This window comes from Choloepus didactylus, chromosome 21 (assembly GCF_015220235.1).
Source record: "Choloepus didactylus isolate mChoDid1 chromosome 21, mChoDid1.pri, whole genome shotgun sequence".
Taxonomy (NCBI): Eukaryota; Metazoa; Chordata; class Mammalia; order Pilosa; family Megalonychidae; genus Choloepus; species Choloepus didactylus.
Window position 1 is genome coordinate 22,285,179 of NC_051327.1, and position 70,855 is coordinate 22,356,033.

General features: G+C 53.0%; 1 protein-coding gene across 1 annotated transcript; it reads left to right on the top strand.

Moving 5' to 3' along the window:
* Nucleotides 1-24,161: 24,161 nt before the first annotated feature.
* Nucleotides 24,162-24,754, top strand: LOC119518024 (small integral membrane protein 15-like). Its single transcript, XM_037815119.1, has one exon. The coding sequence runs from the start codon at nucleotides 24,244-24,246 to the stop codon at nucleotides 24,451-24,453; it is 210 nt and encodes a 69-aa protein (XP_037671047.1). The 5' UTR covers nucleotides 24,162-24,243; the 3' UTR covers nucleotides 24,454-24,754.
* The last annotated feature ends 46,101 nt before the right edge of the window (nucleotides 24,755-70,855 follow it).

Below are 70,855 nucleotides of genomic sequence, written 5' to 3' on the forward strand. Positions count from 1 at the left end.
CCTTATAAGGAGAGGAGTGGACACACAGAGACAGACACACGGAAGAAGGCCATGTGACGATGGACGCAGAGACGGCGGGATGTAGAAGTTGGAAGAGGCCAGGAAGGAGCCTCCCCTAGAGCCTCCGGAGGGGACTGGCGCTGCCGATGGGACTTCAAAAGCCTCGAGAACTGTCAGAAAATAAACTTCCATTGTTTTAAACCCTGAAGCTTGTGGTACTTTGTGATGGCGGCCCCAGGACACTAAGACACCCTGAAAACCTCAATGGCCGACTCGGAGCAGTCCCGCCACACCTGCGGGCTCATCCGCACCCCCCTCTGGCCACATGTTCACCTGAGCCTGCTCTTCTGCTACCTGGTGAGTGTGGCCCCTGACGCGCCACGCTGGCACCAGGGGCAGAGCCCTCGATCACCAGACCTCACCACGCATGGCCGAGACATGGTGCCCACCGACGGCCTTTCTGCAGAATGAGAGGGCTGGAAATCAGAATTTGCCAGAGAAGCCCCTTGGAGGTTTTGCCTCTGGAGGAAGGACTAACCGGGCCTCCTCCGGTGGTCACCTGGGGGCAGACCCAGCCAGGGAAGCCCATCGCGATGTTTATTTTTATGGGTCAACTTGGCTGGGCCCTGGTGCCGGTTATTTCATCTTCTGCTGGGAAGGTAAGCTGTGGATGTGGTTAACATCTGTCACCAGCTGACACTGAGTAAAGGAGGTTGCCCTCGATGCGGAGGCCGGACCTCATCCAAGCAGGAGAAAGGCCTGTGGAGCAAAAAACAGAGGTTTCCCGGAGAAGAAGAAATTCGGCCTCAAGACCGCAGCACCAACTCCTGTGAGCGTCCAGCCTGCCCGCTCGCCCTACGGATTTCAGACTTAGCCGCCACAGTCACCCGAGCCTTAAAATAAATATCTTCATACAATGTCAGCTAATAAAATAGATGACATTTAGATATAGGTATGATATAGATGGGATCTATATCCTGCTATGCATGTATGTGCATGTATCCCTCTATCCTAACACGTCTGTATCTGTGTGTACGTGTGTGCACCTGCTCTCAACACAGACTTGAATCTATAACTGCTACTGGCTCTGTCGCTTTGGAGAACAGTGACTAACTCACCCATCTCCCCTGGACCCCCTAACTGGAGTCCAGCACCCACCTCCTCATGGGGTGACCCTTAAGGAGCACAGCTCCCAAGTCATCCTCTGCTTCCAACACTCCGTGACGGGCCATCACACAGGAATAAAACCCACATGCTCTGCCGTGACCCACGTGGTTGGATAGGCCCCGCCCCCTATACACTTGGCTCCGCCCCCCCCACGTTCCGTCAAACACGCCCATCTCCTGGCGGGCTCGGCCTATCCCATCCCTCCTGTCCGGAAGTGCTTCTACCCGGAAGTGCTCTGTCCCGGAAGTGGCGCACCCAGCCCGTTGGTCCTCGGCTCTGGGCCTGCCCTTTCGGTTGTATCATGGCCCTTAGCATCTGAGGTCGTTCGTTTATCCATTTATGAGCTCGGTGTCCGTCTGCTGCGTTGCTCATAGAAGTGCCTGGCACGTGGGAGGCCCTCACTAATATTTCTCGAAAGGCAGAGGATTCCTGGGGTTTCTCTGGCCCCTGCCCTGCCCCGGACACTTCTCCCCTCCTGCCCCAGCCCCACAGAAGTCTCTTCTGGGAAGAGACACGATGCCATCACTTGGCCCTTCTCATAACTAGCCCCCGTGTTCACTGATTAGAACCTTCTCTGGGCTGGGTGGGGGGAGAGAGGGGAGACCCCGACTCTCCCTGGGAACTCCCACCTCTGAGGGATCTGCAGTGGGGCCCCTCGCCCAGGCTCCCTGGAGCCCCACAGGAAGCCCCTGAAGTGCCAGTGGGCATCTGTCTAGGGTGGGGTCGTCTGTCGCTTTTGTGGTTGGTGAAGGCAGAAATCCCATGCCCTCAGGGCAGTGGCCCGAGCTTCCACAGGGAGCAGAAAGCCCTGCTGGGGTGGGGGACTGTCTGCCGGGGGCTCGTCCACTCACTCGAGGAGGGGACACCCCCACCCCACCCCACCCCGGGCTGTCTGGCTCAGGCCTAAGCCCCTGGGGCAGGACCTGAGAGAAAGGCTTCCACAGGAGGCCTTCACCCCAGCAGCCAGGCTCACCTCCAGCAACTGGTTCTTCACCCTTTTATCCTTCCCTCCGCTTTTTGTCATTTTTACTTTACAAAAGCAAGCCGAGTCCCCCCACTGCAGCCTGGGGGCGGGGGCAGGAGGTCTTTGCCCAGGAGGAGCAGGCCCCCACCCCAGCCCCTCTTACCTCTGCGGGGAGCGCCATGACCACCGTGGGCTTTGCCCCTCTCCCAGCGTGCCCCGAGCTTCCTCCTGGGCACCAGCTGTGCCCAGGCCTGCCGCAGCCTCCCTCCCATCCTCGTGGCGGCCATGCCACCTCGGAATTGCTTCTCCCACAAAGTCTCTTCAAAGTGTTTTCAACCTGGTCCCTGGAGGGACAAACCTCTGCCAAACACCGTGGCAAGTGCTTTCCTCCAGGACGTTGTTGCAGGTGGCTCGAAAGCTTTGTCTTAATATCTTCTCAGCAGCCTCCCCACTCCCCACCTCTCCCCGGCCAGAGGCATCCTTTCATCAGGCGCACACAACACACACACACACCCATAGCTGCCGGCTGGGAGGAAAAGGGGTTAACTGTAATAATCCGAGCCGCTGGTGATGGGGGCCAGTTATTTGGGGGCACATCAATAGGGCGGGTGGGAGGCAGCCGGTGGCCAGCCCTGCACCTGGAGACACGGTGGCAGGGAGCTGTGATTCAACCAGAAATCAAGTCCTTGCTGGTGGCAATATGGTTGTTTATTTATTTATCTTTTAGGCAGGGCCTTTATGACTTTTTCTGCAGGTGATTAAGATGTTCTGGGAGGTACATCCTGTGGGCGTATCCAGCCCAATTCTTTCTCGTTTTACAAAATGGATCCTGTGCAGCCAGTTCTCATTCTGCCGGCAACAACTTGGAATGGTCAGTAATTGCACGTCTGTTCAGAATGCAGCCTCGAGCTTTTCGATGCGTCCCTTTGCCGCCCCACATTCATTTGTCTCTCGACAAATTGTGGACCCATATCTAAATTAAATTAAGGTAAACTAGACTATTTTCAATCAAACGCAAACGTGTGCACCTTGTGCTTTTGGAATCAGGCTTCTGGGGTGCATCCGAAGGATTCCGTTGAGATCATGGTTCCCCGGGGACTTGCTGTGAGCAGAGAGCCCGTCACACAGCTCATCCCCAAACCCAGCAGGGATAAAACTGCCCCCAAGGAATCGCAATGAAGCTGAAAGGCAACCTGTCAGTCCGAGTAAACACCACGAGCAAAAACTAGCATTGGCAGCTGCCAGGCCGGGGTCAAGGGCAGCCATGGGCCTGAGGGGACCCAGCTCGGCAGCTGGTTTGTACTGGGAGGGGGGAGGCAGAGGGAGGACAAAGAGAGTGCAGCCATGTGGGGATCCTGTAATGACTGTAACAATTATCATAGTTGCTACTCTTTGGGAGTTTGCACCAGGCTGAGACACTCTACATCCATCGTTCCCTTTACATGGCACAAAATCCCAACAAGTTAACGTGTTATCGCTACCTGCCACCTCACGGTTGAGGAAACTGAGGCTCAGAGAAGTTAACTTGCCTAAGTCAGCACTTAAAGTCAAAGCTGCAATTCACACTCAGTCGTGCCCAGTTCCTCCAAGGCCCTGCAAGCCCAGCTGGTAACACGGCCTCACTGCTGAGCACTGTTGGTGAACCTGGGGTACCGGAGCCAGCGAATTAAGGAAAGGCTAAGCTCAGGAGGAAGCGGCAGCAGCCAAGACGTCTGTGCCGAGCCAGGCCCTGTGCTGGGCCAGGTACAAAACTAACAGTGGCTCACCAGCCCAAAGCACGACTGCCAGGGTGCACCGCAGCTTGTGACAGTGAGTTCCGGGCACTAGTTGGGGTGCTGGCAGTGGGGATTGGCTCTGTCCACTCAGGCCGTTTGACCACATTCCACCTCCCCTGGACTCTGTGGGAAACCCAAGGACAGCAAAGACTCGAGCCTTCTGGAATTCCCGCAGGCCGCTCGGCCCGTGCCTGTGGTTTGGGAGGCAGAGGGGCTGCCCTGCCTGACATTTGTGGGTTCAGAATTTAGTGGGGCAGTTGTAAAACATCAGCCCATCAGCTCCACGGCACCAGCCTGTAGCCCGGCTGGCATTATCCCTTCCCAAACCTACATGGGGTGGAGACAGAACAGGGAGGAGTTACACACACACACACACACACACACACACACACACACACGCACACACACACACACCTGCTAGGCGCCCAGCTGCATTCCGAGGCCTTACACACACACACACACACACACACACACACACACACACACCTGCTAGGCGCCCAGCTGCATTCCGAGGCCTTAGCTCCAAGGGGCTGCGCTTCCTAAACCTGCTCCTTAATTAGTCTTCTCCCTGAACAGCGGTGCGGGAGGCCCTTCCTGGGGCTCGTGTCGCCCAGCTCCTTGGAGCAGGCTAGGGGGCCCCGAGCCCGCAGGCCTTAATTAAGCAAATTAATTACTTGCCAGCTTGAGGGCCCGATCAGGCCTTCTGCAGGGAACGCCTCCTGGGTCTGCACTGGATTCTCGCAGTCCCGGGGTGTCCCCGACTCCCACGTAGGACCCAGCCCAGAATCTCTTGCTCATCGTCTGACTAACAGATCTGTCCACAAGCCTGTGGGGTCAGCCAGTATCCCGCACAGGGGTATTCAGAAAGGCTAGGCCTCGGGGAGGTGGGCGAGTGTGTTCCGGAAGTGTTTCCAGCAAGCGGCACTCCACGTGTGCCTGGGGAAGTAGCTCTTCTCGTTTGCTTTGTGCCTGCCGTGTGCAGGCTGGCGATGGACGCGGACGTCCCTAAGGTGAACCAGCCCCATGCACAGCGCTGGTGCTGGCTGATGCGGCCTCAGCACTCACTGGCCTGGCTTTGGCTCCAGACCCCAGACGAGCCCTTTGTCTATTCAGTGCAGCTCCCCCTCCTCCCGTGGTTCAGCTGTGGCTCCCTTGTCCAGATCCGAGCAGTCCCCTCTGTTCTAAAGACTCGCATAGTCCCCATCCACAGCAGTTATTCAGCACTTCAGTTTACAAGCTCTTTTATACACCTAGCTGATTGGAATCCTCCAGGAGAGGTGTTGCACCCTCTTTCTAGAGGAGCAAACTGAAGTTTATAAGAGGTCAATGTAACTCTTCTGGTAGCAAATAACAGAAACTCTGAAGATCAAATTAGGTGACAAAAGGAAAAAAGCAATCACTTGGCTCACATGACTGAATATGTAGGAGTACATACCTTGGCTTCAGGTACAGCTGGTTCCAGGTGCCAAGATGGGTCCCCAATAATCCATGTGTCTGCACTTCTTGACTCCTGACCATCTGATCTAACTTCATTCTCAAAAAGGCTCTGTCCTCACTGTGCAAACAGACCAGCAGCCACTCTAGGCTATTGCCCACAAGTGCGCCACCAGAGCAGGTGGGGGTGATGCAGGGCCTGGGACCACCTCCCTGCCCCTGACACGTTGCCTGAGGTTGCAGCGACTACCCCATCCTCCATGCCAAGCTTGCTGGTCCAGGCTTCCCCAGATCACCCTGCTCAACGGAGGGCTGACACCAGACTCCCTGCTTCTCCCAGCATCCCTCAATCCCACAGCCCACTCTGTCCACACTGTGGGTGGCTCTTCTGCACAGCCTGGGCCTGGGCCCTGCTGTGATTCAGGCACAGATACTCTGCACGGAGCCCTCCCTGACCACTTACAGCCAAGGCCAGAGTGGAGGCAGTTGTCCTTCTGTCCTGCCACAGGCTGCACATGTCTCTAAGCCCTCCCCACCCAGCCAGGAGCTCCTCTGGGACCGGCTGCCCGCAGCTCCACATTCCCGCCCCGGGCTTCTAATGAATGGGCAAAGCACGGCTGGCAAGGCTGCCAGTCAGGGGTCCTCTGCACGTGCTCAAGGCCATGGCGCCTGATCCTGTGGGAGCCAGGCCAGCTGGGGCTCGGCAGGGACTTGCTTGAATGGGGCCCTTCCTGCTCATGGAGGATGCTCTAGAGGTACCCTGGGCAGCTGCCGTGGAAGACAGCTTGGCAGTTCAACAAGTTAAACATAGGATTACCATATGGCCCAGTGATTCCACTCCTAGGTGCAGACCCAAAAGAATGAAAACAGAGACTTGAACAGGATACATTTATGCCAGTGCTGACAGCGGCATTATTCACAAGTGCCAAAAAGGTGGAAGCAGCCGAGTGTCCGTCAACAGATGAACGGATGGACAAGTGTCTCAGTGAAAAGGAATGAAGTTGTGAAATACACTACAACATGGATAAGGGAATGAAGTTCTGAAATGGGCTACCACATGGAGAAACCGTGGCAACATTATGCAAAGTGAAAGAAGTAAGACCCAATAGGATAGCTATTGCACGATTCCACTTATGCAAAATAACTAGACTAAGCAAATTCAAGACAGAAAGTAGATTAGAGGTTTCCAGGGCCTGGAGGGAGGGGGAATGGGGGTCACTGCTTAATGGGGATGGAGTTTCAGTTTTGGGGCATGAAAAAGTTTGGGTCATGAATGACAATGGTGGTTGCACACATTGTGAATATAATTAATGCCACTGAGCTGTACACTTAAAAACAGTTAAAAGTGCAAACTTTTTATTATATTTATTTCACCACAATAAATTCTTTTAAAAGAAAAAAAAGGAAAGAAAGAAAAGAGGCACCTCTATCCACCACTGGCTTCTAAAACCTGCTAGCTTGGAACCCAGCGTGGCCTGGAGGAGCTCTGGGCACAGGGTGGTGTCAGGCCATAGGTGTTCCCCCGTGCAGAGGTCCACCTGGAACTGAGGGTTAACCAGCAGCCCCAGCAGTGGGGCGATGCCCTCGGTAGGCCCTGAGCGCTCTAGGCAGGGTACAGCTTGATGAGCTGGGCCCAGAGTCAGGGCCTCCCAGGGCCTGTGAGACCGGGGGACGGTGGATGGCACTGCAGCTTCCGGAACTCAATCACTCTTGTCTGTCTCTCCACCCCTCCTAGGATTGGGAAGAACTTGAGAGTCTGAGCTGGGCATGTAATAGAAGCTAATAAGTATTTGCAGAAGCTAAAGGGCTCTGTGCTCTGTTTTGGTTCCCCACTGTTTCACCCACCTCTCCCTCTTGTAGGTCCTTGGGGCCCTCCCCCCATTCTGAGGCTAGGCTTGCAGCAAAGAGGCTTGGCTGCCATAGCTGGTAGGCAGAAATCTGCTTGGGTCTTTCCCTGATTTTTCAGTTTTCTCATCTATGATATGCCAACAGTAGTACTCTTCTTTCTCCTGCAAGTGAAAGAAACCCAAGTTCAAGCAGACTTAAGCAAAAAGGGACACTTGTTGGCTCAGGTTACTAACATATCCAATGTGACAACTTCAGGCACAGTTGGATCAAGGGGGCATGAGCTTGTCATCAAAGCTCGTTCTCTTGGCTGTGCCATCCTTCGCTTGCCTTCATTGTGGTGGGCTCCTTCTCTGCCTTGTGTTTTAAGTTGCACTCCCAAAAAGCAGATACTAGGACAAATATTTGAGTAAAAATCATTTATTTGGTAGTTAAGGAGTGAGACAGGGAAAGGAAGGTATTCAACACAGTGTGTGTTTGCCAAGCAAGTTATCACTATGGGCAACTGGAGCTTAATCACACCGGGGAAACCTGAAAGATTGTGTAGCACATGCCTCAGGGTTGTTTGGCCTGAGGGGTGAGGAAGCTGGGGTCTTCAATCACCGACTCCCAGGCCACTCCTGAGGCAGTAACATCTGGTACCAGGTGAGCTCATTTCTGCAGCCAGGGAAAGCCTTCAGGCAAATGCCAGGTACTGGCACTAAAAAGCGTTGCCTGGGATTTGCTCTGAATGGGCCAACTGATTCATCTTCCCTTCTCTGAGTCAATCACTCCAGCCAGGGGCATGGGATGCACTGATTGGCTGAGCCTGGGACACATGTCCCAGCCTCCATGCAATATGCTGAATGGTTGAGCATGAGTCACATGCTCACCCTCCAGGACATGGCATACGCTGATTGGCTGAGCTTAATTACATGCTCACCCCAAGCTGATAAGATTTAGAACCACCCCCACCCCCACTATATGGCTGAAGATTGGGAGAAGAAGGAGCTCTGGTGTAGAGGGGCCTGGGTGCTGAGTAGGTGGAAAAAGCAGATGGCGCCCTCAGGTCCTCATTATTCTTTTGGGAATTAACTAAAGCAATATGGGGAGGGTGGAACTATGGTTTTGGCACATAATGAGCACCCGGGGAATACCTGTCTAACCCCTGGCTCCCCAAACACCCCACAGCATCACCAAGTATGGCAGGTGAGAATTCCCCTTCTGCACCCCTAAACCTGTGTGTAGAGAAGAGCTTGGCCTTGCCCTAAGGGAGGTCTAGTCTTTGCCCTCAGGTTCTGGGAGCTAATCTCGGTCATACCTGATTGGAGTGTCCTTGTTTAGGGCAGGGCTGGCCACACCCGATGGACTCACAGTCCTACGGTGGGGAGCTATGCCAGAAAGACCAACCATGTGATTTAGGGTGAGGGGTTTGGGTCACTCCTTATCAGTTGACCTTGAGATGGAATCAACCACCTAGCCCATCAATCAATCAGTCATGCCTACCTATCGAAGCCCCAATAAAAACTCTGGACAGCGAAGAGTATTGGTTGGCAATATTCTGTGCATATTGTCACATATAGATACCGAGAGGGTTGTGTGTCCGGACGCCACTGACAGAGAGCAGAAACTCTGCATTTAGAACCCTCTTGGACTCTGTCCATGTTTCTTTTCCCTTGGTTTATTTTACTCTGTCCTTTCCCTGTAATGAACGTAACCATGAGTATAACAGCTGCTCAGTGAGTTCGGAGAGTCCTAGCAAATTACCAAATCTGAGGGTGGTTTGGGGAATCCCTCCCCAGACTTGCAGCTGGTATCAGAAGCGAGAGTGGTCTTGGGTGGCCTCTCCCTCCTGACATCATAGTTAGACCCTAACTGCTTGCAGTTGGGGTCAGAAGTCTTGGGCAGGCGTGGCTGTCGGGAGGCCTGTGCCGTCACTCCTCGCAGTTTGGCTAACTCCAGATAACCCCCATCCCCTTTTCCCCCTTCCCAAGCTTTCATTTTTCTCCAACAGATTTTTGCATTTTGCTGAAATCATGGACATTTTGGGGGTATTTATGCAAAACAGAAAGATGAAAATAAAAGTCAGAGCTTCCAGCTGGATGCTGCCTTGGAACGAGCTCCTCCTCACGCCTGCAGCCAGTGCCGACCTCCTCACTAGTGCGTGCCAACACGCTCGCTTCCTGGGCCAGGGGAGCGTGCATCAGACCAGAGAGCTGGGCCCTGGCAGTGACAGGCCTTTTGATCAGGGTGGCAGCTCCTGCTCAAGGCCCTGTTAACTCAGAGAAACACACCCAGGGATCGACAAGCAGAGCCCTCGCCTTGTCAAGGGGATCCGGGTGGACAGATGACTAAATTCTGTAGTACCATGGTTCAAATGCCAGGGTCTGAAGTGGGTCGGAGGTGGGGAGGCAGACAAGCCCCTCTTCCTGTCAGGCATACACGGTTAGGGGAGTTGCTGACTTGCCATCCAGTCTCCCGGGAGGCCTTTTGGCAGGAGGCAGAGACGGGAAGGGACGTCTGCAATATAACAATCAGGGGTCTTCCTGGGAATGAGTCATTTGCCAACCCAGTCGCGGTGCACATTTCTAGGCACTCTTTCCACGTGGAGCACGGTGGTGTTGGTTTTGCACCCATCACCTCACCCCCCGTCACTCCCCAGCCGAGGCTCTGCCCCTTATAGGGAAGGACAGACAGAGAGTCTGAAGGTCCACAGAGCTGGAAAACAACCCGCACTGTGGGTTCTCCTGCAGTCTAGCCAAGGCCCCGTGGTATAATGAATTCATCCAGTGCATTTACTGAGCACCTACTGTGTCTGGGCACTGCGGATACAGCCAGGAAGAAAGAAGCAAAAACCCCTGGCTTCACGGACCTTCTGCTCTAGTGGGGAGAACAGAGAACTAATATTAAACAGAACAATTACATAAATTCTGTGGTATCTTAGAAGATTGCAAATGCCGTTAACACCTAGATCAGAGGAAGGACTGACAACCTGCAGGGGGTGGGGGCTGAATTTTCAATGAGGTGGCCGGAGTGGGCCTCCTTTGGAAGGTGACTTGAAGGAGGCAGGGGACGGCGCTGTCCAGCGCAGCCGCAGCGGGTGCAAAGGGCCTGAGGCTGGAGCAGGGCTCTGCGTGTGGACTGCAGAGAGTAGAGAGAGCACAAGTGCGGTCAGCGAGGCAGCAGGGCCGGGTGGGTAGCGTGCAGCCAGCCTGGAAGGATTTGGCTTTGCAGCGTGAGCCCGTGGAGGGTTTGTGACAGAGGAGGAGGGAACGGGGACGGGCCCTACTTATGCTTTCCCTCTGGCTGCTCCAGTGACATCGGACTGTGGCACGGGGAAGTCTGGTGCGGCCATCTAGGGGTGAGCTGATGGCAGCCTGGGCGAGCATGGCGCAGAGGAGGTGGGGTTCTGGATGTGGTGTGAACGTGGAGGCAGTAGGATTTGCAGATGGCTTTGATCTGGAGTGTGAGAAGGGAGGCATCAGAGCGGTTGCCACGGTGAGCCACAGAAGCAGAGGCTGTTGTCTGTTTGGAGTGGTCCCTGGGGAGGGTTGGGGGTGGTTGGGAATTCAGATGGGGGCCTGGTAAGTTTCTCAAGAAGTCAAAAGGCAATTGCATGAAGCTGTCTGCAGTTTAAAGGGAGGTCTGGCCTGGAGATGTAAATTTGGGGTCACTGGTGAACAGGACCACCTTAAAGTACCACCAGTTGGGTGACTTAAAACAACAGAGATTTATTCTCTCACAGTTCCGGAAGCCAGGCGTCTGCAGGGCCACCCTCCCCCGGGAACCTGTAGGGGAACGTCGTTCCTTGCGGCCTCCAGCTCCTGGTGTTTGCCAGCAGTTTGCCACATCCTCGGCTTGTGGCTGCAGCCCTGGCTGTCTTCACCCTGACTCTCTCCCCTTCTTAGGAGCTGCCAGTCGTATTGGATTAAGGGCTCACCCTAATCCCATCTGACCCCTCCTCTTAATTTAGCTAATTCCATCTGCAGCCACCCTACTTCCAAATAAGGTCACATCCTGAGGGACCGGGCTTGGAGATTTACACATATCTTTTGGGGGTTCACAATTCACCCCCTAGCAGATTGTTTTAAGCCCTTTGGCCTGGATGAGCTCAGCAAGGGGAGGCTGCAGTTAGAGAAAGAGGTCCGAGAGCCCTGGGCGATTGGTGGGAAGTGGGGTTGGGGGACTGAAGGGAGTCAGTGGAGAAAACAGCAAAGCGGGGCGCAAAAAGGAGCTACCAGTGAAGGAAGGGGCCAACCGGGGGGCGTGGGGTCCCGGAAAGCCAGGGAAGACAGTTTTTCCAGGAGGAGGGAGTGAGCACCCGAGCCCAGTGTGGCTGCAGGTAGAGCCGGACGAGGACCGAGCGGGGCCTGTTGGATTTAGCCAGAGAGAGGCCCCCGGCCCCTCGGAGAGCTGTCCCCCTCTGCCTGGACCTCAAAGGGCAGGACACCCCAGCGTGGGGTGAAGAGACGAGAAGGGGAACGACTCAGAGACGGTGAGCTCCGGGGGTCCTGTCACAAAGCAGAGCAGAACACTGGGCAGTGGCTGGAGCGGGAAGGAGGGTCCCCAGGGGTTTCTGAGATGGGAGAAGACGTGGCGTGACTCCTTGGCGACCACGTTGCGTGGCAGGAAGGGAAGTGCGTGCCTGGGGGGTGCAGAGTCGTGCCTTCCAGCCGCGCATCCCGGGGGCTCCTACCAAATTCAGAAGGCATCCAGGAGGCCCGCGCGCCGCCACCCGCCGCCCCCAGACAGATGCCACTGCTTTTCCACCCATGGCTCCTCGAGGCTGACGCGGGGCCCGGCAGCTCCTTCCTGCCCCCTCCTCCCCCTCCCTGGCTGAGTAAAGTAGGCCCTATTCTAGGTTAGAGCCAAATAAAGCAGTCGAGAGTGACTAATTCCCTGTGAAATTGATGCTCCCCAAATGCCTCGCTGGTAATGGTGCTGGGAGCCATTTATCCGGCTTCGGGAAGGAGCTCCTGGCCTGCGGTGCTCGTTTCTGGTGGCCCTGGTGAAAGCCCCTCTCCTTTCTTCCTGGCCACCGTTCTCTGGAGCAAGAGGAAGCAGCTGCTGCCCCCAGAAGGGAGCTCTAGCCTGGACCTGCCAGGTTCGGGGATGGGTCTGTGAGGTGGCGGCCCCCATCCGGCCATTCACAAGGCCGTCACCGGACTTCACAGTTAGTGAGAACGGAGGGAGGGTACTGGGCTGGGGCGTCAGAGACCGATTCCCAGAGAAGGTGAGACATGAGTAGGACCCCGAGGACCAGGGGCTGCAGGACACATCTGCTGAAGGGGGGTGCGGGGAGCAGGCCCGTGGAGGAGGTTCTGGAAAAGAGCGAGTAGGGCAGGGAGAGGAGGGGGGAGGGAAGGACTCTCCCCCTGCCCCCAGCAGCTCCCCAGCAGGGCCCTCGCCCCTCTAGACCTCTAGCCCTTGTCCTTCCCTGACCCCACCCTGTCTACACCGGGCCGGGAGTGGTGTCTGTGTTCCTAAGCTGGACACCCCTTGCAGGCAGTGCCGGGTCTGCCAAAAAGCAGGAACCCCAAGGGTGGCAGATGAATGATGGAGGAGAGGGGAGACAGAATGGACATGGTGGGGTGGTTGTGAGTGGCCACTGCATCCAGTCTTCGAATCATTGGGTTGCTGCAGGGCTGTCGGGAGCTGGTGACCCCCCACGCCCAGCCTGAGGGCCTCGCTCTCCCCTCTGGAGGCTGGGGAGGCTGGGTGGGTCTCGGAGCACCCGGCTTTGGTCAGCAGTCCTGTGGGGCGGGGCCTCTTTCCTTCCAGGTGAGACTGGCCTGGTGGAAACCTCCCTGGAAACCCCAGGAGGGCATTAGAGTCGGGGAACAGGGGCCTGGGAGCCCTGCCATCCCCTGCAGACGGCTCTGAGGAGCGGCTGGAGGTGGAACATGGCCCCTGCTCCATCCCGTGGGAGGAGCCAGGGCCGCAGGGTGGACCCTGGGGACCCCCACACCTCAGATGTGCTGGGACCCAAGCCCTCAGGCAAATCGGGAAGGGATCTTGATCGCTTGAGGGCCCACCTCAATAAATGAACAATTGAGCACCGACTGTATCCAAGGCATCCTCATTAATTCTCACAACCACCTCGGAGGTAGGCAGTACTGAGGCTCAGAGAGGTTGTGGGCCTAGCCGAAGGCCACACAGCATGTATGTGCCCAAGTTGGGATTCGAACCAAGAATCGTCTGGCTCCTAGCAGATTCTACCAACCCACAGCATTTACTGTCAGCTCCTGAATCCTGATCCCAAGGAAGGGAAGGCTATTTTTTAAATTTTTTATTGTGTTAGCATATATATGAGAAACAAATTTCAATTTTATCATTTTCAAGTATAGAATTCGGTGGTATTAATTACATTCACCACCATCCATTACCAAGACTTTTCCAATCCCCCCAAACAGAACGTCTGTCCCCATTAACTCCTAACTCCCCACTCCCCTCCCCCAGCCCCTGGGAACCTCTAACGTTCCTTCTGTCTCCGTGGGTTTGCTTATTCTAGAAATTTCATATAGGTGAAATCATGCAATATTTTCTTTTTGTGTATGACTCTCTTTGCTCAGCTTAATATTTTCTAGGTTCATCCATGTCGTAGCAGGTGTCAGGACTTCATTCCTTTTTACACAGAATGGAGTCTTGGGGTTGCAGAATGCCTCCGTTGGAGAAAGTATTTTATTTTCACCTTGATGATTCCCCGATCCCTAAAGTTGAAAGGGGCCTCAGTTACTCTTCCTTTGATAGGTAGCCCAGGATGAATCAAAGACAGTAAATTTATTGTGCTTAAAGAGCCTGCTCGAGTATCTCAATAAAGCCCTCTGATTTATAGCCACAGTAATGATTTTAAGCATGTTGCAAATGATAAAAATCAGGCCTGCAGATGTACCAGAGAAACCATAGTAAAGGAAGAAAATCAGCAGTGAGATTAGATTCTGTATTAAAAGATAGAGTGATGGATTAAGGCCTCAAGTGTAAATTTAGTGTGATTTGCCAGCAAAAGTTGGGGGGCAGTAAATTCCAGGTGACAATCTGTGTACGGTGTACCAATATTTGTCACTTTTATTATTCTTTGTTCAGAAATTGTAGATGGGTCATTATTAGAAAAAAAACAACAATGTTCAATAAAGCTTAGAAATGAAAGTTTCTTGTTCTAAGGATACAAGCTAAAGCCTTAAATCCAAGCCACTGCATCAGATCACAGAACATTACCTAATGGAAGTTTCTTCCTATCGTGTCCATAAAGCATGCAGAGCCCCGAATATGTGAAAAAGGCCCTTGGAGGATTCCGGAACATGCCCGGGAAGGCGGGTAAATGTATTGGCCACATCTTCAAGGTGGCAGAGGCCAACTGCCCCTACTCCAGCACCCTCATCAATAGCAATACTGGATACCCAGCACTTCTCTCCATCCCTCATCCACGAGGCTTCTGGGAGCAATGGCAGGGAGAGCCCGGGGCATGCTGGCCTTATTTGCCTTGGCACGTCAGAGATCCCGTCTGCACCAGAGATCCTGGAGGAGACTGGACGACTGCTTCCAAAACTCCACTCGCCGTCGGCAGGTGATGTGGCCACGCACTCCGCACGGTGATTCCAGCGCTTCCTGCAGTGTGTGCGGGGAGGGGGGTGTCCTGTCGATATGGGCCTCGGCCATATGACTTGTTTTAGCAGGTGCGACATGAGCAGAGGCTTAAAACCTGCTTGCGGTCCAAGAATAAAGAAGCCACACAGGGTAGACCTGTGCTGCAGACCTGCACCCAGCCCCACAGAATAAATACTTGTTGCTGTGAGCCAAGGAGATTTTTAGATAACTTGTTACGCAGCATTATTGCTGCAAACGCTGACTGATACAGACCCTCAGCTGGGCCTAAGGGATAGCAGACTGCTTCTTTTTTTGTCTTCCTTGGTCAATGCCGACACTTTCATCAACCAAAAAGTGTATGGTCAGTCTTAGTAGCACCGGGTGGCTTCCTAGATTCTTGTAGTCAATTTTTGTCCAGGGCCTCTACTCCAGCCATCCCTGCTGCTTGCTCTGCTTTTCCCCCAGGTACCTTGCTTGGCTACTGCCCCCACTCTTCCAAGTTTTTCGAAACCTCACTGTTTCAATGAGTTCTACTCTGACCACCATTTTTAAATGCTATGTTCATAGACGTATAAATTACAAATGTAATCACCTTCGTAACCACCACCCAAACCAAAATGTTGAATGCTGACCATCCTTCTTTAAATACCCCGTGTTTAAACTGTTTTCCTTCTCCCCTTATCCTGCCCTACTTTTTCTTTTCTCATACTAATCATCTTCTAATTTACTTATTCATTTTTATATTTATTTACTTATTTATTATATTTTTACCCATCTACAATATTATTGTTTGTTTATCTCTCTCCCAGTATATTGTAAGTTCCACAAGGGCAGAAATTTCTGTCTCCCTTGTTCACAGCTGTATTCCAAGAGACTAGGGCAGTGCTGGCCTGTAGTAGGTGCTCAGCAAACATATTTTGAATGAAAGAATGAATCTCCACTTTATAGATAAGGAGAACGACGGAGCACCATGAGTCTGGATGAGGATTTGAACCCTGGCATCTGGTTCCAGACACCACAACAAGGGCTCCTGCCACCTCACATTCACTCTGGGCTTGGTTGTGTGGTCTGCTTTGGCCAATGGGACAAAGCTTGACCCCAGCAGAGGTGTGACAAGACAGATGAGGGCTTGTGTGATTGGAATACTCCCTCTTGCAGCCCTAAGCCACCCTGCTGGTGAGACCACACAGAACAAGGGAAATGTCTGGCCAACCCACAGCTGTTCCAGCCATCCCAGCTGAGACCCCAGGCATCTGGGTGAAGCCCTTTGGGAATCCTCAACCCCAGTCAAGCTCCCAGATAACTGCAGCTGCACTAGGAAGCCCAGATGAAACCAGCAGAAGAGCCACCCAGCTGAGCCCAGCCATATAACAGAGTCGTAATCAAATAAATTCTGTAAGTGGTGGTGGTTTTAAGCCACCAAGTTCGGGTGGTTTAAAATATGTCCACAAATATTTTGACACTCCCTTCAAAAAAAAAAAAGGGAGCTTAATTCCCCCACCCCCTTGAGAGTAGGCTGGATCCTTTGTGCAGGGAACTAGTGGGCTGCTTGACTCTGAATTTTTCTGGAACCTCTGTCTAAGCCTCATTCTAAGACATATTCATTTACATCCATCTGTTCTCCATCACTCCCTTTGATGGAGTCCTCTGTTGGAGAAGGGATGGTGTGGGGGCACCCCACAATGAGGCTCTAGGTTGATCTTCCTGTTAAGATCCCCCCTCCCCAAAGCAGGCATTTTCATGCATTGCTGGTGGGAGTACAAAATGCTACCACCCTCCTGTGAAGCGAAATGTGACAGGATCTAATAAAACTGTGTGCATTTACCTCTAACCCAGCAGTCCCCTTCCAGGAATCTATGCTGAAGATACATTTCCAACAACAACCATGTATGTATACAAGGTAAGTCGTTGCATCATCTGAAATAAATGCTCATACATGGGAGAGCAGTTGAATAAACAGGCAATTGTTTAAAAAAAAATAATAAAAAAAAAAAACAGGAGATCTTTATATATGGATGTGGAGCAATTTCCAGGATCCAGAGTGAAAAAAGCAAGGTGTGAAAAGTATCTATCCTGGGTTACATTTTTGGGTTAGAAAAAAGAAACACATAAACATGCATATATATATCTGCTCACTTTTGCAAACAGAAATACTGGTAGATAACCTCCAAATTAATGAAACCGGTTACTTGCAGGAGTGAACGGGACCAGAGTATTTCTCTCTCAGTACTACTTTTAAATACAGTTTTCACTATTCAATCAAAAATTAATTCAACAAAGTTGGGGGAAGGAAAGCCTAAATATTAAGAACATATATAAACATACTTAACTATATAGCAAATGCATGCTATAACCACGTAGAAGATGCTTTTAGAAAAATAATTACTCTAAGTATAAAAGAAATACATTTCCCCTTGAGCTTCTTTTATTGGCAATCCTGGTCCATTGAAGATACTCAAGAAATGCTTCTTTGAGTGAGTGAATGAATGAGTGAATGAATGAATGAATGAATGGATCCAGGACAGAAGCAGGAAGCTAAGAGTCCTACTATCCTCTCGGCCCAGATATGTCTCCTCTGGTCACAATTCATATAATTTAGGTTCTGTTAAGATCAACGTCACATCACAAAAATGAACCATACCTTGCTTCTGTGGCCTAACTTTCATTCCACCCCCAAGAAGAGTCTGGGCCCCTGCACCACCTGGCAGACAAGAGCTCAGGCTTTTGTCAGGTTTCCATCCTCTGGTGTTCAGGGGATGCCCCGGAGTGGCCCAGGTGGTCATGGAGTTTGGAGATGTTACCAAGACAGGCTTCTCCTGTCAGGCCCGGCCCAAGGCACCCCAAGCCCGAGAAAAGTGCTCCCAGCATGCAGTCCAGGCCCCATTCTCCTGGCCCCAAATGGGGAGGAAGACAAGTCCCCATTGTGCTCTTGCCCCGGGACCGGGCAGGGCTCCTGCACGATAACCGCTGCAGAGATCCACGTCTGCCCCCCATGCAGCAGCCTCTCACCTAGTCCACATTGCCTCCTCCTTCTTAATAAGAAAGTCCTGACTGTATCCTAGGGTAGTCTTACTAAAAGCTTCATTTCCTACTCTCTCTCTCTTGCAGCTAGAGGTGACCCATGAGATGTAAATGGAAGCTGTTGGATGGGGCTTCCACAAAAGCTCTTTAAAGGGAGCTGATTCCCTAGTAGATGCACTTTTTGTTGGTTCCCCACTTCCTCCTTCTTTCTGGAATGTGGATGTGATTGCTGGAACTTCAGCAGCTATCTTGAACCATGAGGCCGCTTTGTGACTACAAACCACATGATAAAAATCCTGAGCAAAGAGATAGAAGGAGCTTGATCATAAATGATTCTGTGTAGCTGCCAAACCATCCATGGACTGTGAGTCTCCTAACTGCTTTTATGTTTAAACAACTTCTTGAAGCCTATGCCATAGGAAAACAAATACCTCCTAAAATACAGTCCTGCTCACAGGGAATTATTCTTAGTTAAAGCAATAGCTGTAAAGGCAGGGAGCAAGAGAGCATTAGAAGAACTATTTGGGAAGCAGAAACAACTGCAGCAATGGGAGGGAGGCAGGGGGAGTCAAAGATGATTCTGAGGGCCCTGGTAAGTTTCAGGGTGCCGTCTCAGTTGGGGAACACAGTGGATGGTGTGGGTTGTGTCAGGGGGAAGGAGGCAGGGGAAACCCTGAGAGTGAGTTTCCATGAGACAGCCAAGGAAAGAATCAGTTAAATGGCACGCTGGGAACCCAGAGTGGGGCATGGCCGTCCACACAAGAACTGCCACATGGGCATCTGGGGTTTGACTGCTCCGGTTCAAATCCTGGCTCTCTTTTTGCTTATGAACTGGGCAACTTTGAGCAACTAGCTTCACCTCTCTGAGACTCAGTTTCTTATCTGTAGAGCTGGGCTGTCAAGTTCAGGGTTGGTTCTCTACCCACCCCTTTCCTGTCCTGCTTCCCCACCTCCCAAATGAAACCCCTGCCTCTGACCCGCCCTAGGACAGCGGATGAGGCCATCGTGGGGATCTGTGAGGCTCAACGATGAATCTATATAAAGTACCCACGACAGTGCCCGAGACCTTACAAGCACAGGGTTGCTATTTTTATCATGAATTTTATAGACTCAGGCCCGATCCCTGCTCTCTCAAACGCCCTTGTGCTCTCTACTAGCTAACGGGACCCCCACCCTCAATCCCAGCAGCTTGCCAAGCCCCCGGTCCCCTGGCCCGACGCCCAAGGGTGAAAGGTCTAACTCCATGTCTGCCATGTTTGGAGGAGGCACAAACCACTTATGAAAATATTTTTAACTCAGGAGGAAAATTGGCCACACACCAAAGGTGTGTCACTTTAAACAGGCCGGCAGCCTCTTTAGGGTTCCGGCACCCCCAGAGCCACCCTGTAATCTGCACAGCTGCTCAGAGGGTTTAGAGGACACCCAAGGAGGGCCCTGGGTTGTCGGGCACCGGGTGGAAGGAGTTGGAGCGAGAGGGTGAAGCCATCCACACAGCTCCGAGTCCGGCGGGGACAGCTTCAGAGGAGAGGCAGCGAGAAAAGGCCCCAAAATAACCTGTGACCCCGACTCTCAGAGCCACCTGCTCCTCTGACCAATGGTCCACAAATTCAGGGACTTCCCGTCACACCCTCAATGTCAACAATCCACCAGAAGGACTCACAGAACCAGGGAAAGTGCAGGGCTCACAGTGACAGTTTTATTATAAGCAAAAGTATACAAATAAGAAGACGCCAAGAAGAGATGCAGGGGTGAAGTCCAGGAATGGGGGCCCCTAATTAAACCTCCCAGGCCCTTTCCCCGGGAGTCAGGGCTCGTCACCCTCCCGGCATGTCAATGCATCTTACCCCCCAGGGATGCTCACCCCAGCTTTGCTCTCCTGAGTTCTTTTGGGGTCTCAAGACCCATGTGGTTGAACTCGATCTCCAGCCCCCTCCCCTCCCCAAGCCCCCTGATCACAAAGGTGATCTTTGCGCAATGACCAGCCCTCCCCCACCCTAAATCTACAGAGGTAGCAGCCCCCCACCCTGAGTCATCTCATCGGCATAAAACATCAGGGGTGATCTGGAACCCACCATAAATAACAAAAGACACATCAGCCACCAGAAATTCTGAAGAGTGAGAGGGTATCTTCCAGGAATGGGGGACAAAGGCCAGCGGAGTTGCTTATCCTGCAGCCGACCGCCTTTCATTCCGAGGGGCTCAGGCGGCGCACAGGCCCTGACACCTTTGCAGAGAAACTGAGGCCTCGTCTGTGCAGGTCAAAGCCAGAAGATACGTGTCTCAGCTCCCCAGTTAGCCGGGGCTTTGTGGACCTTGGCCAGCCCCTCTCTTTCCACTCATCGAACATGAAGCCATTGTTTCAAAAGAGACAGTGAACCCGGAGGCAGCCCCGTGTGTGTGCTTCGTGGCGGGAGATCTGGGGGACAGGTAGACGGTGTCCCAGGTATCGGCTTAGTTCAAGGGAAACTAATGAAGAATGCGAAATGAAAGAATGCACTTGTGTGTATAAAAAAGAGAAACATCAGAGCAAAGAATAAAGAATAATATGCGTGCTCCACTCTCAGTGGCCTTGGCGATGCTTGACATTTCTGGGAAACAAATTTAGCATATGAACCAACAATTTAAAACCGCGTGCCAAACAGACCAATGGGAACAGAACCCGTGGGAGAAGAGACAATGTGGAAAGGCGGTGCATCCTAAAATAGGCACCGTTGGCTGCTGTGTCCACACAAGCAAAAGGGGCAAGTTGTCAAGGGAGTTTTACTGAAGCAGCAAAAAGAGTAAGCATGAGGACCCGGCTGTTGAGGGAGTATGGCGGTGGGGATGGGGGTGGGGAGTTGCTGGTCTGATTTCCCAGATTCTTGGCCTGTAAATTTCCAGCCAGTGGTTCAAATCCCACTTCCCATTTCCCCAAGGTCTGGCCACTGATGAAGGTTCCATAGAGCAGGCCCCAGAGTGCCGTGTGACACCCCACGGACCCTCCTATCCAACATGTCCCAAACTGACTGACTGTCTCACCATGGCACCCCAAAACCTGTTCCTCCCCCACAGTCCCCCATCTCAGGGAGGGGATCCTGTCACCCAAGCACCGGGACCAGAGACCCAGGCGTCACGCTGGGTGAGGCAGGGTTGTGCCCTGAGGACGGGTGCAGGCTCGCGAGCCAGACTGCCTGGGTTCTGGGTTCAAATCCCAACTCTTCCACTTATGAGTCAGATGCTGTTCTAGCTTGCTAATGCTGCCAGAATGCAAAACACCAGAAATGGATAGGCTTTTATAAAGGGGGGTTATTTGGTTACATAGTTACAGTCTTAAGGACATACAATGTCCAAGGTAAGGCATCAACAATTGGGTACCTTCACTGGAGGACGGCCAATGGCGTCCAGAAAACCTCTGTTAGCTGGGAAGGCACGTGGCTGGCATCTGCTCTGGAGTTCTGAGTTTAAAATGGCTTTCCCCCAGGACATTCCTCTCTAGGCTGCAGTTCCTCAAAAATGTCACTTTTAGTTGCTCTTGGGGTGTTTGTCCTCTCTTAGCTTCTCCGGAGCAAGAGTCTGCTTTCTACGGCCGTCTTCAAACTGTCTCTCATCTGCAGCTCCTCTCTCAGCTCCTGTGCATTCTTCAAAGTGTCCCTCTTGGCTGCAGCAGGCTCGCTCCTTCCGTCTGAGCTTATGTAGTGCCCCAGTAAACTAATCAAGGCCCATGCTGAATGGGCGGGCCAACACCTCCATGGAAATTATCCAATCAGTGTCATCACCCACAGTTGGGTGGGTTGCATCTCCATGGAAACACTCAAAGAATTACAATCTAATCAACACTAATATATCTGCCCACACAAGATTACATCAAAGATAATGGCATCTTGGGAGATATAATGCATTCAAACTGGCACAGATGTCCTGGAGCAAGTTAATTTCTCTGAAGCTCCCCAGGTCTCTACAAAGAGTAGTTGCTTCCCGGGGCAGATGGAAGGATTTAATGAGTTGAAACTTGCAAGGCCCAGAGCAGCACCTGGTCTGTATTAAGCCCTCAAAAATGCTGACTCTTCTCGCTGTTGGGAGTGTCAGTGTCTCATCAATGACAAATGTGTCCTGCCTCTCAGGCCCCAGTGTCCCTCCTGCTGGACATCCCTGGTCCTCCTCTGTCTTTGTCCTGCCCTCCATTCTCCTCCAAGCAGCCAGAGTGACACAGAGCCGGGTGGGATGGGGCTGCAGGTGAGCTCACCCCCAGCCTGCATGCCTGAGAGCTGCCCTCTTCTGTCCCCTCGGGACCTCCTGGTCCCCAAATGCCCTTACTTTGGAGGCCGCAGTAGGTTGAATAAGCACCCCCCACCCAATTCATGTGCACGTAGAACCTCAGAGCATGACCTATTTGCAAAGAGGGTCTTTGCAGATATAAGGGGAGCTCCTGCTGGATTCAGGTGGGTCCTCAAATCCAATGTCTGGTGTCCTGGTGAGAAGAGAGGAGGCCACAGGGAAGAAGGTGTCAGCGACTGGAGCATGCAGGTGTGTGCCAAGGAACCCCCAGGGTGGCCGGTCACCCCCACACACTGCAAGAAGCAAAGGACTGACTCTCCCCAGAGCCTCGGAGGAACCTGGCCCCACCCATACTTGGGTTTGGGACTTCCGGACCCCAGAACCGCGAGAGAATAAAATGCTTTTGTTTTGAGCCCCCCAGTTTGTGGTGATTTGTAAGAGCACCCCTAGGAAACCATAACAGAGCCCCTTGCCACCACGCCCCTTGCTAAATAACGTCATTCAACATACACTTCGAACCATGTCGCTGTTGACGAATCGTCACGGCGGGACCTTTCGTAGATGTTTAATTAAACTTGCATTGATTACGATTTTGCAATTTTCTTTCCATATTTCACAGCCAATAATTGCTTTTCCCAGGTTTGAGACATTTTCTTCGGCCTTTGAAAAGCCTGGAGCCCAAGGGCCTCGGTGGAGAAAATGTGCCCCACCTCGTCCATCAAAGAAGATGGACCACATGCCCAGCCTGGGCAGAGAGAAAAACTGACCTTCCCCGACGGGCTCCTGCCCCAGAAGCGTCAGGGACACGGTGGTGCAAGATGCCAAGCATCACGACACTTTTCCTGTTTAGGGGAGTGGACGGGGCCAGTGCCCACTCACTCCCTGCTCCCTGGGGGCTGCGTGGGGTCAGGGGACCCCGGCTCAGCCCACCAGCCTCCTGCAGAGCCAGTTTGCCGTCTGGCTGCAGATGGGGGGGGGGGCGGTCAGCAGAGCACAGCGCTCCGGCACCCCGGCCTCCTCCAAACCTCCACACCATCTAAGAGGTTAAGATGTTAGGAAGACAAAGGTCACTGCCAGACCTTGGGAAACAGGCCCCCAACCTTGCTCTGCTCACTGACTGCCTCCCCTTTTGTGAATCTGCAGCCCTGCCCTTGGCTGCAATCCCCACCTGTTGGCAGCTGTCCCACCCCCTGGAGGGCTGCTCACGCCAGCTGAGCTCACGAGCTCCTCCTCCCTCCCACACATCAGGGAGAAGGCGGTGGCCTTGGAATCAGAGGCACAGAGCTGCCACCAGTGCCCACGTCACCTCAAACAAGCCACACGCCCCCACTGGGGATGCAGTCATGCCCCCCACAAAAGGCATCCTCTGCTCCCAGCCCCTGGCCCTGTGGTATGATCCCATTTGTGAGCAGGGCCTCTGACAGTGTCACTGTTGGTTAAAATGGGGCTCATTTGTGAACAGGATCTTCAGGGATCCTATTTAGGGATAGGGATCCCTAACCGGGGTGGGTCTTAACCCAGACAACTAGAGTGATGATAAGCCAAGGAGATTCAGACACAGTGAGTCAGAAGAAGCCGGAGGACCAGACACGGGAGAGAGAGAGCCAAGTGACGGGGGGTCGCCAGGATGCTACAGACCCTGCCGAGACCTCAGTGTCGGATTCCAACCTCCAAAACCATGGACGATAAATTCCCATTGTTGAAGCCAGCCCTTTGTGTGCTGTTCCGGTTTGCTAATGCTGCCAGAATGCAAAATACCAGAAATGGATTGGCTTTTATAAAGGGGGTTTATTTGGTTACAAAGATACAGTCTTCAGGCCATAAAGTGCCCAAGGTAAGGCATCAACAATAGGGTACCTTCCCTGGAGAAAGGCCATTGGCGTCCAGAAAACCTCTGTTACCTGGGAAGGCACGTGGCTGGTGTCTCCTTACTCCCAGGTTGCGTTTCAAAACGACATTCTTCAAAATGTTACTCTTGGTGTGTCTTGTCCTCTCTTAGCTGTAGCTCCTCTTCAAAATGTCACTCTTGACGCGAAAGCCGCGGCTTCCGCCTTCCTGCTTCCGGTCTGATGAATTTAAACCTTCTCTCAGAATTGTATGGCAGAACTAAAGAAGACGACAACCAAGGGTCATCTGAAATTGTGATTGGCTCTCTCGTAATTCCAGGACAAAGTCAGAGATCACGACTCAAGCATAAGTTTTCCTAAGACCACTACAAAGATGTTTGATATAAAGGCTTGGGCTGAGTATGTTGTGGAATGGGCTGCAAAGGACCCATATGGCTTCCTTACAACAGTGATTTTGGCCCTTACTCCATTGTTCCTAGCAAGTGCTGTACTATCCTGGAAATTGGCCAAGATGATTGAGGCCAGGGAAAAGGAGCAGAAGAAGAAACAAAAACGTCAAGAAAATATTGCAAAAGCCAAATGACTAAAAAAGGATTGAAGAAAAGAACAGGCTCTGAAACCAGAGGAAAATTATTTGGAAAATTATGCAGCTTTGGAGAAGGACTCAACTAAGGTTTCTTCTTTGGGTTTTGTGACCGTATTATATAGTAAACAAAGTCTGACTATATGGAAGAATCATGTTAGTTATGACCTCAGTACTGTAGTAACTTTTACGCTTGGATATAGAAATATGTTGGTATCTGTGACAGTTATTGGGTAAATTGGCATTTATTCTACAAAATCTTTATAACTGATCATTTATTACGCTATCTACTGAAATAAAAATATCCTATGGTGAAAAAAATGACTTTAGATTATGAACTTTATTCAAATAGCAGCTTAAATTCAGGTCCTGTTCTGGACAAAGAAAGTAAAAGTCAGAATTGTCCTCTTTAAGATGAAAAGTATGTTTGGGCTTAAAAAAGTGTATTAATCACATCCTTTGTCATTATTGATTTCATGCAATATAATCATTTCTGGTTTCCTCAAAGCAAATATTAATCATTTAATTCTTTATTTTCTGTATGGTTTGTGTGATTTTTAGCCTTTACACTGGTAATATAAATATCAGACATTCTGCATTTTTTAAACCTAATTTTATAAAGAGTTCTCTTGACTAGTAGAATACTGCCTGCTGGATATAACATTTTTTTTATTTACGAGCACGGCCATTCTTAGACATGACTTGTGTAGAATAAAATTATAATTTAAAGCTTGCAGTACAAATACCAAACATTATAGTACCTTGAAACCTCTTTATTTTTGCTTGCACTAAGTAGAAATGTGAAATAGTTAATATTCTTATCAGGTAATTTGCTTATTATATACCACTTTTGTTTTTTACTCCATTTTTTTGTTTAACTCATGTGGTAGTGATGTCCTATACTTTTTGACCAAACAAAAGAGTTCTTTTAAGGAACTCTTAAGATGAATAGTTGAGTCGTACTTCATAAGTGTTAAGGAAAGCTTGGAAAAATTTTGTTGTGCATAGTAATTGGGGTGAAAATAGATAAATTACTTCAAAATGAGAATGTTACATTTGGAAGTAAAGAGCTAAAGACTATTTCTCATTAAGTAGTAAAACTGGAATTTTTGCTATTAAACATGGCTTTTGTAAATATGTGCTCTAAAATTTTTTTTCTTGGTCAGTCTTTCATAGCTTATTAATGTTTTCCTTACTTTTTATATGAATTTTAAGTTACAGAAAATTGTCCAACAGCTAATTTAAAAATGAAACTAGATATTGAAATAAATTTGATATTTTTATAAAGAAAAAAAAAAATGTCACTCTCAGCTGCTCTGAGGTCCCTCTGGTTGTGAGCTCTTTTCATAGGACTCCAGTGAGCTAATCAAGACCCACCCTGAATGGGTGGGGCCACATTTCCATGGAAACATTCAATCAAGAGGTCACACCCTAATCAAAGGTGTCACAGTTGGGTGGGTCACATCTCCACAGAAACAATCAATCAGAAGGTTCCAACCTAATCAACACTAATACATCTGCCCCCACAAGATTGCATTAAAGAACATGGCTTTTCTGGGGGACATAGTATATACAAACCAGCACATGTGCTATTTGTCACAGCAGCCCTGGGCCTCAGTTTCCTCAGGTGAAAAATGGGCATAACTGAATCTCCCAGGGTAAGGGGGTGGGTCTTTCCTCTTAAGTTCCAGGCACACAGTAGGTGCTCAATAAATAGCACCTCAAGCAAGCACTGTTTTACCCCCAAGTTTTCTCTCCAAGCTGACCCCTCATGGTCATAGCTCCATTAAACATTGCTTCACAGCCTCCATATCCTGGACACACTCCACAAACCCACCGCACATCGGTGGGGGTTCCTGATAGCACAGAAGCTGGGTGCGGGAACTTCACTCCACGTGGAAGATCGTCCCCAGATCCGGCTGCCCGAGGTCTGCCTGGCCACGTTTGGCTGCCCTTCTCTAACTTTTCCCCACACCAGTCTTCACGTCCTCTTGTCTTTCACCCTCCTTTGTGCATCCTATCTGCCCACTCCATGGCCCTGAAGGCCCCCTGCCCCATCGGATACACCTCCCAAGGGACAGACAGAAGGAGCCCCGTCTGTCAGGGAACAAGTACCCCCCGACAGGATGGACACAGCAGGCACGTGTAAATACCTGCAGTGAATGAATGAGTTGGGTCTTCATAGACTGAGGGCCGAAGGAAAGCCCAGTTGGGTGCCCAGTTTGCTTTCTGCATTGCCGACTTGGAGACCCTCAGTAAGCTAGCACGTGTGGGACGTGACCTCTCGCAAGGGGGATACAGGACCCCACCTTCCACCCCATCTCGGGACACGTTACCCTCTCGTCTTTCAATGCATCCACCTGTGGATGAACCACATCTCCATCTCGGCCCCGCCCCGTCGTCATGACAGCGTGGCCACCCACCTTACACATTTCAGAGATGCTCCATTTTCTTGTAAATCCACTTGCAAGAATGGATCCGAGTGGCAGCCAGGCACCCAAACTCTATGGCTCTGTCCATCATAAAGCCCCAGGTTTTTAATGTCTATGCCGTGTGACTTTTAACTTCTTCTTTTAAGTAAGAATTAGCTCAGAGGTAATTGCTTAAATCACATTGATGAAAATCAATACGGAGTAAATGAAATGTAAAGCTAAATTTATCCTGGACGCGTTCCTTGTCAGCTTTGCATAATGCAATGACAAAGCAACTATGTTGCCTTCCAGGCTTAGAGTTTTTGTTGTTTGCCATCTCCAAAGGAGACGTGATTATAGGACCCATTTATCAAACAGATTAGGGAAATCGGAGAATGGGAATTGGTTTTCTACCGGTCTGGATACTACATCAAGGGGACCCTTAGGTCTGCATTTTTCACGCTGTGTCCAGTGAGCACCTCAAAGTACGCGGTTTTCCCTCCTTTCTCCCTGACCCACAGCCCCGTAGACAGGAATGGAGTGGGAGAGGCCCCACCTCCTGTCCCAGGACCCTTGCCCAGCTGTGAGAAAGGCTTGTTTTCCTCAAACTGCATTGCCAAGGCTATGGCATCCGATCCTGCAGAGCTGAATGAAAGAGGCTGGTTTCCGGGGTTTTTCTTGGGCATTTCCTAATCTAGAATGTGTTTGGTTTTCTTTTGCAACCCGGGCTGCCAGCCCATCCTCCCCACCACTCTGCAAAGTTCTCCCGTGATGAACATGAATAAATCAAACCTTCTCGGCTTCAGCTGCTGTGCCGGGAAGGCATTTGGGGCTGTTGGGAAGACCGGAGGCTTCTCCCAGTTGGGGGTTCTCAAGTCTCAATCCGGGGGTGGTGCGGGGGGTGGGGGGCAGGCAGATCAGCGTCACCCGGGGACTTCACAAAATGTGCACTCCTGCACCCCTGGTCGCGGGGTGAGGCCCGGGAGGGAGTGCCCTGCAGAAACCCCCACCCTGGATGTATGTGTAGCTGTGTGTGGTATTAAGCGATGTTCAGAGATACTACAATTTTTATTTCAAGGAACCGGCTGATGCGATTTTGGGGATGGGTAAGTCCGAGATCCACAAGGCAGATGGTGCAGCAGCCCGGAAACCCAGGCAGGAGACAGCACTGCAGTCTCCAGGCAGAATTTCTTCCTCTCTGGGAAACCCCTGGTTTTGGCTCTTAAGTCCTTCAGCAGATTGGGTGAGGCCCACCCCCGTTATCAATGGTGATCTTGTCTTTAAAGTCAGCTGATGGCAGATGCTGATCCCACCCACAAAATGCCTGCGCAGCGACATCCAGGCCACCGTTTGATGAAACCATTGTGCACCACAGTCTAGAGAAGCTGACGTGTAAAAGTCACTGTCTCAGAGATGCTGCCCCGTGGTGCCCAACACCTTCCAGCAGATTCTGGCAAACGCAGACCTCTCCAGGGACAGCGTGTCCTGGCCCTGCCTGCCCTCCAGGAGCATGGGTACCTGGAGATGTACATGAAGCTTCCCTCCCTTGTCTGGGGTGTCTTCTTTGCCACCATCAACCCCCAAAGCCCTTCTGCCAAAGACTCTGAAAACCCAGAGGGCATCTTTCTTGAAACAAGTCTCCATCTTGGAGGTTGTCTTGGCTCCCTAGGATGGCCATAGCCAAGTGCCCCCAACTGGGCGGCTTAAAACCACAGAAACTGATTCCCCTCACAGTCCTGGGGCCAGAAGTCTGAACTCAGGGGGTGACAGGGCTGGCTCCTCCTGGAGGCTCTGTTCACGCCTCTCTCCTGGCTTCTGCCCGCGTCCCCCCATCCTTGGCTCCAATCCCTCCCTCTGTCCTCACGGGGCCTTCTCCCGAGGGTATCCCTGTATCCTCTCCTTTTCTGGCTGTGTCTTCTCCTCTTCTTAGTGGGACACCTGTCATTGGATTTAAGACCCACTCAGTTAATCAGGATGCTCTCATCATCTCAAGACCTTCTCTTAACAACATCTGCAAAACCCTTTCTCCAAATAAGGTAACACTTACAGGTAGCCGGGGTTATCTTCTGGGGGCCCCAATTCAACCTACTACAGAAGGGATTTCAATTCCATATTTCCTCGATTCCAAGACTCTGTGTCCACCTGCCTTTTGGTGTTTCTAACATCTGTGTGTATCTCGCAACCATTGTTGGTCTCCAAGGCAGTATTTCCACCCACCCCAAGGTGCTCGTGTCTTACGCTCTCTGGTGACTTGAAAAGGGGGGCGGGGAGCCTCCTTTTGCTGGAGATCAGAGATGGAGAGCCCCTGGGGCACCTGGGATAAATTCCCGAGGGGCTCTAGGCCAGCTCTACCTTCTAAGTAGGACCAGCCTTGTTTTTTGTTTTTAATTGTTGTAACATAGGTATAACATAAAATTTGCCATTTTAACCATTTTTAAGTGCACAATTCAGTGGTGTTAATTGTATTCCTTATGTTGGGCGGCCAACACCATCATCCGTTACCAAAACTTTTTTGTCACCCCAAAAAGAAACTCTGTCCCCATTAAGCATTAACCCCTACTTCTCCCTGCCCTGGCAGCCTCTAACCCACTTTCTGCCTCGATGGATTTGTCTACTTAGCTTTTTCATGTACGTGGAATCATACAATTTTTGTCCTTTCGTGTCTGGCTTCTTTTACCTAGCCTGATGTTTCCTAGGTTCATCCGTGTTGCCACGTGGTATCCGAACTTCTTTCCTTTTATGGCTGAATAACATTCCCCTGTATGGAGACACCACATTTTGCTTATCATGTGATGATGGACATTCGAATTGCTCCTCCCTTCTCCAGGCCTGCCTTTTCCCCACTCCCTGGGGGCTATCTGTCAGCAACGGGGGGCCGTACCCCATAATCTGCAGCCACCTAGCCCCAGAGAGGGGATGTGTGTGTGTGGGGGGGGTCGTCAGGTGTCAGGCCCAGCTGCAAGCCCTTCCCATTAATTGCATCATTTGTCTCCAGCCCTTCTGGGGCTGGGTCAGTAAGGGGTTACAAGTGTCACCTCCCTGCCTCAAATGGTGTCCCCTCTCCCACCCCACCACTCAGATATAGTTAAACTCTTTGGGTCATGACATTTGTAATCATTTTGTGGTTTTTTTGTTTTTTTGTATTTTTGCTTTATTTTTCTCAGCCTTCCCAAATCAGTTTTTACTCCATGCTGGCAGTGCCCCAAAACTGGCTCATTCACCCCAGTGTCTAGCACAAGGCTTGGCTGTGGAAAGCATTCAATAAACAAGTAAAGGAATGAATGAATGAGTGAGTGAATGAGTGAGTAAGTAAATTCAATCCACACAGACCTCCCAGGAATGATTTTACAGCCAAGGGCGGTGAGTTCAGCAAGTTAAGTCAGATGCCAAGGACCACAGAGACAGTTAATGGGGTTTCAAAGTCCCTTTTTCGCAATGAGCAAACAAGCATCGTTGAATATGGTTTGGTCTCTAGGCAGAGCTGGCCCCTGGCCCCCAGAGGGTCCCTGTCAGAGAAGCTCAGGCTCTGTGAGATGACAGTCCTGCCCCTCAGAGTCCAGCTGGAGGGGCAGCCACGGCAGACCCCATCTGGTGGCCAGGAGACTCTCCTCTGGACCTCCCCCTGTGGGGCATGGGACTGACCAAGGGCCCATTGGCTGTGCCATGGTGTCCATCAGGCTTCACACCCACCAGCTGCTTCCAGCCAATGACTGGACCCGAAATGATGGGAGATGGGAGTTCCTTGCCAGCCAGTTTTGGATCCAGGCTTCCCGACAGCCTGGCTGAGTCTCCCCTAGACTTACAGGATGCTCCACTAGGCCTTCTACCCCCTCTCCTTCACCCAGGGTCAGACCTGTGCCACGGGGTTGACGGTTCTCCCAGCGCTCCCCATTTTCTCCCACAGGTGGGTGTTTCTCCTAAAAAACCCTGGGAGGTTAAGTCAATCTTCTTGAGGGATACAGAGGGAATCCTATTTGCCTTCTGAAAGGGGTCTGTAGGAATGAGGACCCAACAGCACCCTCCCAGGGAGTGAGGACTGGAGATGAGGACCCTGGCTGGAGCGCCGTGAAGCTCACCCCCAAGAGAACCCTTTTATACCCAGCAATCATGTCCACTTGCTGTCAGTTGGACCTCCTAGGTTGGGAATTAGAACATTTTCAGTTACATCTCATAGGGCGAGAGCCTGCCCTGGAGCTCGGTTTCTCTCCACCCTCATTCTGCTTTCCTCTGCGATGGGCAATCCTCGGGGATGTTCTCCCCACCAGGCAGCAGGAAGAAAATGAGTAGCTTCAGTCTCAACTCCTACCAGCCAGTCACCCTGGGAAAAACAGCTCACTGTGGGAGTACAATATCTTTGCCTCTGATTGGCCTGGCTTGGGTCACATGCCTGCCTCTGACCAATCACTTTGACCAGGGGAATCAAGTGTTCTGATTGGCCAGTCCTGGATCACATGTCCATTCTCTAGACCAGGGGATGGGGTTTTCCAACCCGATCCACATGGAGGGCTAAGAGAGCGAGTTTTCTCACAGCAAAATCATGGTGCTGCCACTATAAGAGGGGAAATGAATGGCAGCAGCCAAGGGCAATGGCTGTCAGCTATGCTCAGTGAGCTCCATGCTCTGGAAGATGAGCAGAGAGGAGCCCAAGCCCCATGGGGCTTCCATTGCACATCAGGTCAGAGCTCAGACAGGGTTGGGGGGAAAGGCTCCCAGTGGGTTCCAGAATCCTTGGGCACCCCTCATCCATCTTATCTCCCAGGTCGGGGAGATAAGATGAATGTGTAGACTGTGTAGACAGTCTGCTGCAGAGGCAGGCTTTCTCTTGAGGACACAGGGGAACGATGTGTGGGGGCATCTTTGAGAAGGGAAAGAAAGAATACTGAATCCTGCAGCTGGAAAAGTAAGTGGGGAGCAGGGGGTGCGGGTGGGGACGGGACCCAACCATGAGCTGTAGCCAAGATGCCCCAGAGTCGATAGTGTACAAACAAATGTCTGTTAAAAAGAAGACACTGTGAAGCAAGATTAGCTGGGCTAATGTTGACAAATGGGTCTACACCCTCATCTGTTCAGAATCCAGAATCACCTGGTATTAGTGTTCCTTTGATGCCTTTCACAGCTGAGCCTGGTATTGCCTGGTCCAGAAAAACAGGGCATTTGGATTTTTTCTTTTAATGGCAGAATTCTGAAGCTAATGAGGCCATTACTCTTCAAAGATTAAATTTGCTTTGATGGGCCAATCTGTAATCATATTTCCAAACAGCTTCTATTTAATTACTGCACAAAATGAATGAGATTCTTGAGCAATTTGCGTCTGATAAACTCACCTCCTGTTTTGGTTCCTGAGACAAAGACAGACACGGGTGGGGTGGGAGGCATGTACTTGGCAGCCTCAGAGAAGGGTCGACAGGCAGACTGTGACCTCATGCAGCAGTTGTCTCCCCAGGAGAAGAGGACACCAAAATATCAGCAGGAAGGACGAAAGTGGGAAAGGTGAGGCCACGATTCCCTCTGCAAGAGTATCAACCGATGTTCCAGGTAGGATTTTTTCACTAGAACGTAAGCTCCAAGAAGGCAGGGGTTTTATCAGTCTTGTCTACTGCTGCACCCCAAGTGCCTAGAACAAAGTGTGACAGCCACATGGTGCTCAGCAAATGTCAGTTGAGAGGAAGCACTGGAGAGACTGGATTGAAGTCTGGGTTCTTACGGCCCAAGGAAAGTTGTTGTGGGAGGAAACAAGTTGTCCATTTAAACTGAAGCCTGCCACCGTCTTCCCCATTCCCTGGCTACTCTGTAAATCCGTTTCACAGCCACCACGGCCAACTGTGGGGAACCACCCAGAATTCAGGCTCCCTCGTACTGGGGATGGCACCTCGTTTTGTTTGGAGGGACCACCTCGCCCCCTGGGTTCTGTCTGGGTGGCAGTGTCAGCCAAGACACCAAGATACCAGTCAGATGCTTCCTCCCCGAAATTTGAGTCTCAAGACTGTCAGGATGCCTCAATCACGGGACTTGCCCTTGGGAAGACGGTTGCTGCAAAGGAGAGGCTAGGCCTCCCTATAATTGTGTCTAAGATCCTCCCCCCGAAAGCCTCTTTGTTGCTCAGATGTGGCCCTCTCTCTCTAGCTAAGCCAACTGGGCAGGTGAAATCACTGCCCTCCCCCTACGTGGGATCAGACACCCAGGGGAGTGAATCTCCCTGGCAACACAGGATATGACTCCCGGGGAGGAATGTAGACCCGGCATTGTAGGATGGAGAACATCTTCTTGCCCAAAAGGGGGATGTGAAAGGAAAGGAAATAAGTTTCAGTGGCTGAGAGATTCCAAAAGGAGCCAGGAGATCACTCTGGTGGGCACTCTTACACATGTGCCAGTTTGAATGTATTGTGTCCCCCAAACGCCATTATCTTTGATGTAGTCTTGTTGGGCAGACGTTTTGGTGCTGATTAGATTTGCTTGGAATGTGCCCCACCCAGCTGTGGGTGATGACTCTGATGAAATATTCCCATGGAGGCGTGGCCCCGCCCATTCAGGGTGGGCCTTGATCAGTGGAGCCATATCAATGAGCTGACTCAAAGAGAAGGAACTGAGTGCAGCTGTGAGTGATGTTTTGAAGAGGAGCAAGCTTGCTAGAGAGGAACGTCCTGGGAGAAAGCCATTTTGAAACCAGAACTTGGAGCAGACACCAGCCACGTGCCTTCCCAGCTAACAGAGGTTTTCCGGACACCATTGGCCATCCTCCAGTGAAGGTATCCGATTGCCGATGTGTTACCTTGGACACTTTATGGCCTTAAGACTGTAACTGTGTAGCCAAATAAACCCCCTTTTTATAAGAGCCAATCCATCTCTGGTGTTTTGCATTAGCAGCATTAGCAAACTAGAACAACACACAATCTAGACAACCCTTTTTAGGTTCTAATGAATTGGAATAGCTAGCAGTAAATAACTGGAACTATCAAATTTACAACCCAGAACCCTTAAACCATGAAGACAATTGTATAAAAATATAGCTTATGAGGGGTGACAATGTGATTGGGAAAGCCATGTGGATCATACTCCCCTTTGTCCATTGTATGGATGGATGAGTAGAAAAATGGGTGCCAAAAAAAAAGGCACCCAGTGTTCTTTTTTACTGTAATTGTTCCTTTTCACTTTAATTTATTCTTATTACTTTTGTGTGTGTGGTAATGAAAATGTTCAAAAATTAATTTTGATGATGGACACACAACTATATAATGGTACTGTGAACAACTGAATGTACGCTTTGTGTGACTGCATGGTATGTGAATATATCTCAATAAAATTGAATTATTGAAAAAAAAAAAGACTACTCTGCCAGGCCCCTGGGTGATTTCCCTGTGGGAAACTCCCTCCTGCCTCCCTTCAACCCTGTGAGCTACCCCCAGAGCCTCCTCACAACTTTATTTTTTTACTTGATGTATCTAGTATTCCTTTTCTGTTGCTTGCAATCAGATACACTCCTCCATGCTGCAAGAGCCACAGGGTCGCTTCTAATGAGGGTCTCCAGGTAGGGAGGGAGCTAACCTGATGCCTCATTGGGGTGGTGGGTGCTGCAACAGGAAGGATGGGTCACTGTGGGAATACAGGTGAGGGGCCCCCGGCTCAGTGCGGGTGGGGTGGGCGGTCGGGGATGAGGAGGCGGCAGGGCTGGCGAGGAGGAGAGAAGATGGAGCCTGGTTTTAGCATTAAAATACCATGTCCTGGGCAGTGAGATACGGTAGGTTAGTATAGGCTGGAGTGAAATGGTGACATATCCTAGAGTAATTTGGGCAGATGATAAAAAATATATTTACAGCCTCCCCCTCCCCAGCCCCAAGGATCTGGGGGAAGGTGTGGATGTGTTGGACATCCTCACCTGGACTGGTGTTGATGTTGTCACAAACACTGGGACTGGTGGTTTGATGTGCTGAGCCCTCGAGCATGGGACTTGCCCTTATGAAGCTCGTTACTGCAAAGGAGAGTCTAAACTTGCATGTAATTGTGCCTAAGAGTCTCCCCCTGAGTACCTCTTTGTTGCTCAGATGTGGCCCTCTCTCTCTCTAACTGAGCCATCTTGGCGGGTGAACTCGCTGCCCTCCCTGCTACGTGGGACCCGACCCCCAGGGTTGTAAATCTCCCTGGCAATGCAGAATATGACTCCCGGGGATGAATGTGGACCCGGCATCGTGGGACTGAGAGTATCTTCTTGACCAAAAGGGGGATGCAAAATGAGACGGAATAGTTTCAGTGGCTGAGAGATTCCAAATGGAGTCGAGAGGTCACTCTGGTGGACATTCTTATGCACTATATAGATGACACCTCTTAGGCTTTAATGTATTGGAATAGCTAGAAGTAAATACCTGAAACTACCAAACTCCAACCCAGCAGTCTGGACTCCTGAAGACAATTATATAATAATGTAGATTACAAGGGGTGACAGTGTGATTGTGAAGACCTTGTGGATCACACCCCCTTTATCTAGTGTATGGATGAGTGGAGGAATGGGGATAAAAACTAAAGGACAAATGGGGTGGGATGGGGGGATGGTTTGGGTGATCTTTTTTCACTTTTATTTTTTTATTCTTGTTCTGGTTCTTTCTGATGTAAGAAAAATGTTCAGGGATAGATTGTGGTGATGAACGCATAACTATGTTATCATACTGTGGACGGTGGATTGTGTACCATGGATGATTGTATGGTGTGTGAATGTATTTCAATAAAACTGAATTTAATTAAAAAAAAAATACCATGTCCCAGGAAACCCCCTAGTGCTGAAAACCTGGGATGGCCAGTCACCCAAGATGGGGCACCCAAGGGATTCCCTTGTGGCTGGAGGAGAGAGTGTAGGGGAAATAGTGGAGAGAAATTAAGAAGGGGAAAGATTATCTGGAGTCTTGTTGCCTGTGGAAGGAGATTTGGATCTTATTCTAAGAACATGGGGAACCTTGTGCACTAGCAATGAGATGATGAGATTTGTGATTTTTTTCAAGGATTTCTCAGCCTGCTGTTTGGAGAATGGAGTGTAGGAGCAAAAAAGGGGGCTGGGAGGCCAGTCCAGAGGCTGCTGCAAAAGCCACCCCACACAGAGGCACTGCAGGGGGTCCATGGTGGCCTTGGCTGGTGGTGGATGTGGAGTGATTCAAGCAGTGCTACTGAGCCTGTGGAAGTGATTCTGAACCTGTTTTCTCCTCGTTGCTTATAGTAAAATGCAAGAGGCAAGAGATAAACTGAGGAGTGAATTGTAAAGCAGCAAGGAACCAGAAATCGATGATTTGGAAAAGTCTCAGCTCTATCCAGATAATGTACTCTGGAAACAGCATGGGGGGGCCAGACAACCATTTGCAACAGAGATGAAGCATATGATGCTCGGCTGCAATCAACCATCTCAGAAGAAGCCAGGAAAAGAGATGTAGTTGACCTGAAAGGAATGTGGAGAACGCTCCTGTCTGATGACTTGCACAGAAGACCAACAGATTTTTGAGAAATTTATGTCAGCTGAAGCAATGCCAGCCTGGACTGAAAAGGACAGAGATGGGATGAGATGAAGAAAGAATGACTCCAAGGGTAGAGCCATGGATTCAAAGGTCTGGGCCAAAGTCACCTCCTTAGGCCAAGAGAGTGAGGCCAAACCCCAGTGTTTGGAGAGGGCAGGACCACTGCCCCAGTAGGCTCATGTGACAGGGTCTCAAGCCACAGAAGATTTACTCTCAGGCCTTGAAATCTAATGGAATTTTCTCTTCTGGATTTGGACTTACTTGGGACACATGACTCCTTTTTTCTTTCCAATTGCTCCCTTTTGGAATGGGAATGTCTATCCTATGCCTGCCCCATCATGGTATTTTGGAGGCAGATAACTTCTTTTTTCATTTCACAGGGCCACAGAGGTATTTTGCCCGATGATGGATCCTACTGAGAGCCTCGTTCATACCTGACTGAGATAATTGAGTGGATGAGGTTTTAGACTTAGAATTGATGCTGAGTGGTTTAAGGCTTTTGGGGGTGTTGGAATGGGGTGAATGTATTTTGCACGTGGGAAGGGCATGAATTTGGGAGGGTGAGAGGGTGGACTGTTATGAATTGAATTGCATCCCCCAAAAAAGTTATGAGGTCCCGTGAATGTGACCCAATTTGGAATAGGACCTTTGAAGATGTTATTAGTAAAGATGAGGCCAAACTGGATCAGGATGGGATCTAGTCCAATATGGCTGGTGTCCTTATAAAAAGAGATTTAGAGACAGAGAGAGAGACAATCAGCCATGTGACAGAGACCAAGATTGAGTTATGCCATAAGCCAAAGAAGGCCATGGATTGCTAACAGGCCACTGTCAAATTCCTACAAACTTCAGAGGGAACATGGCCCAGCCAACACCTTGATTTCAGACATCTCACCTCCAGAACTGTGAGAGAATAAATTCCTGTTTTAAACCACCCAGTTTGAGGTGCTTCATCACAGCAGCCATGGAAGCAGACACCATTCCCAAGGCCTTAGGAGATCATCATGGTCACCCCTGCTTCCTGGCCCCCCAAGCTCTCTGCTTCCTTTCTTTTTCCCAGCCAGCTCCTGTCCATGCTGGGGTGCCCCAATATCCCTCCTATAAACCCCTCTTTGCTTAGGCTAATTTCCAGGTCAGTTTTGTCCATGTCAACTTTATACCCCTAGCAAGTAGATGGTGGAGCCAGGGTCCAAACTTGGGTAGGTCTGATGCCAAGAGAGAGACGTGTGTGTAAGTGTGTGTGTGTGTGTGTGTGTGCCCCCTTTTTATTTGAAGATATGTCACCTATGACGGTACAGCCTGAACTTGACTGAAATACAAATGTGTAAGCGCTTTCTTTCCATTCTAAAACTCCGCTGAGGAAATGGCACCTGGCACTCATCTTAGCGTGATGTGCCCGACATCCTCTGTCTTCTCTAATGGGACTTCACAGCCAGTTTCTGGCTTTACCAACCAGCCTCCAAGACCCAGAAAAGGAATCACATATTGAACACGTATATCATGACTCTGTCCCCAGGAAGCAAGAGGGGGAACAACTTGGAAAACAAATAGTAAATCACCTGCTCTGAGAAGGGAGAGTCTTTCCCTGCACTCTCCTCCCGGTGTGGGGGCGTCGGTGATGGATGGATTTTTAAAGTCTCTAGAAAGGAGACACAAATATTGTGGGCGCCTGGGGAGGTGGGATCGTGGGGAGGCTGACGCAGGTGGAGGATGCTGGATGTGATTACTGGGGGGCCTGAGACTAGGGTGAGCTGTAAATTACACCAGTAGAAAGCTCCTTAGGCAGGGCTTTAAAGCTCTCGACGTGTGTACAGCCAATGAAACAAGATGAGAGAGAAGGTCATCTTGCACGAGTGAGCCAGAGGTAGAGGGTTCTGTATGGTTCTGGTGTCGGTCCCTGGCCACACTTATAGGGACTTTGAGCCAGGTGTGTGTCCAGGGACCCCCTGGCTGGTGTGTCCCTGCCCCACGTGAAGCGTTTGGCTCGGATGCCAGCCGGGCTGCCCTCTCTCGTTCTTGCTGGCTGCAGTCAATGAATCGGGAAGGAAAACATCAATTCCACCTGGGGAGTAGCTGAGGACACAGGTGGGGCTCCAGGCACAGCTGGAGGAGAAACTCCTTGGGCCACAGGTCAAGGCAGTGGGAGACAGAACCCGGCCCAGTGACGCCTCCAGCCCCTCCAGCCTGGATCAATCCCAGGAAGGAATCGGGGTCTGCTGGAGCCTGCAGACCTCACTAGTCCTGTTACCCACCTCCCTGGGCTGTCATAGGGGATTAGATAGGGTGCTGCGTGGGGAGCACCAGGCACACAGAGGGTGGACAAACAGAAGGGCCAAGCATGAGCCCTCCCTTTAGGGCAACCGAGATGCAGAGAGAGTTCCGGGGTGCCGTGGGTTGACTTATGTCCATCCCCCCAACAAAAGAGCTGTTCAAGTCCCAACCCCCAGTCCCTCAAAAGGTGACCTCATTTGGAAATAGGGTCATCGCAGGTGGAATTAGTAACATGACAATGAGGTCATACTGCACCAGGCTGGGCCCTAATCCAATATGACTGGCATCCCTAGAAGAAGAGGGAAATGTGGACACAGAGACAGACAGACGCAGGAAGGAGGCCATGGGAAGATGGAAGCAGAGATTGGAGTGACGCGTCCGCAAGCCAAGGAGCCCCAAGCATTGCCAGCATCACCGGAAGCCAGAGAGGCCAGGAAGGATTTCCCCGGAGCCCCCAGAGGGAGCGTGTCCCAGCAGACACCTTGATTTTGGAGCTGAAACTATGAGAGGATAAACTCCTGCTGCTTTAAGCCACCTGGCTTGTGTTGTGTTGTTACCGCAACTTTCCCCAGTCACCCCATCTCGCAGCCGGGAAGCCAACCTGGGCTGCTTCCCGGGAGGAAGGGGTTCGGTTTGCAGCCTTGCACAGCCTGAATTCCTGGCTCAGCTCAGGTGAGCCGGTTCACGACCCTCCTACAGCTTCCAAAGGCGGGTTATTTGGGCTCATGGGGGCAGGGATTACCAGCTGGCTGTCCCCAAGTTTCCACCAAGGGCCAGTGCCAGTCGTGGGGTGCGGGTTAAATTCTGGGCGTCCACACAGAGAGAGGCAGCGCTCGTGCAGGCGAGTGCATTTAAGGTTCCTTCTGCCGTGTGATTCTGTGGCATCATGGGGCGGGGAGGCTCCTCTGATGTTTTTTCTTTCTGGCCTGAACTTCTCGGCAAGATTTCCTCCTGGGACCCTCCCAGAGCCCCTCAGGCCCATCTCCCCTGTAAGGGCACGGCCCCCGAAGCAGGAGGGAAACCCCTGGGACAGTGGCACCCAACGGCCCGAGGCAGGACTCAGAGGATAGGGGTGCCAAGTTCCAAGGTGAAGCAGGTTTTATTGCAAGGCAAGAAGGAGTTGAAAAGCAGCCTCTGACCCCTTTTCTGAAGTCTCCCCACCTCCCCATGGATTTAAAAAATCTACCCCCAACCAAGACAGGATTTCAGATGCTGGTTGTGTCAAAGGTGGGTGCTTCTTGGCATTTACTGACCCTTCTTCCTGCCACATGGGTCTGTCCTTGAATTCCCTGGAACTTTGAGGTGTTCTATCAGCTGAGAGATTGTCTCCAAAACCACGAGCAAGGTGGTGATCATTTTCTGTGATGGAAACACCACCAGTGCTTTTTTTTTTTCCTATTCATTTAAAATTTGGATTGCAGTAGACGTTTCTCCCAGGGACCCATGTGTATGAGGGCAGCCACTTTTCTTTTTAATTTTTATTGTGGTACTATGTATACAGTGTAAAATTTCCTATTTTAGTGGCTTTCAAGCATAAAATTCAGTGGTGTTAATGACATTCGCAATGTTGTGCAACCATCGCCACCATCCATTTCCAGAAGTTTCCATCCCCCCAAACAGAAGCTGGGACACCGTTAAGCCTTAACTCCCCCTCTGCCCCCTCCCTGCCCCGGTAACCTGTTATGTGCTTTCTGTCTCTATGAATTTGCATATTCTAGTTATTTCCTGTGTGAGAACATACATTTGTCCTTTTGTGCCTGACATTTCACTCAACATGATGTCTTCAAGATTCATCCGTATTTCGCAAGGATCAGAACTTCATTCCTGTACACAGCTGAATAGTATTCCATTGCGTGTTTAGACCCCACCTGGTTTATCCGTTCATTGGTGATGGAGTCTCGTGTTGCTTCCACCTTTCCGCTATTGTGAATAATGCTGCAAATATCTGTTTGAATTCCTGCTTTCAATTTTTTGGGGGTATATACCAAGAACTAGAATTGCTAGGTCATATGGTAATTCTGTACTTAACTTTCTAAAGAACTGCCAGACTGTTTTCCACACCAGCTGCACCATTTTACATTCCTACCAACAACATACAAGGGTTCCTCTTCCTCCACATCCTCACCAACGCTCGTTATTTTCCTTTTAAAAAAAACCAGCCACGTGGGTGTGAAGTGGTATCTCATGTGGTCACCTCAGTAATGTGGGTGGGCCTCATCCAATCCGTTGGAGGCTTTAAAAGTCAAGAACGGGGGGTTCCAGAAAGAAGAAATTCTGCTGCAAGACCACACCATCTAGTCCTCTTTGAGTTTCCAGCCTGCCGGCCTGCCTACAGATCTCACACCCGCCAGCCTCCATGATCACACAGCCCGTTCCTTAAAATCAGTCTCTCAATATAGACACACACATCTCTGGTTGGTTCTGTTCCCTGGAGAACCCTGACAGATACACAGGTCTGGGTTGAGGACCAGGATCTGGGGACCAAGTGTGGCCACAGAGAAGGACAAGAACAGGCAGGCCCAGGTCCGTGGGCCTTTTTAATGGCACGAGCCATGGATCTGCATAACCTCGAACACGTCCCCTCTCCCCCCGAGCCTCAGTTTCCTACTCTGTAAAATGAGGTGGGAGGATGGTCATTAAGGCTATCTCAGAGCAAACATTTATAGTTCTGTTCAAAGAATGAAATTATCCTAAAGAGGTAGAATAGCAGAGCTGGAGGGGATGTGGGAGGCAAGTTAGCCTGTGATGGTTAAGTTCATGTGTCAAATTGCCAGGTCACGGCATCCAGTTGTCTGGTCAAGCAAGCGCTGGCCTGATTGTTACTGGGAGAGGATTCTGTAGATTTAAGTCACTAGTTCATTGTTTGCATCTATGGCTGATTGCATCTACAATTAACAAAGGAGACTGCCTTCAGCAATGAGAGAAGTCTCAGCCATTCATTTGAAGGCCTTAAAAAGAGAACTGGGGATTTTAGCAGTCAGAAAGAATTCCTATCTCTAATTCAACCGGTTTCTCCTGAGGAACTCACTGAAACCTTCATCGGAGTTCCCAGCTTGCGGCCTGCCCTATGGAATTCAGACTTGTCAATCCGCACAGTCACATGAGCCGATTCCTATAATAAATATCATAGTATTTACACACACACACACTCACACACACGTATCTTCTGTTGGTTTGTTTCCCTGGAGAATGCTGACTAATGCATAGCCCCTGGAGTCTCATGGGGTCGCAACAGGCTACGGCTTGCAAATGCCCTGGAGAAGCACCCACCCGCCCCGCTGAGAACCTGCTTTGGGGGCTGTGTGGGAGGAACCTGGGTCCCTGTCCTCATTCAAAGACCTCTGATGATTCAGACGTACCACCCCGATGTTGCTGAGCATGGGGGCCTCCTCTATTCAATTTGCAGATGAGACCTGCAGAGTTTGGATCCAGAAAAGGTTTTCTGAAAATGGATCATCCGAAAGAGACATTCCTGTCCCTTTCATTCCTTTGGACCCAGCTGGGCAGGGCCAGGTAGGGAGTCTGGGTGCCATCTCCTCCTCCACAGCATCCCCGTCACCGTGACGACACTAGCCACAAGCTTCGGAGATGTTCCTGGTGCCGACACTGCCTGTGTGCTTTCTAATCCCTCATCTTGCAGGTTGTTGGGGTTGCCCCTGCCTGATGGGTGAGAAGATGGAGGCTCAGTGAGGGTGATGGACTGGCTCAGGTCACACAGCTGGTAGGGCCAGGGCTTGAGCCTGCATGACCCTGTCCCATGTCATTTAACCCTGGAGCGTCCAGGATCAAGGTAGGAACCCAGTCTCAGAGCCGGGGAGCCCCAGGTGGATTGTGGTTGGGTCCCCTTGGGCACCCTCTTGGCCACTGGGCTTGGCCAATTCTGCTGGCTCAGGAGCCCAGGGGAGCACTTCCACCCAGAGGCAGCCTCCTCCTCGGGAAAATCCCTGGTAGGGTGTGACGCAAGGCCTCAAATGTCATATCTTTGAGCCTCACGGGGCCCCAGAGGCCCAGCCGAGTACCCCACCCCATGGGAGTCTCCCCACTGCCTGGCAACTCTATCTGCCGGGTAGTGCACCCCACTGGCTCCTCAACCTAGTGGGGTTCACTTTCCCGCCAGCCTGTGAAATTATTCTAACAAGCTAATCCCATCCTCCCATGGGAACCAAGAGCCACCCCACCCTCGTGTCACTGCAGAGCCTCCCGTGGCCGCTGCTGGTTCCTTCTGTCCCTGAGTGCAGCCCTGTCTTATTTCCCCAGGCACTGTGGGTTGGCTGCAACAACAGGAACGTATCGTCCCACAGTTTGGGGTGCATGAAGTCCAAACCAAGGCATCAGTCAGCAAGGCCGGGCTTTCTGTATTGTCCTGGCGCTGGCCAGCTGTCATCCTTGGCGTTCCTTGGCTCGCATCTCCACTCCGGCCCTGAGATTCAGCAGATGAGCGACCCAGTCACGTGGCTCATCCTAGAGCAAATGCAGAAGGACGCTGAGGCACTCAGCAAACACTTGAAGAATCCTGTAATAGCTCAGAAGATCCAGACACTGATGGATGTGGGTCTGATCGCTATCTGGAGATGACTTGTTCCTTCTTCCCTTCACCCTCACAGGGACAGTGTTGCCAAGGACCGTGGCAAGCAGCCCGGAGCAGAAGGAGGGAGAGGGGACAACTTATCTCTCTATATTTATACATACCTAAGTGGAAGATACCAAGACTTGGAATCATGTTGCTCTTACAGCCGCTGCCCCCGGGTCCTGCAAGCACACGCGTGATCTCTTCATTGCCGCCCTCGAGTTCCCATCACATGGCTTCTCCTGCTGGCTTCTCCTTTGCTCAGTCTCCTGTGGCACTGTCCAGATTTCCTGTCCTTGTCAACGTCTTCGGAGGTCCCACTTTCAAAGGGATCCACAGCCACAGGAACGCAGACTTGGACAAACATCCCTACTGTGGGGGGTGTGATTCAATCCCTGACAAACCCCCGTGGCCCTGTGGGGTGGATGTGCCCCGCTCTGGGGCTGCGAGAATGCTCAATTAGTAAACTTGTGTTTGATTTCATCCGTCTGGTGTCAGGCGTCTTGTCTGGCCATCTTGTTCTATTCGGGGCGGGGGATCCCTCCTTCACCAACCGGGTGAACAGGAGGCGCTCAGAGCTTTTGCACCCCAAGGCGATGCTGTCCAGCCACGTGGCCGAGCTTGCCGGGCCAACAGCCAGCAAGCACATCCATCCCATCTGGGCGGCCACTCCCGTCTGCTCTGAGCAGTCCAGCACGTCCCCTCGCTGCCCCTGTGAATCCTGGCACCCCATTTTCCTGGGCCGGGTTCTGTCCAGCCTTGCCCCGGTGCCCTGCTCAGCTCTGCTGACAAGTCTCGGCCACTCAGGCAGGTGCTGTAGGGAGAGCTCAGTGGACACAGACTCAGTTTGAATTAGGTTGCTGTTCCGGTTTGCTAAAGCTGCCGTTATGCAAGATACCAGGAATGGATTGGCTTTTATAAAGGGGATTTATTAAGCTGCAGATTTACAGTTCTGAGGCCATAAAAGTGTCCAAACTAAGGCATCAACAAGAGGATACCCTCACTGAAGAAAAGTCAATGGTGTCTGAAACACCTCTGTCAGCTGGGAAGGCACGTGGCTGGCATTTGCTGGTCCTTTGCTCCCAGGTTGCATTTCAAAACAGCTTCCTCCAAAATGTCTCTGGGTCTCTCTTAGCTTCTTCAGATCCTGTGCATCTAAGCATCAGGGTCCTCTCTTTGCTTCTCTGGAGCAAACTCTGGGCTAGCATCTGCAAACATCTCCAAGCATCTCCAAGTGTCAGGGTCAGTGCAAGCTCTTAGCTTCTCTCCAAAATGTCCCTCTCAGCTGCTCTGAGCTCCTTCTGTCTGTGAGCTCTTTTATACAGCTCCAGTGATTGAATCAAGATCCACCCTGAATGGGCGGGTCCCATATCTTCATGGAAATGATTTAATCAAATGTTTTACCCACAGTTGATTGAGTCACATCTCCATGGAAACAATCAAAAGATTACAACCTAATCAACACTATTATGTCTGCCCCTACAAGATTGCCTTAAAGAATGTGGCTTTTGGGGGGACATAATATATCCAGACTGGCACAGTTGCTGTCGATGCTATTATTTGGGGAGAAATGTTCGTTTCCGACGTCTGCAGCGCACAGACAGACCAGAGCTCATCTCCTGCACTGAATCTCCCCTGATTGCTGTGGAGGGTGGGAGGGTCAGCCTGGAGCCTGGCATGGGACATGCCAGCCCCCAAACATGGGTCAGTGGGAGCTGGGCCAGGGGCTCGGGGAGGGGGCTGCCCAGGCACGCTGGCCCAGGGAAGAGGGCAGAACCCTGCAGCAGCAGCTCTGGGTCCAGCCCTCAGTTCTGCCTCACCTGCCACCCCAGGCCCAGGTCTCACGGGGCAGGGGGCTGAGCAGCAACAACCCATTCATCTTGCTGCTGAGCCCAAGTGCTGGCTCCATGGGCCCAGGGCCAGTGCTGAGGAAATGGGCAAGGCCTCCTTGCTCCTCACACAAGGATTGGTCTCCTCTTCGTCTCTCTCCCCTCCAACTCTCCCCTCCAGCCTGCACCCCGGCCCTCCCCTCCAGGCCTGTGCATCAGCAGAAGTCTCCGTCATTGGTGTTTCCAGCGGAAACTGCCTGGCATGTGTGCCCTCAACACACAGTTGGACTGCACTTCCCAGCCTCTCTTGCAGGTGGGCTCATGTGGGCATAGCCTGAAAACTGTCCTCCAGGTCTCTCTCTTCCCTGGGGACAGGCAGGATTCTGAGGCCCTCAGGCACAGTGGTGCCACTCGATGGAAGGAGATGGGCCCCGGAGTGACAGCATGGAGCAAAGCACCCCTGGTTGTCCACATTGGGCTGCGGCATGGGCACGGAATCAGCCTTCACGGTGCCAAGTCACTGAGACATGGGGTGGTGCTTCTCAGGGGCCCGGAGGAAGCAGCTGAAATGGGGTGGGGGGCTCCCCAGGCTGGGGCAGCTCCCACAGCCTTGCAAGCTGCAGAGGCTTCAGCCAAAGAAGGAGAGGAAGGAAATGGCAGATGCTTCCTTAGGGGGGCACCCAAGGACCCCCAGAAATACTAGGGGACTGGGCAGGGGTGGTGGTCCCACCATGCAATTGAGGCAGGAGCCGGCGAATAGCAGGTCCTGGCTGGGGCTGAGAGACAGGGGAGAAAAAGACTGTCTCCCCACCCCAGGAAAAGCCATCGAGTTTCCAAGACTACCCAGTGTGGAAACAGATGTTTGAACATCTGGAAGGCAGGCCACCTCCTGGGTCTGTAAACAGGGAAAGCCTGTAACCCAGACAGCTTCCCAAACCACCAACATATCAACTCACAGATGCTAAATAGGAGATTTTGAACAAATGAAATGAACCTCAGTCCTAAAAAAAAAAAAAGACATACTAAATCACAAAACTCTTTTACCTGCACGCAGAATGTCAGATTATCCAATTACATTTGAAATGTAAGGGTCTTACAGTTAGTTGTCACAAGTCTATACAGGAGACAATTCTACATTATCCCTGCAAGGGGCAGCACAGCTCCTTCTGTTGCTTACATACTCCTCGTGTTGAGGAACTCACTACCTGACAAGGAAGACTTTTCTGTTTTTGAAGAGATGAGACCAAATATTTACCCTTTCTGAAGACAAATGCCTCTTGCCAGACAGAGGAGGAAGAGGCCCTCTTCTTTTTTGTGAAGAACAAAGGCTCTGGGCTTAGACGGCTGGAGTCCCAGCTGCTCCTCTCACCTGCTCTGTGGCCTTGGGCAAGCTTTCAATGTCTCTGGGCCTCAGTTTTCCCATCTCCAGTTTGGTTTTCAGTGGGGAATGTGATTGCAGCTTTCTCACAGGGTTATGGTGAGGATAAAGTGAGATAACCCACACAAAGTACTTGGCACAGCTTCTGCCACATGACACCTACTTGTCATGTGTTAGGTGTCATCATCCAACTCTAAGAAATATAAATTCCAAAGCTTGAAGTGCAGAGCTCTAAATCAAATTGGAGCTTGGCTTTGTCTATCCTAAAAATGTGACTTTCCGCATTTTTTCAGGTAAATAGTGATCCCCGAGGTTTCCCTGGCGTAGGTTTGTTGGGGAAGTGTGGTCTTGTGCATTTAGCATCTGACAATAATCCCATTTATGGAGCATCCACTTGGGACAGGCTCTGTGCTAAGTGCTCGTTCCATCCTCCAACAACCCCGTGAGGTCGGGTTTGTCACCCCCATTTTATGGAGGCAGAAGCTGAAGCTCAGCGAGTTGAAATGACTTGTGCAGGTCACACAGCCACCGAGCAGAGGAGTCCGGATTTGAATACCACATTTCAGCCTCAAAGCCTGGGCTGTCATCTGCTGTCCCACCTCTTAAGAAATGTCGTTCTCTGTAGGATGGGGAGGACCGTGTCTTTCCTGGTTCCAATTTTCTGGAAAACAGAGGGGGCGGCAAGCTTTGGGTGCTAATGCATTACCGAAAGGCGCAATCCCAGGGCTGGGAGAGGGACGACAGAGGGCCGTGAGGCAGAGAAAGGTGGAAATGGATACAGAAAGACACAGGCCCAAGCTGGGCGCTGCGTCACAGGCTGCGGAGACGGCCCAGGTTGCTCGGCTGTGATGGATGTTCCCAGACAGGCTGGACCGGAAGCCATGCTCCCAGAGATCCCTCCAAAGCCAGAAAGAGAGGAATTTCTCTGCCAGCTTCCTCCCTTTTCCTGTCTCCTTTGTCAGAGCTCACCCCCCAGGAGTTGACACCCCAGACTCCAGGTTGCGGCACCAGGGGACCTTTAGGGGGCTGCTGGGGTCCACGGTCCAGGCTCGGGGTGAGGGGTTCTTAGGAATCCAAAGTCGGGGGAGGCAGGTATGACGGAGGCCATGCAGTCACCCAGGGGAGGTCGAGGCAGCCAATGGCACACGTGGACAGGGCCGCCAGGGCAGCTGCAGCGATGGTGCGGAAGCGGCTGCTGTCCCAGGAGACCCAGAAGGTTCCGGGACCGAAGGCAGTGCATCCGATGTCCTTCCCACGCTGTGTCCTCCCTTGCCTCCAATTTGCCCTTTCTTTCCTCTGAATGCTGCGGGGGGTAACTGCCGCGGAGTCCCCTGAAATCCCCGCCAAGGCGCAGCAGGGTGCCTCGGAGGGGAGGTGGTCGAATCTGGACGTGATGCCTGCTCCGCAGCTCGTCCGCCTTGCACAGATCATTCGACTCCCCTGAACCCGGTTGTCTTATCCCTGAGCGGGGACAACGTGGGGTCCCAGTGGTGCCCCAGTGAACCGCAGCCTGTTGCTCGCTCATCTCGGGGCACGCGCCTTCTGCCCCGTGCAGCGTGGGAAGGAACCACGCCAGCTGCGGCCCTCGGGGGGCTGTCAGCTTCAGCTTCTTCCCTCCTGGCACCTGCACTTTGGGGAGCTCTAGCCACTGTTAGGCGGTAAATTGTGTCCCCCAAAAAGGCCTCCAGGACTTCAAGAGCAGACCTCATTTGAAAATAGGATTGTCGCCCATATTAGTTCAGGTGAGTCATACTGGCATCCACGAGGCCCTTAATCCAATCTGACAGGTGTCCTTAAAAGAAGAGAAGAGACATCAAAGCGGGGACACCCAAGGAGGAGACAGCCAGGTGCTGACGGCCAGGTGAGGACCGCTAGGTGTGAATGGCCAGGTGAGGATGGCCAGGTGCAGACGGCCAGGTGAGGACGGCCAGGTGCGGACAGCCAGGTGCTGATGGCCAGGTGCGGACAGAGGCAGAGACTGCAGCGAAGGGGCCCCCAGCCAGGGAGCGCCTGGGGCCCCCAGAAGCTGGAGGAGGTGAGGAAGGAGCACCCCCTAGAGGATGCTTTGGGGCGAGCGTGGCTCTGCCGACACCTTGGTTTTGGCTTCTGGCTCCCAGAACTGTTGGGAAATAAATGCCTGTTGTTTCAAGGCACCGAGATTCTGGTGCTTTGTTCCAGCGACCCTGGGAGACTCTTACAGCCCTCCAAGCACAGTGGCCCTGCAGCAGAGGCAAGACCCCTCTCCAGGGCCAGCAGCTTCTCCCCAGTCAGCAGGGGGTCCCCATCCTCCCGCCCAGCGACGACCCGGTGCAGTGTGCACAGCCGACATGGCCCATCCAGAGTCCCTACCCAGGGCTCCTCCTGCGCCCTAACATCCCAGTTGGCGTTGTGCAGGTGACAGGGGTCCCCTCGGGCTCAGGGCTCCAGGCTGGACCCGGGGGGTGTGGGGAAGGAGAGCAGCCACCACTCAGCACCCCTGTCCCTTCCGGCTGCTGCTACAGCTGGATTAGCCCGAATGGTTGTCGTGGTTGCCATCTGCCCTGGTGACAAGCCAAGGCTGTTAGCGCAAGTGCCGTTCCCGTGGAAAGCATGAGTCAGGGCCGCACTCGGCAGAGCCAGGTGGGCCAGGGGTCTGCCCACAGGAAGGTGACAACTGCACGCGGATCTCCTGGGGACTCATTACCAGGGAGGAGTAGGGTGGCAAGGAGAGAGATGGGGTGAGGGAGTGATGCGAGGGAGGGGAGAAAGTAAGAGAGGGAGCGAGGGGGGGGGGGAGAGGATGGGGGTAGGAGGGAGGGGGTTAGAGAAAGAGACGGAGAGATGGGGAAGAGGGAGAGAGTGGGAGGGAGAGAGAGGAGGGCATGGGAAGAGGAGGGGGGAAAGAAAGATATGGAGGGATAGAGAAGGGGCAGGGGGAGAGAAGGAGGGAGAAGGGGAGAGAGCATGGGGTAGGGGAGAGAGGAGGATAAAAAGAGAAGGAGGGATAGAGAATGGGGGGGGAAGGGAGGGAGGGAGAGAAGGGGCTGGAGGAGAGAGGAGGGGGAATGAGAGGGGGGTTGGGGGAGAGAGGAGGGGGAGGGTAGGGGGGGAGAGAGGGAGAGAGAGAGAGAGGAGGGGAAAGAGATCGGAGTGGGGAGAGACGTGCGGCTGGAACGTCTAGGGGCTGCCAGGCGAAGGCCGAGGGTCCCTCTTACACGCAGCTGAGTCTGTCACTTACTGGGCCTCAGAGCCAGGCCTGGGTGTAGCTCAAGTCACCTTGGGGCAGCAATGGGCTATAGGGGACCCTCTGACGGGGCGTGTTTAGCCCGAGCGGCCCTTCAGCCCAGCCGCTGTTCCTGGGTTCCGGGGAGGTTTGGGGACTTTCCTGGCCACACAGTGGGCTGACCTGGGAGCCAGGACGGCCCGTGGCAGAGACCCCTCCGGTCCACAAGCCATCGCCAGGCAGCCGGGCCTAGGGAGGCTGGACCCAGGCCAGCCCACCCAAACCTAGGCCCCACGCCCTGTAATGTTTCCTTCTGCCCCCAAGGTCCTCGGAGCCTGCCCCCAGAGAAGGAGACCCCACCCCAGGAAGGCCCGTTCTTGCCTAGGCTGCGGGCTCCGGCTTCTGTGTGCAGGTACCAAGCACATTTCTCAGCAGCTCAGTTTGCTGCAGCTGCTATGACAAATACCACAGCCTGGTCCATTTAACAACAGGAATTTCCTGGTTCACGGTTTGGAGGCTGAAGACCCAAATCCAGGTGTCCACAGGCCCTGCGGCATCCCGGGCTGGCTTGCTGCAGTCCTGGGGGTCCTGGGCTGTAGGGGAATCTCAGCCCCCCGCACATGGCCGCCACTCTCCTCTGGCTTCTCTTAACGGTGTCCAAAGATCCTGTGCTTACAGGGCCTTCAGCCGTGTTACCTTAAGCCCATCCTCACCCAGCTTGGCCTCATCCAAGTAGGATTTTCCATGGGCTGATTTACATAGGAGCCCCCCACCCAGATGGGAGTCAGGACTTGAACTTATCTCTCTGGGCTTTGAACCCAGGACTCCGGATTCTAGAGCAACACGGTGAGCCACTCCCTGACAGAGCACATCCAGGGGCCGAGCCGAGGCTGGGAAGCCGGGACCCCAGCCCTCGGGCGTAGGGGAGAACCCTGGGGATGGCTGGCCGTGGTGGCCAGGGGTGGTGGGTGCCGTCAGGGATCAGAGAATCACAGGATGCCACGGCGGACGCAACCCCGGGGCCAACCCCTTCCCTCCGCGATGTGGCTCCTGAGGGCAGTGGGAACTGGGGGGTGGGGGTGGGGATAGGGCCCCACACTTTAGGCTGCAGCCTCTAAGGTGTAAAGGTTGTGTCCTAGCCCCCTCCTCCCAATCTTCCAGCACTTGAAACAAGAAAAACTAAGGGAGCCTGAAAAGTCTGCTGGCCCGGTGCTTCCAGAACATTCCAAAGCTTCCAAGCATCTCTCATCCGCCCTTGCGTTAAGAACACATCTCCATCAGCACTGGCTGTCGGGTCGGTTTCTGCGGGCCCCTGAGTGCAGCAACCTCAGCTCCAGGGCTGGATTTATGGTTTGATTTACCGTCTATAAGGGAGGATGGAGCTCATCAGGAAGGCTGTAGCCATCCAAAGTGCTTTTAATTAAGCCAAAGAGGAGGGCGTGACTCTCTCAGAGGGGAACCCCTCCAAAGCTCTTTCCCCGACCATCCCATTATTGGGGGGCATGGCTGGCAGGGGCCAGAGGGACCCCACCATCCAGGGCTGAGTCCCCTCGCCCACGGTGGGGGGGCAGTCAGAAGTTGTAATGTATTCCTTAATTAGTGCTCCGCTTTGCTCCAGGCTGCCCACCCCCGGGGTGGGTCTGATCCGACCAGGCAGGGCTGTTGATTTTATGCTTATGAGGAGGAGGATCCAGCTGGAAGAGCGCATTGGCAATGAGATTACATCTTATACATGTTTAATGTCCTGTTCTGCCATTTAAAATGCAGCTCTATTAAAAGAGCAGGGAGGGGGGACGCCGGCTCGCGTGCGGGGAGAGTAGATCACTAGCGAAATGAATTATATATTAACAGAATAATGATGTTGCTTCTCATATTAATTGTATAAATCACAGGATTCTTGGGCTGTCAGAAGTTAAAAAAAAAAAAAAAAAGAAAGAAGAAAGAAAGCCAACTTCTGATGGGGCGCGGGAGTCGCCAGGCTGGGGGCCGGTTTTGGAAGCGAGGTGTCCTGGGCACACCAGCCTGGCCCTGCCCCGGGCGTCAGGGAAGTTGTAGGAAGGTGGCGGGTCCGTTCCAGCCTGCGTCCCTTCCCCATGCCAAGAGTGTGCCCGGGAGGTGAGACAGATGACAGAGATGTGCCCCCTGCCCACCCACCTGCTATGGGGGCAGGGGTGTGTGAAGGTGGCTCCGACAATATGACGGAGCCAAAGCGAGAGGCAGCCCAGGATCCAGAATGGGGGTGCAAGTCCCTCAAGAGCCGGTGCCCACCCCAAAACCTGCCCCGTGTGTCTTGATCGTCGCTGTGTCCCCAACACCGAGTCAGGCCCCGAAAACCCAACAGTGTTTGTAAATCCCAAATGGCGAACATGGGTTCAGTGAGTGGCCGATGAATCGACACCTACCTTGCAGCACCCCCAAAACAGAGAATGAAGGCGCCATGGAAAGTGGAGACTGGAGAGGTTTGGTGGCAGGTACTGGGGCTGGGTTTCGGTAAAGCGTGATGCTCGGCTGCAGATGTTATAGCGGACAATGTCTGGGCATAGAATTTCCACACAAGGGCAGAGGATTGAGAATCCAATCCTCAGCAAATACGAACCAGACTCAGGATCCAGAGCTCATCGTGGGGAGGAAATAAAGGCAAGGAAATGGGCTGAGAGCACCCCAGAAAAGTTCCTCCCAGCCTCCTCCCCCCAGACCCTGATGAAAAACAACCTACGTTTAGTTGCAGAGAGCACAAGGAGAAAGCCCCGAGTCAAACAGAGCAGAAGTGTCTCAGGATTTCTGCCAGTGTCTCCATGCCCTGGGTAGTGAGTCCTGGGGTGGCTGCTTGTTGTGGGGCTGGCTCTCTCCAGGTTCAAATCCATCCTTGTAGCTGGTGGACACTGGATGGGATTTCCCAATTTAGAGATGAGCCACCAGATCTGAGACTGCAGGAGGTATGCCCCAGGGCTACACAGCTGCTAGCAGGTGTTTACTGCTCTCCTTCCCCATTGCTTTGGGTTCAATAAGCAGATGTGCGACGGTGCTCACCTGATTGGGCTTATCCTGTCTACTGCCGCCATGCCCCGAGGGGTGCTCCCCCCACCCCAACGCTGCAGCCCGTCCAGGCTCGGCCTCACCTGCTGGCAGACCCGAGCCTCACCTGCAGCCTGGAGCAAGACCTCGAGTCGGGGGCACGAGCACGGGGGAAACCAGCCCGCCAAGGACGGCTGTGCCACAAGCCCCACAGACCCAGGCCAGAGGGGCGAGGACTTGCCCACTGTCGCTGGGTATTGGCTGGGACGCAGCTCCAGAGAGCCCTCCCAACGTGTGAATATGGAGGTCATGGCTCTTCCCGGCAACCTTGACCCCGGCTGGGCCTTCCATGTGACTCCACTGCAGCTCGTGGTGCTCCCCTCCCCCTCCTCCCCTGCTACTCCTTGCACAGAAAGCAGATCCACCTGCACACCGTTTGCAAACGTCCTGGCTGGTGGGACCTCGTGCACCATCACAGAGCCCCATTTGGTGGCTGCTGGTCTGCCTGGGGGCCTCCCAACTGCCCGTGGAGACCCCTCAGATCCCATCCAGCCCCCGTGTTCCACAGAGGGGGAGATGACACCCGAGGAGGGTGGGCATCTCTATGTGGGTGGGGGTGGGCTTTCTTCCAGCGGCTTCTATTAACTGGCCCTCTCACCCTGGGCTGCATTGGCAGGAAGTTGCTCAACCTGAATTAGGATCTCAACCTTGACCCTTCAGCCGTGCCCAGCACACTGTGCTGCCCAAAAGTCCGGCTCCATCCCATGAAGATGCAGGGGGCAAATCTCAGACATCTCCGTGGCAACCACCTCTGACGAGGTCCCTGGCTTCCAGTTTTCCAGGTCTCAGGAGGGCACTGAGACCCACAGGCTGGAGAAACTGGGGCACGCACCGAAGTGGCTGGTTGCGCCGGATCACGAGCTCCCCGGGCCCCCGGGCCCCCGGGCTGCAGCTGGAGCCAGAGTGAGCCACGAAAGTAGGCCAGAGGGCTCGGGGCCCATCGGCACGTCCCTCAGCCCCTCTTCCCCCTCAGCAAAGAGCTGGGAGGGTTCTAGAAAGCACTGGAACCATGTGATGGTCTTAGCCCTCGGGAGAAGGCAAGGGGGTCCCCTAGAGTTGGGGTGCTGCTGTCTCCAGGATGGAGGAAGAAAGAAAACCCTCCGTCCTGGGGGGCTTTTGCTCCAGGCGGCTTTGAAGGCTGGTCTCTGCCGACCAGAGGGCTGGCTGGCTGTCAGTGTCCCCACTGACGAGGAACAGATTCTACTGTGTGTTTTTCCTCCGTGTGGAGAAATAAAGGGAAACCGAGGCACAGAAAGGAAACCGACTTGCCTCAACCTCACCCAGCAACATGGGAGCACAGCTGGAAGCAGAACTCAGGTGTCCTGATTGTTTTTTATCCCAATTCCCAGGCCCCACCCCAGGGTAATCAAATAAGAGTCACCGGCTGGAAGGCCCAGCATTGGCATTTCACCAACAGCCAAGAGATTTCACGCAGAAAGTTCTCGATAGTACTTGGAAACATCGGTTTTCTAACTTAGGAGCCTTCTCCCGGCACCATCTGAAGTTCTCGACCAGCAGAGAACACCCAAAGGCCCCTCCTCTGGGGGTCTTTGCTGAGTCAACCCCACCCAGTCCCCTGGGTTTAGCTCTGGCCTCAGTGCTCCCCGGGCCCCTCCTGGCTGTTCGTCTGGGCCTGGGCACTGGGTCCCTGCCTCCCCGTCATCTCCTCCTCCCACCCGTGGTTAACTCATCCTGAATCCCCCGAGCCTGGATGAACGAATGATGTTGAGATTTACCCGAACAGGCAGCTGCGGTGATGCCGACAGTCAGACGGGCTTGAGAGGTGAGTCGGGAAAGCAGAGGCGTCTCTCTCCGGGGCCCGTCTTCCATGGAAGCCCACCCGGGAGGCAGGAGTCCTGCACACGTGTGCAAAATGGAAAGCTGTGCGGAGCTATCTTTTTGTCCTTTTAAGAAAAATTCCCACTTGCCTTTATCACCATTTACACAAAATGTGCTCTGTGGGTCTTCAAAGGACAGCAAACAGCACATACCACCCAGCACCCCAGATTCGACATCCAGTACTTGGTGGATAGATGCATCAAATGTTAACGGCAGCGCGGGGGCCCCACTCGTCAGAGAAAGCTTATTCAAGATGAGCAGCAGCGCAGTGTGCTGGGCACGGCTGAAGGGTCAAGGTTGAGATCCTAATTCAGGTTGAGCAACTTCCAGCCGATACGGCCCTGGGTGAGAGGGCCAGTTATCAGAAGGCGCTAGAAGAAACCCCACCCCCACCCCCACAGAGACGCCCACCCTCCTTGGGTCTCAGCCTCCCCTTCTGTGGAACACGGGGGCTGGATGGGATCTCAGGGGTCTCCACGAGCATTTGGGGGGGAGGGGTCCCCAGGCAGACCAGCAGCCACCAAACGGGGCTCTGTGACAGTGCACGAGGTCCCACCAGCCAGGACATTTGCAAACACGGTGGGCAGGTAGATCTTTCTGTGCCAGAAGGAGCAGGGGAGGAGCAGGAGGGGAGCACCATGAGCTGCAGTGGAATCACATGGAAGACCCAGCCAGGATCAAGGTTGCAGGAAAGAGCCATGACCTCCATATTCACGTGCTGGGAGGGCTCTCGGGACCTGCGTCCCAGCCAATACCCAGCGACGGTGGTGCTGCTGACACACGGGCAAGTCCTCGCCCCTCTGGCCTGAGTCCGTGGTGCGTGTGGCACAGCCATCCTTGGCTGGCTGGTTTCCCCCGTGCTTGTGCCCCCGACTCAAGGAGCCCCCAGGCCCTGCTGGGCATGGGGTGGGGGTCCAGGACATTCTCAAGGACCCTAAGTTCTCCCCTTTGCACCCTGCTGGCCCACACCCTCCCCGCTTCTTGCTGTAGCCCAGGGTGGCACCTCCGTCCGACCCGGGATGAGCAGGTCAGAAGCACCCGGAGAGAATCTATGTGCCCCGTGGCCCGGGTGGTCCCAAAGGAGATGGGAGGTCAGCAGATCGGGAGGGGTTAACAGAGCATGGTGGGCTTCAAGGAAAGGAGGAGGAGGGGGCTCCTGCCTTCATCCCATAAGATGGCAGAGCTGCCCCTGGCCCCCATCAGAAGCCCAATTTCCACTCACCTGTGACTTGATTAGGCTCTTTCACACTGTCCGTCAGGCCAGCGGCATCTCCAGAAGGGTGGCGAGTGGCGTTTATGAGAATGTCCTCCCGATGGCAAGTGCACTAGGTTGTATGTCCTCCACACGGTGAGCCTTCTCGCCATGGCTGGGGCCGATGGGGGTGATGAGGGACATGCTGGGAAACTCTGGGAGTTTGGATGAAATTTCCCATCCTCTCACGCAGCCGCTGCCCACCCCCACCCCCCAGTTCCCGACTGCTCTGCCCCTCAGCTGCATGCTGGAGCCAACATATATTTTTGGAAACTAGTCCCTGGGTAGAGCCTGGAGAGACTGGATAAGGGGTGACAGTGCTGCTGGAAGAGCATGATGGTGGCTCTGGGGACACAAGGCTTGGCAGGTTGTGAAAAATGTGGAGAGGAAAAGACGCAAGAGGCCGGGCGGCCTGAGAGCTGCACAGCAGTCACTGATGCAGAAGAGCATCTGTGCTTCCAGGGTTCAGCATTGGAGGAGATGGGAGGGTGGGGGGTGGCCCTTACATATCCATGGGTTTGTGTGTCTTCCTGGCCTCAGCTACATAGTCCTTGTGGGACCAGTGGGAACGGGGATCAGAGAGTGACTCTCTCACGATCAGGTCTGGTTCTGCTGCTTTGCTGCTGTGGGAAGTTGAACAAGTTACTGAGCCTCTCTGACCCTCAGTCTCCTTATCTGTAAAATGGAGCTCAGCCCCATGGTGTTGGGCTGTTGGCAGGATTAAAGCACACAGATCTTGCAAAGCATTTAGCAAAGGGCCTGGTAAGCAGCAGTCAGAGAACTTCACATTCCCTGCAACAAACCACTCTCAGAGGATATAGAGTTGCCAGTTTTTCTGCCTGATGCTCAAGAAGAGTGAGAGGTGGGATGGCAACTCATCCAACTTTTTATATCAAGCACCCTACGGACCGGGCAAACTAAAGGTCGGGTTCCAGCCCAGCTGTCGAGGATTTTGCATTTGTCCCATGAATAGTTTCCAAGCAATTAGCTGTTCTTGACGATGCTTGGAATGTTACTAAACAGCCACGTATCTGGAAGTAATAGTAGTTACCTGTCTCGTGGGTGCGCATGTGAATTGAATGAGTCAAATCACATAAAGAACCTGGAGTCAGGCGCCATGTGCCTGTGTATTTAGGGAGTTTTCTTTGCAGCGCTGTAGGCCATCGGGAGACAAAGTGGCAGCCAGCGGATTTCCCCTGGGCAGATCTCTGCCTACTCATCGGTGTCCCCAGCTCCCTCCGGAGCCCCAGGCCAAGCGTTCACGCAGAAGCGGTTAATTTGGGACGTGAGCCCCGGATGATGGAGCAGGGCAGGATGGGGCAGCCAGGGCACATCGCCAAGCGAGCAGGGTTAGGGTTAGGGTTAGGGTTAGGGTATGCATTCTGGGTGACACTGCGAGCACACCTCAGGGTTGTCCCACCCGAGGGCGGAGGTTTTGGGGTGTTCTCCAGCCTGCCCCGAGTATGGGGGGAGAGAAAGCCTGCAGGGACCAAGTTGCAGACACCTGCTGTTGACATTTCTGGGGAAGTCGAGAGCCCAGATGGGATGATGGCACCCCCCAACCCCACTGCTTGTTGCCAGAATAGAGATGGCGCGAGCCCATCCGGGGGGGGGCCTGCCTGAGGGACAGCCGGGACCCGGCCCCACCCCAGCCGTGGGCCTTGCTCAGCTCCCTGGATGGACACGACGCTCCGAGAGGCAGGAATGGGGCTCAGTGAGCATCCCCTGTGCTGGCACATGGTGGGTCCTTGATAAATGGCAGAATTATCTCACAGTCATTTGTTCAACATGTATTAAGCACCTACTATATGCCTGGCACTGTTCTGAACATTAACAATACAAGAGACTGGGTCTTTACTCACCTGCAGCTTCTGTTACAGTGAGGGGAGACACAATAAATAAATACATCTCCAGGCGACGGCAGGTGCAGTGGGGAAACGCAGTGTGGGGGCGAGTGGGCAGAAGAGGCCACCATGCTATGTGCGGAGCTCAGGGCTCTTTGATGGGGTGCCCCAAAGGAAGTGAGGGAACAGGATTGGCAAATACCTGTGGAAAGAGACTTCCAAGCAGCGGAAACAGCCTGTGCAAAGGCCCTGAGGCAGAGCCGGCTTGGAAGACTAGCAGAAAGGGTGTGCGGCTGAGAGAGAGGTGAGGATGGGAGATAAGCAAGAGGTGGAGTCAGGGAGATGTGGAGGGAGCCCGGGAGAGTCTGGAGGGTGCTGAGCCGGGGTGTCACCTAATCGATGTCTCTACAGGCTGCTTAGTGGACGCTAGATCCCGAGGACCCAAGGGCGGAAGCTATGGAAAAATCCAGGTGAGAAGTAGTGGCGACTCAGACACGGTGTGAGCAGTGGAAATGATGAGAAATGGTAAAGGGATCGTGAAGGTGGCCAGTGAGACCTGTAACACAGCCCCGGGCTCCCGAAACTAACAAGGACAAGTCCCCTAAAAGGAGTTGGCACCTGATTTCCTGGTTCTCTCCTGTTTCCTGGCCGACACCTCTGAGCCTGAGGCATCCACTGGTCGTCCTGCCTGAGGTTCAGTTCTCCCGGGAGAGAACCAGAATCCCTCTCACTCCAGAAATAACACGCACACACCCACACTCCAGAAATAACACGCACACGTCCGCCAGCGGCCTCTCATCTCTTCCGCTCTCTGTTCTCAACATGTGGCTGGGGCAATTTATAATTCATCAAAAAGGCCACACATAATGAGCTCAGCTCTCACTCTGCAGCCGGGGCTCTCGGCTCACCTTGTGAGAACCCCCCACTCTGGCCAAGGACCCTTAGATCCTGTCCATCTGAGGCTGGGGGTGTTGACTCGGTGCAGGCTGTGCTGGAACCAGCGTTCTTCTTGCCCCTCCTCTCCCTGAGGATCTTCTGGGAGCCAGGGGCCAGGCTGAGGGCATTCATTCATTCATTCATTCACTTGTTAAACAAGCATGCATTGAGTGCCTGCTGGGGGGAGCCTGGGCTGGGGGCTTTCATTCATTCATTCATTCATTCATTTGTTGAACAAGCATGCATTGAGCACCTGCTGGGGACTTTCATTCCCCCATTCATTTGTCCAACAAGCATGCATTGAGTACCTGCTGTGTGCAGGGGTCCTGGGCTGGGGGCTTTCATTCATTCATTCATTCATTCATTTGTTGAACAATCATGCATTGAGCACCTGCTGGGGACTTTCATTCACTCATTCATTTGTCCAACTCATGCATTGAGTGCCTATTGGGAGGGGCCCTGGGCTGGGGGCTTTCATTCATTCATTCATTTGTTGAACAAGCATGCATTGAGTACCTGCTGTGTGCAGGGGCTCTGGGCTGGAGCTTTCCTAGATGCTATCTTGCACAGCCCCTGACAATGCCAGGAGAGAGGGGCCTACACCCCCATTTTGCAGATGTGGACCCTGAGTCACTGAGAGGCTTAGTCCCTCGCCTGAGGCCCCTTGGCCAGCTGGCTGCAGAGCTGCCGAGGCACACACGCCATCTCTGATCCAAACCCATTTCCTTCCTGCACCCACCTCGGGAAGCCAGAGGCACCTCTGCCCGTGTTTGGGTCCCCAGCCAGGACCCATCTTTCAGATTTTTCCTCCAGCTTGTCAGGCCCCCAGAGTCTGGGACCCCCTGCCTGTCTTCCCTGCTGCCCTCCTTCGGCAAGCTCCAGGCTGGACACACACTGACCCCCATCTCTGTGACTGCAGGGAGGCCCCAGAAGCAGGAGGGGGGTGGGTAAGCCATCACTGTGCTGGTAGAGAACACCCCCCACCCCAAGGCCTGGCTCAAACAGCCCTCCAGCGAAACCCACAAGGCCCCAGCAGCTCAGGCCTGTGCTGAGGATCAGATGGGGGGCGGAGAGCTGGGAGGGGGGCCCTTCCTTGCCCCCCTCCCCAGCTGGGATCCCTGCAGCTGCTCGGATACCAGCTTTGACAGTTGGCACTTCTGAATTTGGCTTGGAGGCCATGAAGTTTAGGTTCCCACTTAAAAACCCTTCAAGAACTAACTCTCTCACCTGAGGGGGCTTGTGAGTTTGCTGATCCAGTCTGTTTTGTTTTCCATCATTCCTTGCCAAACCTTTGCTTTCCTGCCCCTTGCCCCCATGTCCAGTGAGGCTCTGAGAAAGGATTATTTTCTCTCTGGCTCATGACCCAGGCCAGTTTCAGGGATGCTCTGAGTTAGGAAGTGGGGTGACAAGTAGCTCAGGGTACACAGGTCTTGACTGTCTCCTTCTGAGGCTCCAGCGTCTTCCTTTATTCTGTGAGTTGGCAAGCCAAGGGCCCTCCCGGGAAGGTGCCCAGGGGCTCGTGACCTCTGGCAGCAGTGGCTGGGGTCAGGCCAGCAGGGAGGGCTGGCAACAGCCCGACTGCAATGTGGACCAAGGTCCTGCCCAGAGCAACCCAACTCTGCTCTCTCTGCACCTCCAGAAGGGTCTTGGGGCCCCTCCCTTCCTGCAGCAGCTCTCTCTGATTTCATCTCCTCAGGAAAGGCCCCTGCTCCAAAAGTAACCAGTCTTTCTCAAGCCAGCAGGAACGTCCCTGCATGGTCCAGTCATCCCTCAGTCACTGCGGCAGCTGGGGGAAGCCAAGCAGACCCCCACAAGGGCCTGCCATTCGCCAAGGCCCCCCGCTCTGCTCCCTGGGGCTGGCCCCCAGGGAGAACATGGCAGAACATTCCTGGAGACTCAGAACTGGCTGATAACTTTGACCCAAGGATTCCCCAAGAGCCTTGCAGAAACTTCCCAAGACTCACCTCTCCCATCGTTCAGGGTCCCTTTCCCAGCTCCCTCCCCCTGTTCTCCTTCAGGCATTTCCTCTAATAAAATCCTTGCACGTTGAGTCCTGTTTTGGCATCTGCTCCTGGTGGATCTGAATTAACACACCTGCTAGGGACAAGGCTCCGGGCCAGATGCTGGAGCTGCTGCGGTGGAGGCAGAGGGGCCCCTGACCTCGCAGCACAGGGGACGGGATTGGGGCGGGGCAGGGAGCGCCAGGTGGGGGCCCCACCTGCTTCCCGGCCTCCCGGGGCTCTGGTCTGGTCGTGGGCCCAGTTCTGGAGCCAGGCATCTGGCTTCCAGGGTGTACGTGCCCGGGAGCCTGTCGTGTGGATGAAAATGTCACAGAGCCGTCTGCCGGGCTCTCCCCCAGCTGCCTCTCCCGCGCCCGAGATAAATGGAAGAAAGATGTTCCTGGCAGGGTCTGTGCGGGAACTTCACGGCAGGAATGAAAATTGGCTGCAGCTTCGAAGAACTGCTGGGATGGGAAGAGATTTCCAGGACACGACACCTCTAGGAACAGAGAACATGGGGGGGAAGGGCCTCTGCGTGAGCGCACGCCCGCCCACAGAGGTGCACCTGTGAGCTCACCTGCACAGGTGTGCACACCTGCCTCCTGGGTGTGCACGTGGGGGTAAGTCTGGGGGAACCCAGCAGAGCCCAGGGTGCTCGACTTCCTTCTAGCGTTTGCCCTTCTCTTCTGGAACCCCCAAGTCTACTGTCCTGTCACATTTAAGCAGAATTGGCCAGCCCTGGGTGGGATGCCAGCCAAGCGCCAGCTCCCCGGGGATTCTCCGCAGGCTGATGTGACGCAGTCCTGGCTGTCCCTGTGCCAGTGTCCCTTCTCCGCTGGGTGTGTGTCAGGCCCGCAGTGTGTGTGTGTGTGTTTGTGTGTGTGTGTGCGTTTGTGTTTGTGTATTGGGATGTACTGGCCCTGAATGTAAAGTGTACTTCTCACTGTGGTGTGTTCAAAGAGTGGGAAAGTCATTTCTTTTAGCAATTTTAACTAATTGCCTGGGTTCTGGTTCTGCCCCTTCCTGGCTGTGTGACCTTGAACAAGTTACTAAACCTCTCTGTGCCTCCCTTCCTCACCTTTAAAATGCAGCCAACAATGCCACCTACATTGTAGGATTGATGTGAGGATGAAATGAGCTCATGCGCGGAAAGTGCTTCCAGGGCCGCCTAACCCAGGGGAAGTGCTCGGTAAGTAGTAGCTATTAGCCCAGTATCGGAAAGTTGTTGGCCTGAAAAGGGAGGAGGTGAGTTTGAGAAGCAGAGAAGGGCAACGCTTAACCATGGGGGAAATAACGCTTTCTAATGGTGGGATCCCAGACAGTGTCACGTCATTCATTCATTCATTCATTCATTCATTCATTCAATGTGTGTTCTTGAATGCCCACTAAGCACTAGTCCCAAGGCACTCAAAATAAAGTGATGAATGAGGCAGATATTGTCCATATACCCTCGTGGAGCTCATGCTCCATCTGGGGAGAGAAATTGAACACTGAATTACAAGAAAAACAGGATGGAGAAGAAAAGAGGGTGGCGGGGGACCACAGAAGAGAGGCACCCGACAGCTGATCAGTGTTTAAGACTCAGCCAGGAGGAAGACTGGGGAGAAGTTAGAACATGTCAGGCAGAGCCAATAGCACACGCCAAGGCTGGGTGCTGAGAGCGACTGCATGGCATCTGGGCGAATAAAGTCTTCTCAGGGTGTCTAGAGCTGTGCCCCCCAGTAGGGTAGCCTCTGGCCACATGTGGTTATTTAAAGTTAAATCAAAGAAAATTAAACCATGAGCATTCAGTTCCTCAGTGCTCAAAAGCCACACTGTATCGGATGGCACGTGCACGGAGCGTTTTCATCGTCGTGGGAAGTTTGTTGGATTTGCAGGCTTGGACTCCCAAGCCGTGCTGTGCCATGTGACAGCCACCAGCCTCTGAGATGTGGCTGCTGGGTCCAAGGAGCAGGATTTTAAATGTTATCTAATTCTAATTAATCAGAACCAAAACTTAGAAACTGACAATGAATTAATTCCGTTATTGGAAAGCTTTGGTTTGGAACAAGTTGGGTATGAGAATCTGCTTTTTCAACAGTAATTTTTATGAAATCTAAATATGGATCTGGTTGGAATATACTGCAAAAGACACGCCAGATGGCGAAGACATAATATGAAAACATGAAAGTAAAATATCTCATTAATAAATTTTATATTGATCACATGTTGAAATGGTAATATCTTGGATAGCGTGCATTAAATAAAATATATTATTGAGAGAATCTGACCTGTTTCTTTTTATTTTTTAATGTGCTATATGTGAAACTGACACAAATAGAGAAAAAAAAGAAAAAAAGAATTTGAAAAATTCTAAAAATTTTTAAATGACTTGTGCGCTTCACATTATATTTCTGTTGGAAGATGCAGGGCTAGAGGGGGAGGGACAGAGCCAGGCAGTGAGCTGGGGACAGAGATTGTGTAGACTTAATACAGAGATTGGACTTCCTCCTGGGCAATGGGGAGCCACAGCAGGTTCTTGAGCAGGGTAATAAAAGGATAAGATTTTTGCCTCAGAAGGATCCCTCTAGCAGCTTCAGGGAAAACGAGGGGTGGGGGACAGGAAGCCATTGTCATCAAGCTCGACAGACATGATGGTGTCTTGGACTAGGCTGGCAGCTGCAGGGCTGGAGAGAAGCATCCCCTCTTTCACCCAAAACGTCCGCTTTTATCCCATCAGCCACTCCTGCTGCAAGAAAGACTGGAAAATGTAGTCGTTGATTGGGCTCATGGATCCCCAGAAGAAAATCAGGACCCCGTCCTAAGGAAAATGGAAAGAACAGAGAGCGGGGGGCAGCTAGCAAGCTCCACCACCCACAGTGAGTTCTGGGGGCAACTGTGTGTTGAAGAGGGACAGTCGGCCCCAGTGTGGACAGGCTCGGTGCTTGAAGACGGCAAGGCCAGCTCCTCCCAGGAGACGGTGATGCCATTCAGGGGCCGGTGGAAACAGCTGGGGTCCCAGATGACTGTGTTGGACTTTACCCCAACATTGTCTGAAACCCCCGCCCCTTGTGTCCTGGAAAACAGCTTACTGCACAGAGCTGCCCACCCAGGACCCAAAGCCTCAGGGCACCCGTCAGCTGAGGGCTGAAACCTGCCCAGGACAGCGTCGGGCCGCCACTCACCCCAGCTTTGTTGAATAACGTGGAAACAGCCAGCGAGCATGACCATGTCTGGAGGAGGAGCAGCTTCAGAGAAGAGGGGCTGGGGACGCGAGGGCACAGCGTGGGCAGGATGGGATTGGGTGTTAACAGTTCTTCCCAGAAAACTTCTAGGTGGGGAAAGAGATGGGGAGTGGGAGAGGCACTGGGTCGTACTCAGCTCTGAACCCCAGCTCCCAGCTTTGGTACCATCTCCATCATACAGAGGAGAAAACCAAGGCTCAGAAGGGGCAAGGATTTCCGCAGGGGCACAGAGGGCACCGGAGCTTTGCGCCCAGCTTTGTACCCAACATCCCAGGGACCCCCGGCCCCTGCCCAGCCCAGCTCCAGGCCCTCATGACCCCCCACCTCGCCCCACCCCTCCGCCTCCTCTCCTTCCCATCATCCTGCTTTTCTTTAACGAGCCAGCCCTTTGATAACGCAGTGGGCCTTTTGTGAACTAAACAAACCAGAGCCGCAGGGTTTTGTGTGTATCCGTTTTTATCTTTAACAAAAGAGCTCATTGAATAAGCAATGGACTGTTCTGCAACTATTTTTAAAGATGGAGCTGCCCGCGTGGCTGGGAGGAAAATCACAGAGCACAATCTCCTGAAGGTCACCTGGCACTCAGGGAAAAATCCAGAGCCGGTAGGTATCCGACGGACCCCACACGCCAGGGGTTGGGGGCTGAGGGGCATCAGAGGGCAGAGGCCATTGGGGAGGCTCCCAGTTGGTTATTTCAGCCTGACTTCCACACTGGAGAGAGCTCCCTATCCCACTACGATCTCTGTTTTAGGGCACTTGAAGTTTCTGGAACTTTGTGTGAGTTCACATCTGGGAGACGCTGCCAACTGGATTTTTTTCAATTGAGGTAGCATATAATCTAAGGCAAAACTTCCCATTTTAACTGTTTTTAAGTGTACAGTTCAGCCTCCATCACCATCCATTACCAGGACTTTTTCTGCACTCACTAACCCACGCCTCCTTCCCCAGCCCCTGGTCACCACTAATCCACTTTCCATCTCCAAGGATTTGCTTATTCTAGGAAATTCATGCACGTGGAAACATACGGTATGTGCCCTGCTGTGTCTGACTCAGTTTACTCAGCATACTGACTTCAAGGTTATCGGGGTTGTAATGTGCTTTTATTCAGAATTGGGTGGGCAGATTTCACCGTCTAGTTTTTGTGTGCGGGTCACCCCAACTCTGCTGTAGATTGGGGCTGGCAGTAATAACAGCAGTTCATATTTACCGCCTGCTGCATACACGGCTCGCCCCGGAGGAGGTGCCTTTGCGTCCCCATTTGAGACGAGGAAACCGAGGCTCAGAAAAGCAGAATGACCTGTCCAAGGTCACCCAGCCCGCAAGGAGCTGAGCGCAGGCAGCCCCGCCTGGCTCACTTTCCGGAGTGAGAATTGGGGAGCCCACCTGGAGCCCTTCAATTCAGCTGGAAAACCGGCCGTGCCTCCGGAGCCCGGGCGCCCCCTGGTGGCCGCTCCCGGGACAGGTGGGTCCCGGGCCTGAGGACAGGTGGGCCCAGCCCAGGGGGCTCCCTGGGGCAGCGTGGAGGCGAAGGCTGGGACCTCGAATCCCAGCGGCGCCACCCCCAGTGAAGAGACCGCGGGCCAGCTGAGGGGCTACGTGGGTTTTGCTTTCTGCTGCATTTTCCCTTTCCCGGGTGTTCCTTTGCCTTTTCTGGGTTTCTGTGCCAGATCCTGGCTGCTTCTTGGCTTTTGCGGTGAACAGGAGAGCGGATTGCCCTGCAGTGAAGGGGTGGCGGTTGGGGGGCGCCGGCCAGGGTTCATGGGCAAGAATTGCCGTGATGGGCCGTAACCCCACCCTTTGCCATGCTCCCAGGAAATGAAGCCACTTTCCCCCCAACACCTGCCAGCCTGGTTTAGGAATTCACGCGGCACCTGCCTTGACCTGCTCCGGCTTCCTGAAACTTGTATTTAGTCACCGCAGCCATCTTCCTCCTTGCAACCAGTTGAATCTGAAGATAATGTTCCTTGTGCCCATAGTGAAAGATGAGAACAAAGAAATCACAGGCATTCATAGTTGCCCCAATAACTGTTAGAACCTGCCAGAGGGTGTAGCCAGGGGTGGTGCCTTCTGCGGCGGCTGCTGCTGGTGTAGACGCTCAGGCCCCTGCCTGGCCGTTGGCTGCCTCCTGCTCCCTGGAGCTCAGCATCGCAGAGCACCTACCTGGGGAGGCTGTGGCCGGCGGAGGGCCAGCCAGCCTGTCTTCCCCAAAGAGAGCCCGAAGAGCCACATGTGGTCCCTGGAGCAGCCGTGCTGGGCACTGGCCAGACTTCAAGCCCATCCGGTGGGCAGGGAGTGGAGGAGGGCAACATGGGGGGTGATGAGAGGCAGCCGCAGGGCAGCTCCTGGCTCGGGGGCCTCTTGCCCACTGGAGAGGACACTCCGAGCAGTCAGCAGGGCCTGGGAATGAATGAATGAATGAATGAATGAGCGAACGAATGAACAGTGAGCTCTGAGAGTCATGGGGTGCAGATTTGGACCACAGGAGTCGTGGCCAAAGGGGTGGACTGCAGCAGACGAGGCTGGAGACCCAAGTAGCAGCAGCTTGAGGGATTGGTGGAGAGTTTTGAGCAGGGGAGTGAGCTGAGCCGCTCTGTGTTTTGGAAACTCTCTGGGGGATGGGCCTGGCCTTGAGGCTGGGGGTTTGTTGCTGTTTGAGAGATGATGAGACCCTTCTACCAGCCCCCCCTCCTCCCCGGCCAGGCGAGGGGTGATCCAGCGCCCGGCCAGATGCTCCTCTGGGGGCCTGGGGCTCCGGGGCTGGTCTCCAAAGAGGCCAGAAACTCTGGGGCTGCAGCGGGAGCTTGCAGAGAGGGCCCCCAGTCCCTGCTCTCTGGCTGCTTCCTGTCAGCTGGCTGAGAGCCGACAGCATCCCCTGGCGCCCGTTCCTGGGAGCACATGAGGCATTGGGGGCGACTGGAAGAAAATCAAAAGGAAGCAAAGGGGTCCTCAAAAAGTTAAACATAGAATGAACATATGACACAGCAATGTTTAGTACAGGAGAACTGAAAGCAGGGACTTGGGCAGAGTCTGGACACCAGTATTCTCAGCAGCCTGGTGCACGCGAGCCAAAGGGCGGAAGCCACCCAGGTGTCCATCGACGGTGGAATGATACACAAAACCCAGTCTCGCCATACGACGGAAAGTTATTCAGCCGTAAAAAGGATTGACAGTGCGGCACACGCTGCAACACAGATGAACCCGGAAAACAATATGCTGAGTAGAAACGTGACAGAAAGGGACAAACATTGCATGATTCCACATATACAGAATATCTAGAATAAGCAGATCCACAGAGACAGAAAGTAGGTTAGGGGTTCCCAGGGGCCGGGAAGTGGGGGAGGCAGGAGTTGGGGTGTTGATGCCTAAAATGCGGAGATTCTCTGTTTGGGGTGCTGGGAAAGTTTTGGTCATGGATGGTGGCAATGGTTGCACAATGTTGTTTAAGGGTAACGAATGCACTGGAATGTACACTTTAAAATGGTTAAAATGGCAAATCTTACAGCCCGTCCTGTGCCCTCCAGGAAGTGCTAACACATATAGGTGTTAGTTAGCACAGTATTTTTTTTTAACAAAGGAAGCGATCTGCTGTCCTCCCTGTAGTGGGCTTGGGGCAGCCTCTGCACCAGGGGCCTGTTTGCTGCTCACAGTCTCCAAAACGGTCACCCAGCACTCGTGCACACATGCACAGACACCCACCCCATGGTCTCACGGCTGAAATGGGCCCTGCGGCTCTCCCTCACTGGCCCTCCCAGCAAACGAGGTTCCCCGCGCCCCTGCTCCCGATGGGCCGTCTCACCCTGGAGGCCCCGTGGCCCAATGCACCCATTGTCATACCCGGATAACTCCCTGGTTGCACCTGTCCAGGATCGGAGAGAAGCCATGTGGTGGAGAAAATACTGTCCGGGGTGTTTGGCTTGAGTGCCCGGATGGAGGGGAGATGAGGCTCCCTGAGCTGGGGAAGATTCCCACTCGGAGGACGGGCCCGGGGGAGGAGATCCTGGAATGGTTTGGTTCAGGAGAGGTGGGAGATGTCAAGGGGAGGGTGGAACATCCCCAGCTGGGGCTCGGGAGTGCGATCCCAGCAGGAGACAAAGAGTGGAATTCATTCAGATGGGAAACAAAGCCATGGGACTGGACCGTGGCTTTAAAAGGGAAAGTCTTCCCTCATCTGAAGCACGACCATGAGCTGTGCACGTGTTTCTCAAGTTTCCAGGCAAAGATTTCAGCCAGAGCAGGGTGGGGGAGCTGCCCTGAGCCTTGGGTCGTCTGGGTCAACCCTACATGTTACAAGCAGGGTGCTGAGCGGGTCCTGCTGCACTCCAGAGCCAACCGCAGCTGCCCTTCCCACCCGGGCCACCCTCGCCCTCCTGCCTTCTCGCAAGTCCTGGAGCCACAAGTTCTTGTCCCTGTGCCTCTGCCTCTCCTGGGTCCTGGACCCCAGCAGCTGGCGCCCGTCTGAGGGCCTCGGCCAGCGTTTCATCCTCCTGCAGAGGGCCCCGTGTGCTCAGGGGCACACACGCACAAATATGAATACACATGCACAGACAAACACGTGTGTGCATGCAATTTACAGAGAAGAGGAGACACGAGATGGTCAGTAGAGGCTGGGGAATAGAGACGAGTGACCACGCTGTCCCTAGGGCGTCCACCCAGAAGGGAGTGGCAGTATACCCCAGGTGTTAGCGTGCCCTGGTTCCTGGGGCCGTGTGTCTGCTCCCTCACTCCTCCCTTCCCCCAGCCCAGCCCTGTTCCGGGGGAGCCTGCGCCCCCAGCTTATCAGCTGACAGAGAGGGAAGGAAGTTCCTGAGGGGGAGACGTCTGAGGCCATGGGGACCCTGGCCAGACTTTCTCACCTCTGAGCCGCAGGGTCCCCAACCCCCGAAACACCATAGATCAGACAGAGGGGTCCATTTAGGAATCACGTGCTTCTGGGACACGGACAGGGTAAGGAGCTGTGGAGGCTTGAGGAGCTGCCCTGGGCCTGGCCTCACGCTTGTTACTGCAGAATCTTCCATGCTCAGACTCTAGGACAAGGGGCATGAGTCCAGAGCCTGTCAGGGCCCGGGTGCAGGGATGGGGGCGCCCCCAGGCCTTCTCCCAACAAATGAGCCAGAAATGCTGCCGTGTGCTCCTCGTGCAAATGCACCAATGTGAAGAAAGGTTCAGACAGATGAAGCGACTGGCCCAGGATCATGGGGCCCAGCTAGAACTGCAGGCTCCTCTTCTTCCCCTCCATTCCCCAGCTGCAATGAGATTCCTTTGTGGGCTGCAGCTGTTAGCTCGTGCTAACCTGTGGGTGCCTCAGAAAAGCTATTCAGGAAGGAAAGGAAGAGGCAAAACAAAGAGGGGTCTCCTCCTTCTGAAAGGTCTTCCCAAGGGCTAGAATCCCCCTGAAGGGGCAGAATGTTCCAGAAACTGATTACCAGGTAGGCTGCTGCGTGAGTGTGAGCAGGCAGGTGTGCGTGGTGTGTACCTGTGTGTTCAGTGCATGCGTGTGCACAGGTGTGTGCATGTCTCCAGGTGCTGAAGTTGTTGGAACCTGCGTCCTCCTTGGCCCCGGCCCCCAGCAGCCCTGGCAGAGGCTGGGAAGAGGCTGCAGGGGGGAATAGCCGGGCAGGTGCTGCCACCTGCTGGACACATCAGGCACTGCATGCAGGCATGGCCGTCCTGATCCTCCCGGGTGAGGGTCCTCAGAAGCCCCCCCGAAGGGTCCTTTGTGCTGCCCCCCATTGCACCCCGTCCCCCGTGATCCTCTCCAGAAACAGCCACAGGGGCCTGATAACCTTGGCGCCACGGACACTTCTGCAGTTGGGTAAAGCCCTCTTCTCAGAATATCGTTTTAAAAAGTATCATAAAAAATAATAGCATTACAAAGGAAAACAAATGTGCTGAAATACAGTTATCCCAAAATATCAACAGTATAGTAACACCTGTGCTTCGGTGAATAACTAGATCTAGCTGTGGGGTCTAATAACTACAGGGATTTCTACGCCAGGCTGAGCATACGTATTTCAAGAGATCAGCACACTTTGAAGGTTCTGTGACAAGATCCTTGGCTTCTACTGATGGCAGAGTTGCAGGTGCCACTGACAACACTGCTGGGTTGTTTTTTTGCCTGCATTTGTATAATAAAAGGAAATACCACAAGTTGATTAAAGTTTTGTAAATGTAAAGGTGAGATTTCTGGACTTTCTTTCCAAGTTTATGAATTCTGTCCTGGATCCCTTGAGGGGTTGGGGGGGGCCAGGCTTAGAGGCCCTGGTCCAGACCCTCCTCAATCCCGGACCACCTCGCCCCTGCAGCCCCTGACACAATCCGGCCCTGGGGTCCTCTCTCTGGCCCCCTCCTCAGCACGGACGAGGGGCCCCCTCGGGAGCCAGCCCAGGGGCCCTCCACTCTGAGGATGGGCAAGCACAGCCAGAGCTGATTTCTGAAATGTCACTGCACGCTGGGCGCAGCTCCAGGGCCTCCAGGCGGGAAGGATCCCAGGACAGCGGCTCTGTCTGCAGGACAGGAGGGAAGGCCTTGGCGTCCTGCAACCGGCATCACTATAGGGCTTCCGGCCACCCGCCCTGACCCAGGGGACTCCTGGACTATCCAGGGAGACTCAGTGCTTTCCTTAGAGGCTTCTCTTTCCTCTCCGAAATTCCATCCATTGCGAGGTTGTCACATAACTTTTGGGGAGCCTTCCTTCCTTCCTTCCTTCCTTCTTTCTTTCTTCCCTTCCTCTCTCCCTCTGTCCCTCCCTTCCTTCCTCAATATTTAATGAGCATTTACTATGTGCTAGGCATCGTTCTAGGGGCTGGAGATAGAAATAATGAACATTAGATGACATCCCTCCCTTCTTGGCACTTTTATTCTATGCAGGGAGACAGGCAAACTAAACAGATAAGTAAAATGGATGGTGTTCTAGTTTGCTAATGCTGCCAGGAAGCAAAACACCAGGATTGGATTGGCTTCTATAAAAGGGGGTTTATTTGGTTACACAGTTACAGTCTTAAGGCCATAAAGTGTCCAAGGTAACACATCAGCAATCAGGTACCTTCACTGCAGGATGGCCAATGGTGTCCAGAAAACTTCTGT

Bases quoted from the DNA above. Each gene is read 5' to 3' on its own strand.
- LOC119518024 (XM_037815119.1), top strand. From the start codon at position 24,244: ATGTTTGATATAAAGGCTTGGGCTGAGTATGTTGTGGAATGGGCTGCA.